Source organism: Phyllostomus discolor, unplaced genomic scaffold, assembly GCF_004126475.2.
Source record: "Phyllostomus discolor isolate MPI-MPIP mPhyDis1 unplaced genomic scaffold, mPhyDis1.pri.v3 mPhyDis1_scaffold_7, whole genome shotgun sequence".
In the NCBI taxonomy this organism is placed as follows: Eukaryota; Metazoa; Chordata; class Mammalia; order Chiroptera; family Phyllostomidae; genus Phyllostomus; species Phyllostomus discolor.
The window spans coordinates 1-59,143 of NW_023397546.1; the positions used below are offsets into that span (position 1 = coordinate 1).

Genomic DNA, 59,143 nt, shown 5'->3' on the forward strand with positions numbered 1-59,143 from the left:
CAGCACCGTGTTGCTGCTTTCCTTCATGTCATCTTCCCTGTATTTGGGTCTGGCCCAGAACAGTGACTGTGCCACGGCAGCATAAGCCCTATTTCAGGACAGTTTTATTTTTTACTGTGATTCCTCCCTTGTTAGAAATTAATCACTGTTTCTCCAAGGCACAAAAAATAGTCTTTCAATGTCTTTGCTTTTTTTCAGCAGACATTAGTATATTTTTATGCATATAATTTTGGCTAAACTTTCCCTATGACCTGGTGTCGGGAAGGTTTGCCTGCAGAGCACCCCTGTCCACTGCGGATGAGAATAAGTCTGCCAAGACATGATCTGCTTGGGGAGGAAAGGTGGCTGATCTCTGAAGGAGAAGGAGCAGGAGCCAGTTCCTCAATGGGCTTTTATTGGGTTTAATTGCACAGAAATACAGGGCCTCTATGTAATGCTCATCAGTCATTGTCAGGCAGTAATAATCAAACAATAGATAACATTCAAAGAAATATGTGAGCTTATTTTGAGTCAGGGTCAAATAGCTACAGGGCCATAACTTTGGGGAAACTCCTTCTATGTTTGGACCCTTATTTCAATTGAGGGTATTAGCAAAGTAGGTTTCATGGGATTTTATGCATTCCTTCTCAGGCCTGATCTCCCCAGAAAACCCAGGCTTTCCAACACAGAGTGCCACTCACCTCAGGCATTGCTTCCAGCTTAAGTGGGTCAGAGGAAGTAAGCCAAGAGACTGGGAGACTTCTTGAAGACAGAATGAGGACACAGGCTATGTGAAAGGCAAGGGGTGAGGGTCCATCACCCCCTTTTTTACAGGCCCACAAGTCCTTCCCTGAGGACCCCTTCCTGACCATGCCTGTCTAAATCTTACGTCCTTTGAGGAATCTGACCCGTCATTGTCTACACAGTCATTGGCCTGGGGCCAAGCAGGGTGAAGTAAAAGAGGGCAGAGAGAGCCCCCGTGCCAGGGAGATAAGCTTTGTGTCCTTAATGGTCCCAAAGAGACAAAAGCTTGTAGGACATAAACTTATGGTCCCAAGGTCCCTTAATCAACCTTAGCCACATGGGATTGCAGCTTCTGAAATCAGGCAGGGCGGTTCCCCACAACCTGGTATCTTCACTATGTTATACATTGAATAAGTAATTAACACTGGTCCCATGTATATTTCAATGAGTGCTGGATATTAATTGTTTTAGTCAGTCTCAGTTTGATCCCATTCACCTTGGCCTTTTCCTAACCTTGTCTTGGCAGGACCAGCCCCACAGTGCCACCTGCTGGCCTCTGATCCAGGGCCCACCAGCCCCTGGACTACACCCCGCACTTCTGGAGGGCATCCTGATTTGGCCCTGGGACCTTCGGGATGTCACTACCAGGAACAGGGAATGAGTGGGTTTCTCCATGGGGCTGGGACTAAGACATTATTGTCTCTAGATAACCGATCACTTCCAGGTGCCTACATGCATGAGGCATTCACTGTGTTTGTGTCGCCAGATACTTCAGGTTTTCTTGACATGTCCTCTTGCTTCTTCTGCTTGTGTGATGGCATTTCACATATAGAAACATTTAATCCAAGTTTGAGGCTCAAAACCTTCACCGCACTCTGCTGGTTCACACTGACAGAAAGTCTATGGGATCTACACTTATTTGATGGCATTGTGTTGCTGGTGTGTGCTGGAGACACTGCTGTTCGATTCCCACCCCCGCTGCCCAGGTACTGGCGGGCTGCGTCCCTCTCGGTCTCTGTACTCAATGCTGTCAGAGAGGACGTGTCCTCCTGCTCTCCTCTCCGGCCTGTCATGTCCCTTCAGTGCTATTCTGATACTTTATTCTTTCCTCCTTTGTCTATATTTTATATTTGTGATGCTTTCCCCTTTAATCTTTTTCAGTCTAATCTTAAAATTATGTGCATTCTAAAGACTGAAAACGACACCTTTACTATAAGCATCTCTTTTGTGTATACTGTTTCTCCTTTTCAATGTAACGGCCTCATTCCACACCGAGTCATAATCAACTTGTGTGAAAATGCCTCCAGTGTTGACCTGGAAGAAAAACCAGAGCTTTCTGGAAATGTCCTTGTGTTTTTCATACTTGATGGAGCTGAGGGTTGCCTCATAGGCTCTAGATGCCAAGAAACTGATATATTTTTTAAAGCCTTTAAATAATTAAGATTTTTGTTATTAAACTGGTGCTGGTAAAGGTTAAGAGCCTGACAGTCAGGCCCTTAAAGGGACAGGGCTCCCGCCTGTTCCTGGGAATCTGGAAGTTCCTCAACGAATCCAGGAGTCGTTTCTCCTGAGATTTCTCAGGAGAAAGGGAACACTCTGCTGTGTGCAAATGTCAGACCTCAAGGAATCATCAGCACATCCGGGGCCAGGCTCAGGGGACCTGAAGCTCCTCCCTGAGCAGCTGTGCAGGGACCACAGCAAAGTCCCACAGCGCCCCCTGGTGTTGGCAGGACACACATCCAAGTTCCCTGAAGGCCTTGGAGCCCAGCTGGTGCCTGCAGCTCAGCAGGTCACTGACTGCATCCCCATGTCTATGACAGGACTCCCCAATACTGTGATTCTGATCCACTGTGTATGGTCACAGCACAGTCTCTCACTCCATAATGGAGGCCCCACCTGTGCCTCATTCCTGACTGTGAGACACACATGCCTCTCAAATTCCGATGACGCTGTTCTTCTCAATGCTCTGCACACAGTATGTCCACAGTCCCCACACCTCCCTGTCCCACTCCCGGTGGCCACAAGCAAGTTCCCATCTATACTCTCCAGAGGCACGCAGGTTCCCCTGACTGCTGCTAGAGTTTGTCCTCACTTTATTGTGTTTTTTGCATAATTATCAGTTGTACTTCACACATACACATGTGGTGAGGCCACTCTCTGATGATAAATCTCTTCTACATACCCTCTCTACAGTAATTAAGGGAAAATCTTTGGTATCTCATTCAAGGTTTTGGTGCCGGTTCGCATTGGGTCCCATATCCTCCCTCCCATTGCCCGTCTGCAGCCTGTGAACGAGCACACGTGGACCCTGGGGGCTAAACAGAAACTGACATCTGGACCCTTTGGGGTTAAATACTAGTCCAACACCCTCTCCCATTTCCTAGCATTGTTGTTACGAGAGACACTAGCAACCCTTCACCCTACTGCACATCCAGAAACAGTGTCAGCTTAGACCTACTGGGGGATAACTCTTGGCCACTGGGGAAGGCAGGAGCAGTTCTGAAAGAGCTCACGGCAGGACACCCCTGCATCCACTGGTGTCGTCGCTGGCTCTGTTTGGAGCCTCCAACCTCTGCCGAAAGTCCCAGTAAGACGTCCTCAGGAACACCATTTAGCCTGTTTTCCTGAGGGAGGTGGGATTTCGAGATGCCTTGCCTGTGAAGAACCACAGGCTCAGCTACTAGAGCTGGACACTGGCTATAAGGATGCTCACTGTCCTCTTCTTCCACCTCCCATTCTGGATGCCCCGCCCCTTCACTGAGCACCTGGTCCAGATCTTTACCTGGCAGGGGTAGCAGACATCACTTTCGTATGCCCATGTGTTCCAAACCCATGTCCTTCTCAAGATGTGGGCTATGTTTTTATTATGTTTCTATTATGTTTCACTCTAAGATTTCTCTTCATAAATCCTAGCTCTATAGTATCACTGATGTTAACCTGAAAACTAAAAGCCAATGTGACAGGCTACAAGCATTTATTTGGGATGAAAAATCATTGCAAGCCTGGGGCATAGTTTCATGCAGAAAGCCACATTGTGTCCAATTATGCAGTGAAGGCAGTGGGTTTCATGAGATATGGGAGGAATTAATGTCATGGATAGAAGAGAAGTATTTCTATTGGTAATAATGACCCAACAAAGAAATTTCTACAGTGAAAATAAGCAAAGTTATTCTTTAGCTGCACACCGTGGGTCCAGTTCTAAGGAACGTCTTGAATGGTGAGCCGTGTACTCAGGCTGTCTGCTCCCCCGTCAGCTGTGCAAACAGCTGTCTGGAGCAGGCAGTTGCTTTGACCCAGAACAAAGGTCAGGCGTTCCTGCCCTCAAGCACCACAGAGGCTGGAGAAGGAAGACGAACAAGGAGCCTCCTCTGGGACGGGGGCTCCAGCTCCATTTCCCAGGGGCTCTGCCTCTTCTGCTTCTTTGTACCAGATTGTGAAGTTGTCTTGGGTGTTAAATGCCGGCCAAGCCACCCTCAGACCTGACTGTGTGTTTGTGTGTGTGTGTGTGTGTGTGTGTGTGTGTGTGTGTGTGCCCTAGTGGGAATGACCTTTCCTTTGCTGTCCTGCGCATTCCCTGTGAAATTGTGGGTGACATTGGCTCCTATTTTAAAGAGGACTTTGTCTTCACAAAATGGTGGGTTAAATCCTGTCATGGCTTAGAAATGTGGATCCGATTGCACCCCCTGGGACCGTAGAGAATAACCCTCCTGAGTCGCCACCTGTGAGACCAGCCTCTATGAGCACTAGACGGGGGATGGCAGAATCAGAGGGTGCACTGAGCCCTGGGTTTTTGTCTCACTTCCCCCCTACATGTGTCACTGTGGTGATGGCCACTGTACCACAGAACACAGTAGTACTCGGCCTCGTCCTCAGGCTGGGCCCCAGACAGGGTCAGGGCAGCTTTGCCCCCGAGGAGGGAACCTGAGAACCGGGCAGGGGTCCAGGAGTGTTTACTGTTTGTATGATAGATCAGTGTCACGGGGACTTGGCCAGACTTCTGCTGGATCCAGTATGGATAGTTACTGCTGGTGACAGCTCCACTGCTCGAGGCACAGGTGAGAGTGACTGTCCCTCCTGGGGACACAGTCAGGGAGGGCTCCTGAGTCACCACAGCCTGAGACCTGGACCCTGAAATGAAAACAGACACATGTCAGGAATGAAGAATAAAGGCAGAGGGACCCCCTCAAAGGGCAGTCTCTAAAGCATCCCCGGACCTGGGCAGAGGGTGAGGAGGGGGAGCAGGAGGACAGGAGTCCAGGCCATGGTGGACACTTTCCAAAGTCCCTGGCCTCAGGCTGGCACTGCTCTCTGGGTGTCCCTTTATCTCCTCCTCAGCTCCCTGGGGGAGGGGTGTGTTTGGTGGGTCATTATGCAAATATGATCACACAACACCATCGAATTCTGGGTCCTCAGGAGAGTTTTTAGCTTTCCTGTGAGCAGAACACAGTGGTTGTATGAGCTTTCAGTCTGACCGTTGAGAGGAAGTCCCTGCTGTCGGTCAGGTCTAACTCAGGCCACGCAAGTGGGCAAAGGACCCTTTCTAATGGACCCATTTGATTGGGTTTCAGCCATGCACCTCTGAGAAGACCCACAGCGCCCCCTGGTGATGTTCTTTGGGGAACATTCAGGGAGGTGGGGACTGCAGAAAGATGGTGCCCTTTTTGAATGGATAAATAAACAAACAAATAAATGAAAGCAGTTCACCTATTCCTGATTTCTTGCACAGTTTTCTTTTTTAATTTTACATTTTGTGTTTTCAGTTCTATAATTCCCACTTGATTTGTTCTCGTGACCTGTATTTAAATTCTGAGTTTTCTCCTTTTCCATTTGTACCAAGAACGCTCACTGTTGCCCTTCAGAGGGATTTCAGGGTCACTGCCAGACTGATGTCTGTCACTGTGTCTCCTCGTCACAGTCCTCTCAGTGTCTGTGTCAGGTCACTCTCATTTCTCCTCAAGCTTTTATTTCCTGCTTCTTGAAAAATCAGGTGGGGTTTTACTGGATCCAGGACTTTGGGGGGTCACAGGAGGAGCCCCTGAGTCCCGTCTCCTCTGTCTTCCCTCAGGCCCCCCTCCTGGGGAGCTGCAGCACAGAAGGTCAGGGGGTGGGTGTTCAGCTCCCACTGGCCCCACAGGGTGGAGCCCTGATTCCACTGCTGTGTGCTCTGACGCCTTCCTGGGGACAGTGAGGCAGTGACTGTCACCTGCTGGTTCCCTTCAAGCAGGGTGACAGACACACCCACTGCTGGTCCCTGCTGACCTCAGGGAGAGAAGCACAGGGCTGAGGGGAGTTTCTGTGCTCAGTGGGGTGGGCACTCACTCCCCACTGGACTCGTTGGCCCCCTAACACCAGGAAAGGGGGGGACACCTGCAGTGGTACCTCCTCTCCCTTCACCTTGCCCTGTACCCCCTTATTCAGTGCTGTTAATGCAGGTGGGGATCAAGGCTGTGCTCTTCATGGTCCCCACAGTCTCCATCAGGGGGCACAGGGGAGCACACTAGCTCTGCCTTGTGCCACTTCATTCAGTCTCTTTACTGAGTGATGAAGTTCAAATTCAGTCCACCCCTGAGTGGCTGGCATCATGGGTGAGCATTTTTGTCTGGTTAGAGTAACAGGAAAACATGGTTTCGCAACGTTTGTTGGGGAATGTTTCTTTCTCCTCTGTCTTCTTTCAAACTGTGTGTTCGCTATTATTTCCCATTTAAATGTTTACTAAAATTTTTTTAAAGTCTACCTGTGCCCAGATTTGTGTTTTTGAACTTTGAAATAAGAACGATAAAGAACTGAAAGAGCTTTCACGGCAAACAGGAAAGTAGACAGACGCATCTCTCATTCTGTCAGACATCACAGCAGACACACAGGGCACGGCATCACTCGCTTGTGATTCTACATCCAGTGTCGAGATGACTGCAGATCCAAAATGAACTGCACATTGTTTATAGATCAATTAGTCCAGGGATTTTGATTAAGGTGATGTAATCTGAAATACGAAAAGGCAAACGTGTTCAAATCTAATTTGCAATAACGAGTGAATCGTTTCTCCAGTGTGGCCATGACAGACGACATAGTGTTTCCTAACACTCTGAGGTCTCTGGGTCCCTGCCTGGGAGCCGAGGCCCCAGGGCAGCCAGATCACAGGTGTGGGAACCCTGTTTTTGTTGTCATGCCACTGGAATCTCCAAAACTGGGTCCACAGTGATCCTGTTTGCATTAGGAAACCACGTAGCAAATGGAACATTTATGTTGCACCCATACAGACAGACAGGGGTGGGGCCGTGAGGTCGGTGAGTTCACAGCGCAAGTGATAACAGAAGCCAAAACCTGAACAAGTGTTGGTCACAATCAGGGACAGGACAGTGACGGGTCACCAGAGAGGGGAGGGCAAATGTTCACTTCACGTCCATGTGGCATGGGAGCTCTTTGTGGCCGGGGGGTTATGAAGTCCTGTGACTGTGCTAATCAGCCTCCTCATCAGGCTGGTCCTCACAGGTGGTCAAAGAGGCTGTGAGCACCAAGTAGGAGCTGGTGAAGAGGGATGACTCTCAGGGACCTTGTCCCAGGGGCCAAAGTAGAGTAGCTGATCTGACTTGAGATTTTGGGACCATTACCATGGCAACGCTCAGTGAGTTTGCTGACATATGTTCAGGAGAAGGTCACATCAGATCTGGACTCAACAAGAGCTTTATGGGGGCTGGAAGGGTGTGACTCAGGAACAGAGTGGGGAGCACCCGCTCCTGCTGCCCCAGAGCCCAGCCCCCACTCTGGACTGTTGACACAGTCCAGTGGGGTACAAGAGGACAGGGGGACATAGCCAATGTCTGTGGGCTCAGGAAACCCCACTAATAGGTGTCCCCATGGTCCTGAGTGGTGGCAGCTGTGAGAACAGCTCATCCATGGACCCACTTCACCCCCATGCCTGGAGCAGGCTCAGCATTTCCCCGGCACTAGCAGAGCATTCTGACCCTATTGTGACCCAAACAGATATCTCTGGGCCACAAGCCACTAGTGGCCCCTTGGATAACCCTCTTGCAAGATTCAGCTGGAGGCTTAGGGACTCAGAAAAGGCTCCAGGCCAGCTCTGTGCATGGAATTCCTACTGGGCCTGAGTCTGTGCCAAGCATCTCACCTCCTAGCACCTCGTCAGTGCCACACAATGCTTTGCAGCCAGCCTTGCACTCAGGAGTCTGGGAGGAAGGACAAGGTCAGTGCTCTGCCCTCCAGGACAGCAGAGTCCCTGCTGTGGTGGACAGTACCCCACTGGGAGGGTTCCCAGGATCTGGGAAAAAAGTGCTCTCTCCTTATTTCAAGAGAGAAACATCAGTGTCAAATGCTCTGTTTATATTACATTTGGGAAACAGGTAACACTTCAGTGACATCATGAATAGTTTATTCTGTGTTGGTTCTGTTTTCCTGAGACTTCAGAAACATGGACTAAAGAATACAGACTAGACCCACTGTAACCCTGGAGACACTTTCAAGTAAGTTTGCAAATAGAGGAGTTGTTTTTAAATGTTCATTTGCTTGAACCAAAACTCTGCTAGGCTGAGGTTTTTGTCCTACTTCCCCATCTGTGTGTGTCACCGTGAGGAGCACTGCTGGACCCAGTCATACAGTAATAGTCGGCCTCGTCCTCAGGCTGCAGCCCAGAGATGGTCAGGAGCCCTGCATTGGCTGAGGCGTCTTTGGATCCAGAGAAGCGGCTGGGGACCCCGGAGCCCTGGTGCTTCTCTGAGTCTGATTTATAATCCAGGAGGTACCGGGGAGGGCTCCCTGGCTTCTGCTGGAACCAGAATATATAGTAGGAACCAACAACAAAGCCACTGCTCAGGGTGCAGGTGAGGGCAGCTATTGCTCCCGGAGACACAGAGAGGGACGGCGGCTGAGTCAGCACAGGCTGGGGGAAGGAACCTGCAGAAACACAGACACCCATTATGTCCTGGAGGAACAATGAGACAGAAGGACATTTTCAGCGTGTGGGGAGAGGGAGTCCAGGGAGGTGGGGTGTCAGGACATCCTGACCTGTGCAGTGAAGGAGGAAGATGAGGAGGGAGAGTGGGGTCCAGGCCATAGTGGGGATGCCCCAGTGCTCTGCTGAGCCTGACACCCAGCTGGTCACTCTTATCCCCTGAGACACAGTAGAAAGGGTTCTTTATGCAAATTCACTCCATCCTCTGGCCAATGAAACCCTCCCAAGGCCCTGTGTGCCCCCCAGTGTCCTGGTTCACACCTGGGAGGGGTGGGCCTGGGCTGGGCCTCACCTGAGGCTCCCCAGGGGCCCAGTGAGCACAGACACCAGTCACCACATGCCTAGTTTCCCAGCTGAGAGCCCACAAAGACCGCTCACCAGAAAACCTCAGAGCCCCCGCCGCCCTGACCGGGCCCATCACGCCCGTGACCAGGCAGCAGGTGACTGACTGAGGCCCTGTCCTCATGACCGCCTTGTCCTCCGCCCACTCCCTGCCCAGCTACAGAGCCAGGCCCCCCTCAGGGGCTGCCTGCTTCCTCCTTCCAGTCTGTTTTCTGTTCGGGCCCCTTCACCTAGAATCACCCAGACTTCACCCCACTTTATAAGGAAACTCCGGGCAATGGCGCCTCCTGCATGAGCTGCACGTGATACAGACACACAGGAGCTGAGAACACGGACAGTTCGGCCATGTGGCCACCGCCCAGGCTGCTCACGAAGGCAGGTTTGTCACCTGCCGCGGGGCCCTCACTACTCGGCTCTCGGGACTCACAGAGCAGGTACGGGGAGGTCTGTGGTGAGTGTCCTTCTGTGCTTGCTCGTGTTCTCCAAGTGACGTGGGCCCTCTCCCAGGTTGACAGCGCTCTGTTTTGGGGGCTTTATGAATAGAGCCCGGGTTTCTTCTTTCATCAGACACTTGATTCTCCTCGTCCAGACTTCTCCTCGGTTTCTAACTACCTTTGCCTTCCCTTCCTACTTGATACCAATCCGGTCACTTTAATGATTTTTAAACATGTATGTAGATATTTTTGGAGAAGGGAGCTTTCATCCCCACTGCAGACCCGCCGATTCAGAATCCGCGCTGCCCAGGCCCCAGAAGCTCCCTGTGCAGAGTGAAGTCGGGGGGGCTCTGGCCTCCCACACACGAAGGCCCCGCAGGGCTTGTGCTGGGCAGCGCTTCCCCTCCTCGGTCTCTCCTCTCCCCGGGCTCAGCCAGCAAACTCTCGTCCTGCTTCCCCTGCCAGCGCCTCGCACCCAGACAGACTTCCCCAGGCTTCCCCCTGAGAGTGGGAGGCGTCGCCCCTTACCTCACAGAACACAGACCGATGACGGAGGGTGCTGATAACGCCACGATGGTCTCCACATAAGGACACTAGCAAACAGTGGGACCGATACAATGGCCACAATTTGCATTACTTCCTACGATCAAAATAATAGTAGCAATTGTTATATGTTTGTGTAGGTGTGAGACAGGAGAAGTTAAGCTTCAATGAAAGAGTAATTGATGAAAGGTAAAGATGTGAGCACAAATTTGATGATCGTTTGGGAAAATTGCGAATGGAGGTTCTGTAACGTGTGCACGCTGGGGAACACGGTGAAGGTAATTGTTCGATGCTCTGGTTTCCTGGAGATGCCACGAAAATGGGCCACTGCTCAGTGGCTCACATTCACAGGAACATGCTGTCTCATGCCCCTGGAAGCTAGAAGTCTGCATCCTGGATGGCAGGCACCTGTCCCTCTGACACCTGCAGGGGACCCTTCCACGAGCCTCCACAGCTAACGGAGGTTTTCCTGACGTGTCCAGGGTTCCTCAGCCTGCAGCTGCACAGCTCCAGCCCCTGCCTGCGCCTTCACACGGCAATCTCCTTCGCTGTCCCTGTCATCACTGTGGTCTTCCATGGACACCAGTCATGCCCGACTAGGAGGCCACCCTACCTCACATGGCCTCATAGTAACTAATTACACCTGCAAGATGATATTTTTAAATAACAACACCCTTTGAAGTAATGGGGGTTGTGATTTCCAGATCTTCGAGTACCCAATTTAATGGCCCACTTTTGGGAAGAATAATGCTTCCCCAAACCTTATATTTTAAATGCAATACATACACTGCAATAAAATATTTCCTGAAAAGCAAACTTTGCTAGTAAGCAAAAGGACGGTTTCCCCTGATTCCTGGGGGAACACCGCTGGACAGGGCCCTTCTGCAGGAAATGTGTTGGGCTCCAGCCCTTCGTTCTAACTGAGCAGTTACAGCTCCTCCTGGACTGCGCCATAGATGGATTCCACTTTCCGGGGCATGTTTGACAGGTTCCACACCCCCGGGCCCCAGCAGTGGTCTCTGGCGTGGGTGAGGTGGGCGAGGAACAGGGCACAGGGTGAGGGAAGCACCAGGAGGACAGGAGTCCAAGTCATGGTGGACACTGTCCAAGGTCCCCTGGCCTCAGGCTGGGGCTGCTCTATGGGTATCCCTTTATCTCCTCCTCAGCTCCCTGGGTGAGGGGTGTGTCCTCCATTGGTGGGACGTCATGCAAATATGAGCTCACAGCACCATCCTATTCACAATCCTCAGTCCGGTTTGAACCCTCATTCTCAGGAGGAATCTGTGAGCTCTGAGTCTGTCCCTTGAGAGGAAGCACCTGCTGTCCCCGCTAACTCACACAAGTGACCATGGGTCAGGGCCATTCAACTAGAACCATTGAGTTTGTTTCAGGCCTTGAAGCTCTGAGAAGACCCACAGCGCCCCCTGCTGACGTCCTCTAGCTTACTCATGGTGGTGGGAACTACAGAAGGAATTATCAATATAGGCCCTTCTTTTCTGTCAAAAAGTAAAATAAATAAGTAAATAAGTAAGTAAACAAACAAATACACAAAGTATTACCTGATCTTGATTCCCTGTAGATAATTTTCTCTTTTTATTTCAACTATTGTTCTATCAGTTCCACAGTCCCCATTTGTTTTGTTTTCGTGACTTCCGTTTCGATTCCGAGTTTCTCTCATTTCCTAATGCTCATAGTTTCCCATCAAATGTACCTGACGATGCCGCCTGAACACGTCTGTCATTACCGTCGTCCGTCTCATGTCTGTGTTACTGTCAGCGGCGCGTCTTTTCTCTGAGTCTGTGTGAGACGCCAGGTGCTTTTTTCTGAGTTCTGGACATTTTGGAAAACACATTAGGGTCCTCTGGGTCCCATCTACTGTCTTTCACCCAGTGACCCCTGTTCGGAGCGGCACCAGGTCAGGGGGCACGTTCGGTTGCCACTGGCCCCAGCAAAGGTGGAGCCGACTGCAAGGCCAGCTGTGTGCTGCTCTCCCCTTCCTGGGCACAGTGAAGCAGAGACTGTCCCCAGCGGGTGCCCATCCAGTGGAGTGAGAGACAAGCCCGCGGCCAGATGCGTGAGCTCCTGGGCGGCAGCGGGGGTGGGCGCTCAGCTCCCCGCTGAGCCCTTTCCTGTCACCACACCAGGGACAGTCCAGGGCAACTCAGTCCCAACTCCCCTGCCTCCCACTTCTCACTTAGTGCTATTAATGCAGGATGGGCTCAAGGTTCATTTCTCAAGGGCCCACATAGTCACCATCAGGGGGCACACGGGTGCAACGTAGTGTTGGTCACAGTCAGGGACAGGGCAGTGTTGGGTCACCGGGGAGAGCTGGGCAGATGTTTCCCTCCTTTCCCCAGGTAACAGGAGCCCTGGTGGCATTAGGTTGTACTGAGTCCTGTGACAGTGATAATCAGACTGCTGATTGGGCTGGAGCCCAGAGGTGGGCAAGGAGGTCGTGAGCACCACCAAGGAGCCAGAGAAGATGCTGAGCCCCTAGGGTCACTGACCTCTGTCCTAGGTCACAAGGTCAGAGACCTGCCAGGAAGCCCTGAGGACCAGTAGGTTCACTGCTCCCTGTGCAGGAGAAGGGATGGTGGATCTGGGCTCACAAGAGTTTCCCAGGGGCAGTGAGCCAGGCACACCCTGGGGACGTCCTGCTCCTGCTGGCCCACAGCCTGGCCCACACCCTGGAGTGCTGGAAAGTTCCAATCACATCTGAGAGGAGAGGGGACAGTCAGGGCCTGTGGGCTCAGGAAAACCACTCACAAACGTTCCCATGGTTCTGTGTGGTGGCAGCTGTGAGAGCACCTCATCCACGGACCCACTTCTCCCACGTGCTCTGCAGAAGGCTCAGCATTTCCCCAGCTGCTGTGGGGCCTCCCCCACCACCTTGGGACACAGAAAAACAGATTTTCTCTTCCCAGGCCCTACCTTTGCCCATTAACCACCCCATCCTCGACTTCACAACTGAACTCAGGGCCCCAGCAGGGCTCACAGGTGAGCCTGCCCCTGGAATTCCTCCTGCACCTGAGTCTTCACCCAGCATCTCACGTCTGAGTTTCCAGGCCCTGAGACACATTGGCCCTCAGCCTGCCCGGAGCTCAGGGCAGGGTGGGAAGGTGACAGTCTCTGCTCTGAGCCCTCCCGGTGCAGATCCGTGTGGTGAGGGACTGGCCCCTGCTGGGATGGTCCTGGGCTGTGACCAAGGAGAAAGGCAGGGAGGGCTGCTCCCTTACTTCAAGGGACAAGGAAGATCCTCAGACTCTGGTTGTATTGCACACGGATGGAGGGCAACACTTCTGTGAAAATGAATAATTTGTTTTTGTTCACTTTTGTGTTTCTGAGACTTAAGGAATACAGAATAGAATATTGAGAGTATCCTCACAATGAAACAAAGGTACTTCCAAGTAGACTTCGCATGTACACAGGTTACTTTATAACATTGAATTGTCATGAACCAAAACTGTGTTAGGCTGAGGTTTTTGTCCCACTTCCCCATCTGTGTGAGTCACTGTGGTGAGCATCACTGTGCCAAATCTCACAGTAATAGTCGGCCTCGTCCTCAGGCTGCAGCCCTGAGATGGTCAGGAGCCCTGCATTGGCCGAGGCGTCTTTGGATCCAGAGAAGCGGCTGGGGACCCCGGAGCCCTGATGCTTGTTTGAGTCTGAGTAGTAGTACAGCAGATACCGGGGAGGGCTCCCTGGCTTCTGCTGGTACCAGTACATAGTTTTACCACCAACACTTATGTCACTGCTGAGGGTGCAGGTGAGTCTGGCTGTTGCTCCCGGAGATGCAGAGAGGGAGGGCGGCTGAGTCAGCACAGCCTGGGAGAGGGAACCTGCAGACACACAGACACAGACACATGGTAGTGAACAGAAGGGTCAGGGTGCAGTCTTTCTGGGTTGGTCTCCGAGGCCCGTCCCTACCTGCGCAGTGAGAGAGGATCGCGAGGAGCAGAGGGGTCCAGGCCATGGTGAGCATAGACTGTTCTCAGGCCACAGAGCTGGGGCTGGGCTGCCCAGGCCTCTCTTATCCCCTCCCTGCTCACAGACGAGGGGCTGCTCATGCAAATGTGTCCCCACCCAGAGCTTGTCCCCGAAGGGGCACTGACAGGTCTGTGGCCCTTGCCCGCACAGCCAGCCTGTTCTGCTGGTTTCCCCTGTGGGTGGGTCTGGGGGAAGCCTCTGCTGGAACCACACACAGGCCCACATGCAGGGGACTCAGGCACTCCCAGAGAGGACACACCTGCCCAGTCCTCCCAGGAAGCAAAGGGCCAGCCCTGCTGCCCCCTGTAAGAGCAGACCAGGCACAGTCTCACAGCGACCCCTGCTGGTCGCTTTAAGCCACTCCAACACCTCACCTTTCCCTGCTTACTTGACTTCCCTCTTTCCAACACAGGAGGGTCACCCCTGCAGGGACCACACTGGGGCACTTCTGGTGTGAGCATCACTGATTCAGGCCTCCTCCATGGGCGGTGGTCCAGCGGAAGTACCACAGAATCCTGCCGAGGAGAGCGTGGGGACCACTGCGGAGCAGAGGCCACAGGGCCTGGATCTGAGAGCGAAGTGGACCTGTCCCCGTGGAGGGCCCTGAGGAGGGAACTTGCTCTGGGTGCTGAGTGTGACCAGCCGCTCACTGAGGGGACAGAGCCCTTCACAGAGGAGGACGTAGAAGGAGCAGGACGCTGACCCTTGCAGAGCAGGGTGGGGAGGAGTCTGCACACCCATGGGGCTCATCTGTATGGAGCAACTAAACAATAAGGGCTGTGGGGAGGGGGCAGGACCTGGGCGTCCTTGGGAACCACGTGGGACCCGCCTGCAACTTTGGCCCACGTGCTGGGACATTTTTACCGCCCTTTAACCTGTCCTCAGAGCTGCATTCATTCAATCATGCTCATACCTTAGGGATTTGCTCTGTGGGAAGTCCTAGGGCAGACCTTGGGACAGAGACCAGCAAGGGCACATTTGGGGGGGGGGGGCCTGGCAGGAGATGGCAGCAGAAGGAACAAGCACAGGGTGGGTGGGCTGCTGTCCTGAATGGGACTCGGAGAGGGGAACGACGTGACCCCATGGTGTGGGTTAAAACTCAGATGTGTTAGAGAAAAGGTAACACGGTTCTTACGGTCACAGGTAGTCATGTTCTTACAGTCCCTTGTCACTCTACCCCATGACATCTGTCCTTTCCCTGGCTGGCCAGGGGCTGTTGGACCAGACAACCTTTTATTCAGTGAATCCTCACAGGCACCCTCGCAGATGAGCAAACATCCTAACTCTGCCCGCTGCAGGGTCCCAGGCTGACAGTGCTTGTCATAAGAGCGACTTCTGACGCCCTACAGACCCCAATACTGTGCTCCATCATTATAGCCACCGACTGCGGCAGGTCTGACGTTCCTAGGAGACACGTATTCTCAGGAGGAGGAAGGAAGGTCCGCATGTTCTGACTATGCAGCCCCCCTGCCTGTGTCTGTGACGTGGAGGCAGACGCTGTGCAGGGACTCGGTGCGTCTCAGGATGAGCAATAAACACACAAACAGCTTCTCTGTGCAAGTGAAACTGGAAAAGGCAGCAGACCTCCTGCTGCCGGTCACTACCAAACCCAGTAACCAGAGTCAGAGATTGAATATTTATGGGCGCTTTATTCAGATGGCCAGCGACCTGAGAAGAGGGCGGGTTCCCACCCTGAAAGACCCTTCTCACGTTTTCCTTCCAGGCCAACGTTTTTATAGCAGGGAATAAACAAGGTGTGGTGAGGGGTTTTGAAATTCAAGGAGAATTAGGTGAAAGAAACTGCAACATTCTTATCCTGGGCAGTTAGCTGTCCCCTGGGACGGGTGGTCCTCTGTCTCTCCCTGGAACTCAGTGTCCCGCATGCCTCCCCTTGTCCCCAGGCGGTGGTCCTCAGCAGTGCCCCAGGAGGTCGGCAGTTTCTCCCAGGGGCCAGGATGGGCCTTCTCTGTAGTTTCTGAAACAAAAGCTTTAACATATGCATTACTCACTAGCTTTATAACTATTTACCTTAAACTAACCTTTTCCAACTCTTGAGTCCCCTCTCACAAGTACTCAAAGGTGGATGGTTGCATCTTTTGAAAGAAGCAACAATTCTATTGTCATGTTACAGAGACTGGCTGTGGGTGGTGGAGAGTGGACAACACACCTGGGAGATGAGAGTAGGAAACACTTAGGACTTGAACTCAAGCTGGTCTACGAGGTTCACCATCCTCCCCAGACACAGAGCCCTGGGGAATGAAACTCCAGCAAGAACTTGTCCTTTTTCCTGGAAACTAACGTGGAGATGGAGTTCAGTCCTGCAGAGCGAGAGGGAGAGAGGAGGGGGTGCGGGAAGCAGCAGCGGAGCAGAGGAGGGGAGGGGCGGTGTGCGGGGCCCGGTCAGTGCGTGTCTGCAGGACCTGGGTCCCTTCGCCTGTGTGGGCTGCTCCAGGGACAGAGGGAACCGTGTGTCTATGACCCAAGTCAGTGTTGATGTATCACTGTGGACGTGTCATTAGCAACACAATATTGTCACTTTAAGGGGTAAGGTTTGCTGGTGAACATGACTTTCTTTCTTCTTTTGTCCTTTTTTCATCCTCACCTGAGGACGTGCTTATTGACTTCAGAGGGAGAGGGGTCGAGGGGGTGAGAGAGAGAAGTACCAATGGGAGAGAGAAACGATGGCCTGTTGCCTCCTGCACCTGCCCTGACCAGGGATTGAACCCACGACCTAGGAATCTGCCCTGACTGGGAGCACAAACCCCGACCCTTTATGAGACCGCACTCCAACCACCTGCACCACACCAGCCAAGGAAAACACTTTATAGTTGCAGACACAGGGTCAATTTCTTACCTTACTCCTACCCTGTGTGGGCTCCATCCCCTCTCACTGGTGTGAGAGCCTGGAATGCCTTGTGCTGGCTCCCTGACTAAGTCACTCATTCCTGTTCAAGAACGGGGCCTAGTGAGGAGCGCCCCCTGAAGGCACCTTGGCAGAAGTTTTCAATAAAAGATCCTCAGAGACAAGGTCTCTGGGCCCAGGGGTTTCTGTCTCACTTCCTCTTCATCTGAGCCACTGTGAGTAACTGAAGCTGCTCCCACTGCCATATTGTGTAGCACAATAATAGTCGGTCTCGTCCTCAGGCTGCAGCCCCGAGATGACCAAATGTGCAGCGTTGGCCGAGGTGTCTTTGGATCCGGAAACTCGACTGGGGACCCCAGGTCCCAGCTGCTTGTCTGAGTCTGAGTAGTAGTACAGGAAAAACCGGGGAGCGCTCCCTGGCTTCTGCTGGTACCAGTACATGTTTTTACCAGCAACACTGAGGTCTCTGCTCAGGATGCAGGTGAGTCTGGCTGTGGTTCCCAGAGATGCAGAGAGAGAGGGCGGCTGAGTCAGCACAGCCTGGGAGAGGGAACCTGCAGACACAGACACATGGTAGTGAACAGAAGGGTCAGGGTGCATTATCTCTGGGTTGGTCTCTGAGGCCCGTCCCTACCTGCACAGTGAGAGAGGATCGCAAGGAGCAGAGGGGTCCAGGCCATGGTGAGCACAGACCGTTCTCAGGCCACAGAGCTGGGGCTGGGCTGCCCAGGCCTCTCTTATCCCCTCCCTGCTCACAGACGAGGGGCTGCTCATGCAAATGTGTCCCCACTCAGAGCTTGTCACCCAGGGCACTGACAAGGTCTGGGGGCATTCTCCAGGGAGCCAGCCTGATGTGCTGGTTTCCCCTGTGGGTGGGGCTGGGGAAGCATCCAGGGTTGGCCAAGCCCCTCCGTGAGCCCTGGTGCTGGAGCTCAACTCACATCCCAGACAGAGGGAGATGGAGGTTGCCTTCACCCCTTGCAAGAGCCCTGGGAGGAAGCGTCTGGTGAGACCACACGAAGGTTAATGCTCAGGAGAATAGGCCAGACCCAAGAAAAGACACAGCTGCTGAGGTTATGTAGCATAGAGCCCGGCCTCCGGGCTCAGGTTCCTTTGTGTGATGTGTCCTCACTGGGCAGCTAGCTGTACAGGGACCACCGTGCAGTCCCACTCTGCCATCTGCTGGCCACAGGGCCCACTTGTGTCCTGGATCAAAACTGAGAGTCCCGCTGGTTTCTGTAGCTCAGCAGGCCACTGACTCTATTCACACATCCAGGGTCTCGTTCCCAGATACAGTGACTCTGAGACACTGTACTGGTTCCTGGTGCATCTCACTCCCAGGGGTCTCATCTTGGGAGGGGCAAACATGTACCTATATGACAAATTACTTTGGCTTCACCCCCAGTGAAGATGCAGCACAGGGCATGCACAGGGAGCTTCCTGTCCCACATGGCAGATGATGGACAGGTGATCCGGTTTGAAGGGCTCACAGGGGCTGCTCAGGGAAATGACCTAAGAAGGGGTTTTCCAGGAAAAAGCTCGGTGACATGTTCAAAGGACAGCAACGCAGCAAATATTTTAACTCATGGGATGCATGTACAGTTTTTATGCAGATCTGATTTAATTTAGTTGAAACTGGTAAAAGGTAATGGCCTTGGTGGGCTTCACAAGTCGCAGTGCAGAATGTAAAATGCCTCTTGGTTTTAGAAATTGACTCAATATTCTGAAGTTTGCAGTTTTCTCTTCATCTGTGTCACGTTTCTTGCCAAAATTTTGTCTACGGTGTCCTAAAAGTTGTTTACATTTCAAACAAAAGTTTCCTGTATTTTCTTACTCACCATGTCAGTTTAGTAACAGGCAGACATGAGGCTGTGCTGTGTGTGCAGATGGGCCGAGTGTCTGCGCAGTGGGATGCAGGGGGTCCCCCTTGCTCCCGTGCCCCGGGGGCAGCTCTGCTTTACTGTGTCAGCACTGCCCGGTCCCCACACTCCCAGACCCTCAGGCCTCTCAGTGAATGGTTACTTAGGACCAGGAAACCCTCTTCCCTAAGGCCCTCCCTGCTCCAGGCACCCGGAGGGATCTTTCCCCTTATGTCAGGCAGGTGCTCCCTGCTTAAAAAGATCATGAATTCTCTCACTGGTTTTTGAACAAAACACTGTCTGCTCTGAGAAGAATCCAAACAGTTTGGTCACTTCAGCAAGGACGGTCCTGCGCTGGCGGTGCCCAAGGACACAGAGCCTGCGGTCTCAGAGGCCATTTATCCCGGACTGGTACCGTGTGCAGATTTCATGGGGGTGTTGGCCCTGGAGGAGGTGGTTCCACTGCTTCAGTGATGCAGGGGCTGCACTGCAGTGAGCATTTTGTACATAATACTCACACCCCAGGCCTATGTCAAGATGGACCTTCTTCATTGAAGAGGAGTAGCTCAGGTGGAAGGATCCACCTACTTCTAGGGCAGAGCCTTCAGAGTAGAGGATTCAGCACTTGGCAGATGAGGCCCTGCTGCAAGCTGCATCCCAGAGGCAGGAAAAGGACAAGCAGGGATAGGGGAGGTGGTGACAGCAAGGTCACTGTGTTAGAGTACAGGATATCAAGTTCCGTCTCCCAAAGACCTACTCTCCCTAGAATTCGGTCAGCCCCTTCATGGGGGCGAGCACCAGACTAGAGGCTGCACCTCATGGGACCCGCTGCAGTCTCTGCAGCTTATGGGACTCTGGGCACTGATGGAGGACAAAGTCTTTATGTTTCTGTCCACACGGAGGCGGTTTCTTCATATTTTCCCTCTCAGTTTCCATCTATGAGGGTCAATGTCAGTATTATAGTTCATGTCCCAGATTGGTGTTTCCCAGGCTGGCCCTGATGCTGTCAATATGGTGGCTCTGGAGGGGGCAGGGGTGCTCCTTGGGGCCCCAGTGGAATCCCTGAGCCATAAAAGTTTATTGTAGGGCGTTGTGTGAGTGACACTGACCTTCAGGTTGACATGTACATGTGTGAAGAAAAAGCTCTCTTATTTGGGCTACAGTGAGATTCCATTGGTTTGTGGATTTTTAAAATCTTTTCTAACTTTCTTATTAAAATATTGGCAGACTGCTTACCAAATGATAAAGACAAAAAGAATCGAGCATGAGAAATAGAGTTCTCCCGTGTACAGAGAAAATGAAAGGACACATAAGGAACAGCGTCTCCCCATCGTAATAAACGCAAATGCAGACGAAGGAGACGTCACCACCAGCCGCTCCAGGTGGCACATCGGGTTCACGTCCACGCGGCAGATCAGAGCAACCACGGGCTCTGGAGAAGACATTGATAATGCAGAAAATTTAAATGAAATGAGGATAATATGATAATGAAAAATATTTTAAAAGGAGATACAATATGTATTTTCCTAGGAAGATAAAAAGACATTTCAATAATTGAGTAAAAAGTACACTTTCATTAGAAAATACACAACATATTATAATGGAAGTATTCCACTCAAAAAAAAGTAAAAGATAAAATTACTTTTGCAAACAACACTAAAAACGTTACAACTGAATCTTTCAAAAGTGTCTGCTACATGCACATTTTTCCAAACCTTGAAAAAGTGGAAGCTTTCCGGATTCCCACAAAGAGCAGGAGTAACAGTGACACCTGCACGGGACAGAACAAAGGCAGAAAAGGGTCAATTACAGATGATAACGTGACACATGATCCAAATGTTCTCACGTCAGTATTAACGCAGATCCAACAGCAGGCCAGTAAGTGGATGCACCAGCATCACATTTGATTCCCTCCAATGTCCAACTTACGTTTCAGTTGATCGACCCTCTCACAGAGCACATCATATTACTAGATCAGAGGATAAAATCAAAACAGCTCAATAGATTCAGAAGAAGCCTTTAACCAAAGTCTAAAATAAATTTCTCATGAAAGCACACACAGTGTAAACAGCAGGCACATTTACACTGCAGGAACTCACACTCCCTCCTCACACACACAACTGAGCCCCACAGTCAGCTCTCAGCTACTGAGGTAGGAGGGACACATTCCCACAAAGATCGGGAACTGGCCAATGTGACTTCACTTGCGTTGTCATTCAACATCACACAGGTGGTATTAACAATGCAGGTAAACAACAAGAAATCCATGCTTGGATCGGAGCACTGATGGGAACAGGCACATGGTCATTCCCCAGCCCAAAAGGTCACCCACAGCCCAAGGTGCTGCGGGGCGAGTGCAGCTGAGACACAGGCCTCTCCCTGGGAGCTACAGGGACAGGGGTTCGCAGTGAGGGCCAACAAGAGGGTGGCAGCTCTGAAACATCCAGGAAAAAAGTCAGTGGTCACTGACAGAGACGCAGGACGCTCAGTCAGAGTTTGGGTCTGAAGTGACCAGAGATGGTGCCCCCATTCCAGGGCCTGGGCTTCAGAGCAGAGCCACTCTGTGTCCCAGGCTGATGGGGAGCTGACTTCCTGTTCTGTCTGAGACCTGTGGTCCAAGAAGGGGCTGCCTGAGGTGCTGTGAGGACAGCGCAGGGATAGGGAGAGGCAAATCTTTTCCCCAGGGGCTTCCCTGGAAGAACCTGGCCCAGGGTGGCCGCACTAGAAGCAGAAGTGCAGGCCGGGTGTCCTGAGTGGAAGATGCCAGGATATGCCCTCAGGGCAGGTGAGAACGGGCTTCCCTGGTTTCAGGCCCCACAGGCCTGTAGCTCTGTGTGAGGACAGAGGACACTGTCACAGGGTGGCTGTGAGAGGCAGCCTTGTCCCCAGCTCTCAGGCCAGTGAGGGTCAGGGACCTTGAGGTACCAGACCTGACCCTGGGAATGGATCATGGGCCACAAAGGGTGGATTTGTCATGAGTGATGGGCAGGGTAGAGGCCAAGAGGGGCCACGTTGGTGACAGCCCACTCTGGGCCTTCCTGATATGTACTGAGGTGGACACAGACAGGTTCTGTGTCCCTGGTTCCCGCTGACCCATCCATCATGGGCTCTGTTCCCAGCACAGCCTCCCCCTGACACACAGGACCTTCCCCTCATTTGAGAAAACTGCACAATGTGTTGCTGCCACAGACAGGCCTCAGAGGCAGCGTTCAAAGGATAGGACACATGTTCCTGTCACAGTCCCCTGTGGTGGGTCTCAGACCTGAGTTCAGACCAAGCAAACTGAGAAAGCAGCTGTCTTCTCAGAGGAGTGGGGACTGCACCGGGGACCTGCACTGCAGGGGACAGCAGGTTTTTGTCTCACTTCCCCACAGCCCTGCAGCACTGTGGGAGCACTGAGACTCTTGTCCCATGATGAGCAGTAATAGTCGGCCTCATCCTCAGCCTGCAGCCCACTGATGGTCAGGGTGGCTGAGCTGCCAGACTTGGCGCCAGAGAAGCGGTTGGGGATCCCCGAGGGTCTACCGCTAGTATCATAGATGACGATTTTAGGGGGTTTTCCTGGGACCTGTTGGAGCCAGCTCACACTATAACCACCCCCAATGTTGGTGCTGCTTCCAGTGCAGGAGATGGTGACGGTCTGTCCTAGGTTCCCAGACACTGAGGGCGGCTGAGTCAGCACAGCCTGGGCCCAGGACCCTGGAGGAGGGAGACACACAGAGATGGTGATTCTGGGTCCAGAGACAGGAGCAGGAAGAAGACCCCCAGGTGTCCTCCCAAGGTCCCTCCCATGTCCCCTAATCCAGTCACCTGTGTAGTGAGCCAGGAGGGTAAGCAGGAGAGGGGACCAGGCCATGGTGGAGTCCATCCCTGAGTCCTGCCTTCTGTGGCCCCACAGGTGAAGCAGAGCTTCCCCCACACCTCTCCCTTCCCCTCTTCATACTCTGAGAGAGGGAGGGCCCACTCATGCAAATGAGAGCCCCCCCACCCCGATTTCTGATCCCTCCCTGGGCCCTCTGTCAGGCACCTGTGCCTGGGGATTTCAGGGGGGTTAGGGGTGAACCTGTGTGAGAACCAGGGTGTGGCAAGGTCACAGCTGTGTGACCTGAGCAGAGGACACCAGGCAGTGCCAAGTCACAGGTCCCAGCTCTGATTACCCCAGACCTTCAGGAACAGTCCCTGGGTGCCCTCTGGTGTCCAGACCTAGACACACCACTGTGTGACAAGCTGGCTGAGTCCCATCACACACAGATCCTGCCTCCCCACAGCCCTGTTCCTCGACCCGCTCCCTTAGGGGCAGTCCCAGTGCCCCCTTATGGGGGGGTCCCAGTCACTCCAGGACACTTTCATGTCCTACTCAGACTCCTCAGGGTAAGTTGGTCCACATGTCCCTCTGCTGGTCTGTGTGGTCAGCACCGCGCTGCTGCTTTCACTCAGGTTGTCTTTCCTGGAGCGGGGTTAGGCCCAGTACAATGACAGTCCCACATTGTTGTGAGCCCTATTTCAGGACAGTTTTATTTTTTACTGTGATTCCTCCCTTGTTAGAAATTAATCACAGTTTCTCCAAGGCACAAAAAGTAGTCTTTCAATGTCTTTCCTTTTTTCAGCAGACATTAGTATATTTTTATGCGTATAACTTTGGCCAAACTTTCTCTATGACCTGGTGTGGGGGAGGTTTGCCTGCAGAGCCCTCCCCTCCACTGTGGATGAGAATAATCTGCCAAGACATGATCTGCTTGGGGAGGAAAGGTGGATGATCTATGAAGGAGAAGGACCAGAAGCCAGTACCTCAATGGGTTTTTATTGGGTTTATTTGCACAGAAATACAGGGCCTCTACGTGAAGCTCATCAATCATTGTCAGGCAGTATGATCAAACAATAGATAAACTCAAGAATCTATGGGGGCTTATTTTGAGTCAGGTCAGATAGCTAACGGTGTCATGAAACTTTGGGGAAACACCTTCTATGCTTGGACCCTTATCATTTAAATTGAGGGTATTAGCAAAGTAGGTTTTATGGGATTTTATGCATTCTTTCTTAGGCCTGATTGCCCCTGGGAACCAGCTGTTTCCAGCACAGGGCCACACCCACCTCAGACATTGTTTTCAGCTTAAGTTGGGCAGAGAAAGTATGGCAGCCAAGAGATTCGGAGACTTCTTGCAGACACAACGAGGACTCAGGCTATGTCAAAGCCAAGGGGCAAGGGTCCATCACTCCACTTTTTCTATAGCCCCCTAAGTCCTTCCCTGAGGGTCCCTTAGTGACCATGCCTGTCTTAGGTCTTCCCTCCTTTGAGGAATCTGACCCGTCATTGGCTACACAGTCATCGGCCTGGGGCCAAGCAGGGTGAAGAAAAAGGGGGCAGAGGTGGTACCCCTGCCAGGGAGATAAGCTTTCTCTCCTTAATGGTCCCAAAGAGACAAAGGCTCATAGGACAGAAACTTATAGTCCCAAGGCCCTTTACTCAGCCTTAGCAACTCAGGATTAGAGCTTCTGAAATCAGGCAGGGTGGTTCCCAACAACCTGGTATCTTCATTATGTTATAAATTGACTAAGTAAACACTGGTCCTGTGTATATTTGACTGAGAGCTGGATATCAATTTTTATAGTCAGGCTCACTTGGATCCCATTTCCCTTGTTGGCCTTTTCCTAACCTGGTCCTGGCAGGGCCAACCCCACAGTGTCCCGTGCTGGTCTCTGATCCAGGGCCCACCAGTCCCCAGACCACACTCCACACTCCTGGAGGGCTTCCTGATGTGCCTCTGGAACCTTTGGGATGTCACTACCAGGAACAGGAGATTGAGTGGGTTTCTCCATGGGGTTGGGACTAAGACATTGTTGTCTCCTGATAACCAATGACTTCCAGGTGGCTACAAGCAGGACACATTCACCTTGTTCATGTTGCCAGATATTTCAGGTTTTTCTGACGTCCTACTGCTTCTTCTGCTTGTGCGATGCCACTTCACATATAGAAACATTTTAATCCAAGTTCAGGACTCAAAACCTTCACTGCACTCTGCTGGTTCACACTGAGAGAAAGTCTATGGGATCTACACTTATTCGATGACATTGTGCTGCTGGTGTGTGCTAGAGACACTGCTGTTCCATTCCCACCCCCGCTGCCCAGGTACTGGCGGTCTGTGTCCCTCTCGGTCTCCGTACTCAACGCTGTCAGAGAGGACGTGTCCTCCTGCTCTCCTCTCCGGCCTGTCACGTCCCTTCAGTGCTATTCTGATACTTTATTCTTTCCTCTTCTGCCTCTATTATATATTTATGATGCTTTCCCCTTTAATCTTTTTCAGTCTAATCTTAAAATTATGTGCATTCTAAAGACTCAAAACTACACCTTTATTATAAACATCTCTTTTGTGTATATTGTTTCTCCTTTTCAATATAACGGCCTCGTTCCACACTGAGTCATAATTAATTTGTGTGAAAATGCCTCCAAAGTTGACCTTGAAGAAAAACCAGAGCTTTCTTGAAATTTCCTTCTGTTTTTGATAATTGATGGAACTGAGGGTTGCCTCATAGGCTCTAGATGCCAAGAAACTGAAATGCTTTTAAAAACCTTTAAATAATTAAGATTTGTGTTATTAAAATGGGTACTGGTAAAGGTTCTGAGCCCGACAGCCAGGGCCTTAAAGGGACAGGGCTCCCTCCTGTGCCTGGGAACCTGGAAGTTCCTCAAGGATGCTACCTCAGGAGAAAGGGGACACTCTGCTGTGTGCAGATGTCAGAGCTCAAGGAATGATGTGCACATCCTGGGCCAGGCTCAGGGGACAGATAAGGGACTGGGCTGCAGGGGACCTGAAGCCCCTCCCTGAACAGCTGTGCAGGGACCACAGCAAAGTCCCACAGCGCCCCCTGGTGTTGGCAGGGCACATGTTTAAACATTCCCTAAAGGCCTTGGAGCCCAGCTGGTCCCTGCAGCTCAGCAGGTCACTGGCTGTACCCCATGTCTATGACCTTACTTCCCGATAATGTGATTCTGATGGACTGTGTATAGTCACAGCACAGTCCCTCACTCCATAATGGGGGGCCCCACCTGTGCCTCATTCCTGACTGCTGAGACACACATGCCTCTCAAATTCTGATGACGCGGTCATTCTCAATGATCTGCACACAGTATGTCCGCAGTCCCCACACCTCTCTGTTCACTCCCCGTTGCCACGGGCAGGTTCCCATCTACACTCTCCAGGGCCACTGAGGTTCCCCTTTCAGCTGCTAGAGTTTGTCCTCCCTTTATTGTGTTCTTTGCATAATTACCAGTTATACTTCACATATACACGGGGTGAGGCCCCTCTCTCATGATAAATCTCTCATACACACTGTCTCTACATAAATTAAGGGAAAATCTTTAGCATCACCTTCAAGATATTTGGGGCCAGTCAACACTGGGTCCGGTCTCCTCCCTCCCATCTCCCGTCTGCAGCCTGTAAACAAGCACACGTGGACCCTGGGGGCTAAACTGAAACTGACATCTGGACCCTTTGGGGTTAAGCGATGGTCAGACCCTGCCCGAATTCCTAGCACTGTCCTCAGAGGAGACACAACAACCCTTCACCCTACTGCACCTCCAGAAAGAGTGTCAGCTTAGACCTACTGGGGGATGATTCTCCATCGCTGGGCAAGGCAGGAGCAGTTCTGACAGAACTCATGGCAGGACAGCCCTGCTTATGCTGGTGTCATCGCAGGCCGTTTGGACCGTCTAACTTCTGATGTAAGTCCCAGGAGGACATGCTCCAGGAATCCCATTAGCCTGTTTTCCTGAGGGAGGTGGGATTGCAAGTTGCCCTGCTTGGGAAGAACCACAGGCTCTAGCTCTCGCTCTCACTCTGTCATGCACTATTTTGCCTGGTTCATTCACGTGTTCTCTCCATGGTAACATTTGGGTCCAGCAGCCAGTCAGGGCCCACAGCAGGCCCATAGGATCCAAAGGACTAACCTTCCATACGAAACAGAAACGCTGGAAACTGGCCCGTGTTCCAGCCTTGCTGAAGCCACAGCTGAACGTTTTCCATGGCGGGACAGACGGACGTGTGACACAGCAGTGACCTTCTACTTCCACCCGAATAAATCTTGTCACCCCACAGTCTCCCATGAGTGAGTCTGAGAAGTGCTTTCCTCAGGGTCCCATGAAAGGACACGATTTCCGCCGGCATCAGGAAGGGTCACCGGGTTCTCTGGGGTCACACCTGCTGCACGCAGGCCTTTCCTGCCCCCGCTCAGCACTGCAGGAATGTTTCCTTCTAAAGGGCAGTTCTGTTTGATTTGGGAGAACTGTATTTTCAAACAGATATTTTCATTGACACCGTAAAGATGAACAGGTTTGAGAGAATGAAACCCTTTTGTGTTAATAGAACGAGTGACAGCAGAAGCAAACTCCTGAGCTGGTGTTGGTCACAGGGAAGGACAGGGCACCGATGAGCCAGGCAGGGGCCGTGAGGGCAGGTTCATCCCTTGTCCCCGTGGGGCAGGAGAGCTGTGTGGCATCGGCTTGTGTTCAACTCTGTACCGATGATCACCAGCCTCTCCCAGGGGCTGGGACCCAAAGGTGGTCGGTCAAGAGGTTCTGGTGACAGCACTGAATTCAGAGAATGAGACTCAAACCCAGGAAGGTCCCTCACAGCACTTCTGGGTCACAAATGTGGGGGCTCTACCTGGGAACCATAGGGAACATGGCCATGGTCACCCCCCATGTGTCTGCTGCTTCCTGTGCAGGAGAAGCTCACCTGGGGTCTGGGCTCATCAGCAGCTTCATGGAGGAGGAAACACAGGCACACACTGGGGACTTCCTGCTCCTGATGCCCCGCAGCCCAGCCCACAGCCTGGATGGCTGGGGAGCCCAGGGAAGTGTGGGAGGACAGGGGGACAGTCAGTGCCTGTGGGCTCAGGAGAACCCACTGACAGTCATGAGGTCACCGAGTCATGGAGGGCGCCCAAGGGCCCAGTGTCCAGGGTCAGGCTGAAGGGCCTGGGGCCGTGGGGATGTGGAGGAAGGGCCACAGGATTCACACGTATGGCATTCATTTGTGGGTGACAGTAACTGTCTGGGTCATCACTGGTACTTGCAGACACAGCACTGTGAGATAAGAGAAAATATATATTGGTCTCAGCCTCCTGACCTTGACATTTCCTGGGAGACAGGTGTTCCTTGTGTTCTAAAGAGGTGGCTCTGGGTGGGCTCCTGGGGGAGGACGGCTCACTCATAGACAGAGGCAGGATGCAAAGCCTGAACTTTCAGACCTGCCCCCCCATTTCCTTGAGGAGGGAAAGGGCTCAGGTGGAGTCAGCAAACTAATTGAAACCTCGGGAGGGTCTGGGGAGCCTTGGAGTTACAGCCAAGGCCCTGAGTGAAACCAGGGGACGTCCTGCTTGTGACCGTCACCTGAGGAGCAGGCAGTCCCGTGGGACGGAGCCCTTCACTGCAGCCCTGACAGCGTCTCCAGGCAGTCGTGTGGGAGCTGAGTTGTGTGGTGGGACATCCAGCTGGCGTCACAGAGAACTGTTTGTTGTGAAGAAATACCCCTGATACATTTGGTGACCAGAAATGTCAGAAGTTAAGGGTTTTGTGTGAGTACAACAGAAGAAACAACAGTGCAGAAAAACTGTGATTTTTTTCTTAAAAATATTAATTTTGTTAAAATTTACTCCAACACTGTGGGGACAACACTGTCAGGCTCTCTCACCCCTTCAGCGAGAGTGACCCGGGACGCCCTGTGCTCTCACTCAGGACTGTGTGCTGCTCCGCCCCCTTCCATGGACGTTTCTGACTGCAGAGGAGCCCACCTTGCAGAGGCCCCCACAGAAGCTCCCGTGAGGCTCAGAGCATAACCTCTGGGCCCAGGGGTTTCTGTCTCACTTCTTTGTCATCTGAGCCACTGTGAGCGATGGAAGCTGCTCCCACTGCCATGCTCTGTAGCACAGTAATAGTCCCCCTCGTCCTCAGGCTGGGCCCCCGAGATGGTGAGGGCGGCTTTGTTCCCAGAGATGGATCCAGAGAAGCGCTCAGGGGCCCCAGAGGGGCGGTGGTTTGTGTCATAGATGAGCGTGCGGGGAGCCTGGCCTGGGGTCTGCTGGCACCACTTAGGGTAGTTACTATTGGAGACTGACCCAGAGCTAAGTCCACAGGTAAGCGTCACTGTCCCTCCTGGAGACACGGACAGTGATGTCTCCTGGGTCACCACAATCTGAGCGCTGGACCCTGAAAGGAAAACAGACACATCAGGAATGAGAAAGGAAGGCACAAGGTCCCTTCCAAAGCTGGTCTCTGAAATGTCCATGAACCTGGGCAGAGGGTGAGGAGGAGCAGGAGCAGGAGAGGAGTCCCGGTCATGGTGTCAATGTGTCCAGGACACTCTGGCCCCACAGCTGACACTGGACACTGTGGCGGCTCCTTTATCTCCCTCAGCTCCCTGGAGGGAGGGTTTGTGTTTCAGTCATGCTTGATGCAAATCTCAGCTCTTTATTTCCCCACCCTCAATTTCGTGCATCCTCACCCAGGGCCCGCTCTACTGTCGGGAGTCAACAGCTGGCCTGCCTGTGGGCTCTGAGTTGGTCCCCTGGGAGGAAGCACCTGCTGTAAAATGTACCTCAAGCCCGTGAGCTTGTTGCCTTCAGGGTCATTAAATCTGAATTGACTGCAGGCCTTGTTCACCTCAAGTGGACCCACAGCGCCCCCTGGTGACAGCCTCAAAAAAATAATACCTATGGTGTGAATTATGTAGAGCAACTGTTGTATTTCTTTCAAATCTGTTGTAAACTTTGAACATCCCACTTTATTGTCCAGGTATCACCAGGCTCATGGTCTTCCATCTCTGTGAATACTTGTTGGTTCTTTTTCTCCCAGTTCCTGGAATTCAATGTAACTGTTAGTCTGTTCTTCAGCCCAACTAGTGGGGTTTTAGTCACCAAGTGTCATTTGTATTTCGGTAAATTTTCTTCCATTTGAATTTATAATGTACATTTCATTTCTGAGGTTCACTCCCTTTTCACTCGTTTAAACGGTGACCATAAGTGTTGTCAAGGTAACTTCATGATTGTCTTTTAAAATCCGTGCCCCATGATTTCCACCTCTCAGTCATCTCAAACCGAATGCGGGTCCGTCTGCCGGTTGCTATGAAGCCGATACTCAACAAGCAAGTACTGCTGGGGCCACATGGCTTCTTTGAAAAGGGTGATTACATGTTACTGGGAGACAGAGTCAGAGAGAGAGAAGGACAGTCTTTATTAAACAGGGATTAACGTGTTTTCCATGTAAAAGTGCACCCATGTTTCTGTGAGTATTACTGACAGTGTTATTATACCCAATATTATACCTACGGTATGTTACCATCATACCTCTGTAGAATGACCATCCTTCTTTTTTCCTCAAAAATTTGGGCAAAAAACGTGCGCATTATACATGGCAAATACAGTACATTATCTTGGGCTTGGGAAGGACCAGGCACCTTTCCAAACTAACCAATCCACTTCCCAAGCTTTCCTGGGCTGGCACAGATCCTCCCCTTAACCAATCCATTTCCTGCATCTCGCGGGGGTCTGTGTCCCACATCCAATCCAATCTTTTCCCCAGGCTGGACACTCCTCTGTTTTAGTTCCTACTGTGCCTGCTGCAAAGTTGAAGCAAACCCCACCCCATGCCATCTTGGCCTCTACTGGGCATGTGCCCACCAGGAAAATTTCTTCTGGTGTTTTATCCTCCCTGGGTAATTCAGCAATCCTTCCAGCAGCAATCCTTCCTGCCCACTCTGTGGATTCAGAAGTCACCTGGGAAAGGAGTGGAGCTGTAGCTTTCTCACACAGCAGGCCCAGTGTCTGATTCCTCTCCACAGCCCATTAGGTTCAGCAATGTCTGATTCCATTGGCTCCCTTCCTTGATCAACATCTGGTTACCAATGCTAACACAGCAATGAGATAAAGGGAGACAGAGAACGCAGGGGTGGGTGTGTATAAGGAGAGACAGAGACAGAGGGAGACAGGGAAGGAGCCCAGGAGAGAGTGGACCTGTGGAAGTCAGGCTTCTCATAACCACACTGAATGGCCTCTCATCTCTTTGTCCTACTCTGGTGTTAGAAAACAGTCAGAAAGTCCATCCAGCCCCAAAGCAGAGGGGATCACACAGGGTGGGGGAATAGGAGGCGGGAACACTGGGAGTCACCCTGGGGCTCCCAGCACACTGGCCCCAGGAGGCACTTGGCTCTGAGTCTGTCCACACTGGAGCCCTGGAAGGTTGCCCGCCCGAGGGATGATGTCGGAATTTCAGGTATCTTCAGCCTTCTCAGGTGCCTGGGACGCAGGTAGGAGGATCTGTGAGTCCCCCTTGATCCAGAGCAGACCTGGTCTATTTGCACTGAGTTCTGTGCTCCACCAGCCTCCATGTGTCCCTCCCACTGCCCAGTCTGTGCCTGAGTCCTGAGGATCCTCCCCCAAGGTAGCAGGGACCTGAGGTGTTTAGAGCCCCACACACCTGACGACACAGTAGGAGGCGGATGCTGGAAAGCTAACAATCACAGACTGGGAGACTGAGACATTTCGAGAAGATATAACTGGTTTAGGGTCCCCTCACTGGTGAGAAGGAGGAGCTGGACACCAAGTCTGTGTCCTCAATGCTGAGGCCCTGGCTGCACCCAGGCCCCCCCAGGGCTGGGGGTGGGTGTGACACTGTGTCAGTGTGTGGAGAGTGGTCGTGGTGTTGGGTGTGGCACGGGGTGCTGGTGAGCAATGAGCAGTCCAGAGGGACCCTTGGGAACTTTTATTCTAGGAGCAAGCACAGGTGGGGACCTGAAGCAGTGATCTCACTTCCTGGTGATGGAACAACACAGAACTTGGCACCCTGGTGACCAGCAGCCACATGCTAGAGAAGCTTCTCCTCAGCTCACTTGGTGGCAGATGCTCTAGAGACAACACGTTCACTTGTTTTGTCCCCAGGGTGGGAGGCACTGGCCTCAGGAAATCACGCAATGACAGCGACCTCACACTTTGCAACTGTTGTCAGCCAAGACGCCTCTGATCCTTTCCCGAGGGACCCAAAGATGACTCAGAGAGGCTCAGGGGGTCCAGTTCCACCTCAGCCACCACTCAGATTCCACCAGGGCAGCCCTCTGTCCCCTCTGTGTCATGTGTGTGGAGGTGAGGAGTTCTCGTGGGCCGGGCCCACACCCACCCTCCACAAATGCAGCCTGAGGGGGACCAGAGCCTGGCCTGGTGGTCACTTTCACACCCCAGTACACAGCTGGCAGGATGTGGAGTGTGGGGCGCCCTCTGACTGCAGTTTATCCTGAGCCGGGGTGGTGAACCTCCTGTCCCAGGGGTACAGTTATGGGGAGACACAGGGCTTAGCTGCTGTGGGAGCAGAGAGTCAAGTGGGTAGGAGGACCGCATGGAGGGCGTGGGAGGCCTTCAAGGCCTCCGGATCAGCCCCTGGTCACGGTCATTGCAGAGGTGCCCTCAGGATATGGGGAAGGACATGATCCATGGGCCACCTCTCCACCTGCCCTAGTGACATGCAGCTGGGCCACAGCACCAATAAGGCCTGCAGAGGCACAGGGTAAGTGTGGCCACTGGGCGGGCTGTTGTCTTCAATTAAAAATTCCTGGCTGGCTGGTGAACACCCTCAGCCCAGTTGCTTCCCACACAATTCCCCGCAGTCCCTCCCACGGTCTCCATATGGTCCAGAATCTTCGGCCCCAACCTGGATCCCTGGGCTCATCTCCCCTGGACTCGGCTCGAGGACCTGGCACTTTCCGAGGCAGAGACCGACAGTGAGAGGTCCCTGGGAAGTGCGGTGCCTGGAGCCTGTGGGGCGGGGCCGGGTCTGCTCACACAGAAAGGAAACCCGGACCTGGTGCTGGATCAGGAGGGAAGTCTGGCCTCAGACCACCCACCTGGAGGACTGCAGGCAGGGAAGACGTCCTGAGCTGGGCCCTGGGCTGACGCTTCTCTGGAAGCTCAGGCTGTGGTTGGTCTTTGGGGGCACATGGAAAGGCAGGCACATGGGTGATCTTTTCTCATCTTGCAGCTCCAGCCCCAGCCAGCAGGCAGAGCCAGCTCCAGCTTCAGCACCTGCACATCCTGAAGTGCCAGGTGAGGGGCAGAAGCCAGTGCAGATGTAGGGGCCGCTCCAGAACCAGAGGAACGTCCGCCTCCGGAGCTGCTCCAGAGCTGCAGGCCGTGCCAGCAGCAGCATCCGTTCCTCCTGCAGCTCTGCAGGCTGCACGTGCACACAGTGCATGGCGGGCCCTGACCCTCTGACACCTGCAGGGGGTCCCTCCTTGCCCCTCCAGAGGTAACAGAGATTTTCCTGAAATGTCTGGGGCTCCTTGTCCTGTCCCTGCACAACTCCAGTCTCTGCCTCCACCTTCGCAGAATGACTGTTCTGTGACTCCCTGACTTCACGTGGCCATTTACTTATATGGACACTGGTCACGTGCATTCAAAGGGCCACCCTACAGTAATACGGCCTCATCTCTGCTCAGACAGCATTTGTAAATAATGGCACATGGTGAAGTACTAGGTGTTAGGATCTTCGCACACTTCCTTTAGTGCACAATTTAACTGCCAACATCCGGGAGGAAGGATCCTTCCCCAAATTTTATATTTGTAGAAATATTGCTGAAAACAACACATGTTATTGCATTTACAATAAAATGACTCATGATAAAAACATAATCTTGACTAATATGGAAAAGAGGGTTCTTTCCTTACGAGGAAATGAGTGTCACTTCAGTCCTCAGTTCCAACTCCACAGTTCCTGTTCCCCCTGGAGTACAGAGGATGGTGGACTGCTTTTTCCAGACAAATTTCTTCCTGGCATGTCCAAAGGAGAACAACGCAACAAACATTTTAGTTCATGGGATGCATGGACAGTTTTTATGGAGATCTGATTTAATTTAGTTGAAATTGGTAAAAGGTAATGGCCTTGGTGGGTTTCACAAGTCCCAGTGAAGAATGCAAAATTCCTCTTGGTTTTACAAATTGACTCAATATTCTGAAGTTTGCAGTATTCTCTTCATCTGTGTCACATGTTTCTTGTCAAAATTTAAGGTGCCCTAAAAATTGTTTATATTTCAAACAAAAGTTTCCTGTGTTTTCTTATTCCCTGTGTCAGTTTAGTAACAGGCAGATATGAGGCTGTGCTGCGTGTGCAGATGGGCTGAGTGTCTGCGCAGTGGGATGCAGGGGGTCCCCCTTCCTCCCCTGCCCTGGGGGCAGCTCTGCTTTACTGTGTCAGCGCTGCCCGGTCCCCACACTCCCAGACCCTCAGGCCTTTCAGTGAATGGTTACTTAGGACCAGGAGACCCTCTTCCCTACGGTCCTCCCTGCTCCAGGCACCCGGAGGGATCTTTCCCCTTATGTCAGGCAGGTGCTCCCTGCTTAAAAAGATCATGAATTCTCTCGCTGCTTTTTGAACAAAACACTGTCTGCTCCGAGGAGAATCCAAAGCAGTTTGGTCACTTCAGGGAGGACCGGTCCTGTGGTGGAGGTGCCCAAGGACACAGAGCCTGCGGTCTCGGAGGCCATTTATCCCGGACTGGTACCATGTGCAGATTTCATGAAGGGCGTTGGCCCTGGAGGAGGTGGTTCTGCTGCTTCAGTGATGCAGGGGCTGCAGTGCAGTGAGCATTTTGTACATAATACTCAGGCCCCAGGCAGATGTCAAGATGGGCCTTTCTCATTGAAGAGGATTAGCTCAGGAGGAAGGATCCACCGGCTTCTAGGGCAGAGCCTTCAGAGTGGAGGATTCAGCACTTGGCAGATGGGGCCCTGCTGCAAGCTGCATCCCAGAGGCACGAAAAGGACAAGCAGGGACAGGGGAGGTGGTGACAGTACGGTCATTGTGTTAGGGTCCAGGATATCAAGTTCCATCTCCCAAAGACCCACTCTTCCTAGAATTCCCTCAGCCCCTTCATGGGGGCGAGCACCAGAATAGAGGCTGCACCTCACGGTACCCGCTGCAGTCTCTGCAGCTTATGGGACTCTGGGCACTGATGGAGGAGAAAGTCTTTATTTTTCTGTCCACACGGAGACGGTTTCCTCATACTTCCCCTCTCAGTTTCCATCTCTGAGGGTCAATGTCAGTATTATGTTTCATGTCCCAGAGTGGTGTTGCCCAGGCTGGCCCTGATGCTGTCACTGCTGTGGCCCTGGAGGGGGCAGGGGTCCTCCTTGTGGCCCCAGTGGAGTCCCTGAGCCTTAAGTTTTCCTTATAAGGGTTGTGTGAGTGACACTGACCTTCAGGTTGCCATGTGCATGCGTGAAGTAAAAGCTCTCAGATTTGGGCTAGAGTGAGATTTCATTAGTTTTCGGATTTTTTAAATCTCTTCATACTTACCTGTTAAAATATTGGCAGACTATTTACCATATGATAAAGACAAAAAGAATCAAGCATGAGAAATAGAGTTCCCCCGTGTACAAAGAAAATGAAAAGACACATAAGGAACAGCGTCTCCCCATCGTAATAAACACAAACGCAGACGAAGGAGACGCCACCACCAGCAGCTCCAGGTGGCACATCGGGTTCACGTCCACACGGCAGATCAGAGCAACCACGGGCTCTGGAGAAGAAATTGATAATGCAGAAAATTTAAATGAAATGAGGATAATATGAAAATGAAAAATATATTAAAAGAGGTACAGCATATAGTTTCCTAGGGAGAAAAAAAGAGGTTTCAAAAATTGATGAAAAAATATACTTTCCTTAGAAAAAATCAAAACATATCATAATGGAAGTATTCCACACACACACAAAAATATAAGATAAAGTTACTTTTGCAAACAACAAGAAAAACTTGCAACTTGATCTTTCAAAAGTGTCTGCTACATGCACATTTTTCCAAACCTTGAAAAAGTGGAAGCTTTCCTGATTCCCACAGAGAGCAGGTGTAACAGTGACACCTGCACCGGACAGAACAAATGCAGAAAAGGGTCAATTACGGACGATAACGTGACACATGATCCAAATGTTCTAGATTAAATATTAACCCAGATCCAACAGCAGGCCAGTAAGTGGACACACCAGCATCACATTTGATTCCCTCCAATGTCCAACTTACATTTCAGTTGATCAACCCTCTCACAGAGCACATCATATTACCAGACCAGAGGATAAAATGAAAACCACTCAACAGTTTCAGAAGTAGCCTTTGAAAAAAGTATAAAAGTAATTTCTAATAAAAACACACACAGTGTGACCACCAGGAACATTTGCAGTGCAGGAACTCACACTCCCTCCTCACATGCACGACTGAGCCCCACACTCAGCTCTCAGCTACTGAGGTAGGAGAGGCACATTCTCGCAAAGATCAGGAACTGGCCACTGTGACTTCACTTGCGTTGTCACTTCAACATCACACAGGTAGTATTAACAATGCAGGTAAACAAGAAGAAACCCATGCTTGGATCGGAGCACTGATGGGAACAGGCACATGGTCATTCCCCAGCCCAAAAGGTCGGCCACAGCCCAAGGTGCTGCGGGGCGAGTGCAGCTGGGACAGAGGCTTCTCCCTGGGAGCTCCAGGGACAGGGGTTCACACTGAGGGCCAACGAGAGGGTGGCAGCTCTGAAACATCCAGGAAAGAAGTCAGTGGTCACTGACAGAGATGCAGGCCACCCAGTCAGAGTTTGGGTCTGAAGTGACCAGAGATGGTGCCCCCAGTCCAGCTCCTGCGCTTCAGAGCAGAGCCACTCTGTGTCCCCAGCTGATGGGGAGCTGACTTCCTGTTTTGTCTGAGACCTGTTGTCCAGGAAGGGGCTGTGTGAGGTGCTGTGAGGACAGCTTGGGGGGTAGGGGTGAGGCAAATCTTTTCCCCAGGGGCTTCCCTGGAAGAACCTGGCCCAGGGTGGCCGCACTAGAAGCAGAAGTGCGGGCCGGGTGTCCTGAGTGGCAGATGCCAGGATATCCCCTCAGGGCAGATGAGAACGGGCTTCTACTGGTCTCAAGTCCCACAGGCCTGCAGCTCTGTGTGAGCACAGAGAACACTGTCACAGAGTGGCTGTGAGAGGCACCCTTGTCCTCAGCTCTCAGGCCAGTGAGGGTCAGGGACCCTGAGCTACCAGACCTGATCCTGGGAATGGATCGTGGGCCACACAGGGTGGATCTGTCCTGAGTGATGGGCAGGGTGGAGGCTGAGAGGGGACATGTTGGTAACAGCACACACTCTGGGCCTTCTTGATGTGCACCGACAGGTTCCATGTCCCTGGTTCTTGCTGACCCATCAGGACTCTGTTCCCAGCACAGCCTACCCCTGACACACAGGACCTTCCCCTTGTTTGAGAAAACTGCTCACTGTGTTGCTGCCACAGACAGACCTCAGTGGCAGTATTCAAAGGATGTGACAGCATGTTCTCATCACAGTTCCCTGTGGTGGGTCTCAGACCTGAGTTTAGACCAACCAAAATGAGAAGGCAGCTGTCTTCTCAGAGGAGTGGGGACTGCCCCGGGGAACTGCACTGCAGGGGACAGCAGGTTTTTGTCTCACTTCCCCACGGCCCTGCAGCACTGTGGGAGCACTGCTACTACTGTCATAGGAATGGCAGTAATAGTCGGCCTCGTCCTCAGCCTGGAGCCCACTGATGGTCAGGGTGCCGACACTGCCAGACCTGGATCCAGAGAAGCGGTCGGGGATCCCCGAGGGTCTACTGTTAGTATCGTAGATGACGGTTTTAGGAGGTTTTCCTGGGAACTGTTGGTACCAGTATACATAATTACCACGCCCAATGTTGGTGCTGCTTCCAGTGCAGGAGATGGTGACGGTCTGTCCTGGGTTCCCAGACACTGAGGGCGGCTGAGTCAGCACAGCCTGGGCCCAGGACCCTGGAGGAGGGAGACACACAGAGATGGTGATTCTGTGTCCAGAGGCAGGAACAGGAAGAAGACCCCCAAGCATCCTCTCAAGGTCTCCTCCCCTATCCCCTTATCCAGTCACCTGTGCAGTGAGCCAGGAGGGTGAGTAGGAGAGGGGACCAGGCCATGGTGGAGTCCATCCCTGAGTCCTGCCTTCTGTGGCCCCACAGCTGAAGCAGAGCTCCTCCAGACCTCTCCCTTCCCCTCTTCATACTCTGAAAGAGGGAGGGCCCACTCATGCAAATGAGACCCCCCGCCCCCATTTTTGATCCCTCCCTGGGCCCTCTGTCAGGTACCTATGCCTGGGGATTTCAGGGGGGTTGGGAGAGAGACTGTGTGAAGCCCAGGACATGACAATGTCACAGCTGTATCCTGAGCAGAGGGCACTAGACAGTGTCAAGTCACAAGTCCCAGCTCTGAAGACCCCAGACCTGCAGAAACAGTCCCTGAGCGCCCCCTGGTGCCCAGACCTAGACACACCACTGTGTGACATGCTGGCTGATTCCCATCACAGACAGATCCTGCCTCCCCACAGCCCTGTTCCCTGACCTGCTTCCTTAGTAGTGGTCCCGGTGCCCCCTATGGGGGATCCCTGTCACTCCAAGACACCTTCATGTCCTAATCAGACTCCTCAGGGTGAGTCAGTCCACTTGTCCCTCAACTGGTCTGTGGGGTCAGCACCGCGCTGCTGCTTTCCCTCATGTCGTCTTCCCTGGAGCCGGGTCAGGCCCAGAGCAGTAACTGTCCCACGGCAGCATGAGCCCTATTTCAGGACAGTTTTATTTTTTACTGTGATTCCTCCCCTGTTAGAAATTAATCACTGTTTCTCCAAGGCACAAAAATACTCTTTCAATGTTTTTCCTTTTTTTCAGCAGAAATTAGTATATTTTTATGCATATAATTTTGCCCAAACTTTCCCTATGACCTGGTGTGGGGGAGGTTTGCCTGCAGAGCCCACCCCTCCACTGCAGATGAGAATAAGTCTGCCGAGACATGATCTGCTTGGGGAGGAAAGGTGGCCGATCTCTGAAGGAGAAGGACCAAAAGCCACTTCCTCAATGACCTTTTATTGCGTTTATTTGCAAAGAAATACAGGGCCTCTATGTAATGCTCATCAATCATTGTCAGGCACTAATAATCAAACAATAGATAACCTGACCTTGTCTTGGCAGGACCAGCCACACAGTGCCGCCTGCTGTTCTCGGATCCAGGGCCCACCAGCCCCTGGACTACACCCCACACCTCTGGAGGGCAACCAGATTTGGCCCTGGTACCTTTGAGATGTCAGTACCAAGAACAGGGAATGAGTGGGTTTCTCCGTGGGGCTGGAACTAAGACATTATTGTCTCTAGATAACCAATCACTTCCAGGTGACTACATGGATGAGGCATTCACCGTGTTTGTGTCGCCAAAATATTTCAGGTTTTCTTGACATATCCTCTTGCTTGTTCTGCTTGTGCGATGCCATTTCACATAGATAGAAACATCTAAGATAGAAACATCTTAATCCAAGTTCGAGGCTCAAAACCTTCACCGCACTCTGCTGGTTCACACTGACAGAGAGTCTATGGGATCTACACTTATTCGATGACAGTGTCTTCTCGGTGTGCTTTGGAGACACTGCTGTTCCGTTCCCACCCCCGCTGCCCAGGTACTGGCGGGCTGCGTCCCTCTCGGTCTCCGTACTCAACGCCGTCAGAGAGGACGTGTCCTCCTGCTCTCCTCTCCGGCCTGTCATGTCCCTTCAGAACTATTCTGATACTTTATTCTTTCCTCCTTTCTCTATATTTTATATTTATGATGCTTTCTCCTTTAATCTCTTTCAGTCTAATCTTAAAATTATGCGCATTCTAAAGACTGAAATCTACACCTTTACTATAAACATCCTTTTGTGTATACTGCTTCTCCTTTTCAATGTAACGGCCTCATTCCACACCGAGTCATAATCAACTTGTGTGAAAATGCCTCCAATGTTGACCTGGAAGAAAAACCGGACCTTTCTGGAAATGTCCTTGTGCTTTTCATACTTGATGGAGCTGAGGGTTGCCTCATAGGCTCTAGATGCCAAGAAACTGATGTTTTTTTAAAGCCTTTAAATAATTAAGATTTTTGTTATTAAACTGGTGCTGGTAAAGGTTAAGAGCCTGACAGCCAGGCCCTTAAAGGGACAGGGCTCCCGCCTGTTCCTGGGAATCTGGAAGTTCCTCAACGAATCCAGGAGTCGTTTCTCCTGAGATTTCTCAGGAGAAAGGGAACGCTCTGCTGTGTGCAGATGTCAGACCTCAAGGAATCATCAGCACATCCGGGGCCAGGCTCAGGGGACCTGAAGCTCCTCCCTGAGCAGCTGTGCAGGGACCACAGCAAAGTCCCACAGCGCCCCCTGGTGTTGGCAGGACACACATCCAAGTTCCCTGAAGGCCTTGGAGCCCAGCTGGTGCCTGCAGCTCAGCAGGTCACTGACTGCATCCCCATGTCTATGACAGGACTCCCCAATACTGTGATTCTGATCCACTGTGTATGGTCACAGCACAGTCTCTCACTCCATAATGGAGGCCCCACCTGTGCCTCATTCCTGACTGTGAGACACACATGCCTCTCAAATTCCGATGACGCTGTTCTTCTCAATGCTCTGCACACAGTATGTCCACAGTCCCCACACCTCCCTGTCCCACTCCCGGTGGCCACAAGCAAGTTCCCATCTATACTCTCCAGAGGCACGCAGGTTCCCCTGACTGCTGCTAGAGTTTGTCCTCACTTTATTGTGTTTTTTGCATAATTATCAGTTGTACTTCACACATACACATGTGGTGAGGCCACTCTCTGATGATAAATCTCTTCTACATACCCTCTCTACAGTAATTAAGGGAAAATCTTTGGTACCTCATTCAAGGTTTTGGTGCTGGTTCGCATTGGATCCCATATCCTCCCTCCCATTGCCCGTCTGCAGCCTGTGAACGAGCACATGTGGACCCTGGGGGCTAAACTGAAACTGACATCTGGACCCTTTGGGGTTAAATACTAGTCCAACACCCTCTCCCATTTCCTAGCATTGTTGTTACGAGAGACACTAGCAACCCTTCACCCTAATGCACATCCAGAAACAGTGTCAGCTTAGACCTACTGGGGGATAACTCTTGGCCACTGGGGAAGGCAGGAGCAGTTCTGAAAGAGCTCACGGCAGGACACCCCTGCATCCACTGGTGTCGTCGCTGGCTCTGTTTGGAGCCTCCAACCTCTGCCGAAAGTCCCAGTAAGACGTCCTCAGGAACACCATTTAGCCTGTTTTCCTGAGGGAGGTGGGATTTCGAGATGCCTTGCCTGTGAAGAACCACAGGCTCAGCTACTAGAGCTGGACACTGGCTATAAGGATGCTCACTGTCCTCTTCTTCCACCTCCCATTCTGGATGCCCCGCCCCTTCACTGAGCACCTGGTCTAGATTTCTCCCTGGCAGGGGTAGCAGACATCAGTTCCATATGCCCATGTGTTCCAATCCCATGTCCTTCTCAAGATGTGGGCTATGTTTTTATTATGTTCCCACTATGTTTCACTCTAACATTTGTCTTCATAAATCCTAGCTCTATAGTATCACTGATGTTAACCTGAAAACTAAAAGCCAATGTGACAGGCTACAAGCATTTATTTGGGATGAAAAATCATTGCAAGCCTGGGGCATAGTTTCATGCAGAAAGCCACAGTGTGTCCAATTATGCAGTGAAGGCAGTGGTTTTCATGAGATATGGGAGGAATTAATGTCATGGATAGAAGAGAAGTATTTCTATTGGTAATAAGGACCCAACAAAGAAATTTCTGCAGTGAAAATAAGCAAAGTTATTCTTTAGCTGCACACCGTGGGTCCAGTTCTAAGGAACGTCTTGAATGGTGAGCCATGTACTCAGGCTGTCTGCTCCCCCGTCAGCTGTGCAAACAGTTGTCTGGAGCAGGCAGTTGCTTTGACCCAGAACAAAGGTCAGGCATTCCTGCCCTCAAGCACCACAGAGGCTGGAGAAGGAAGACGAACAAGGAGCCTCCTCTGGGACGGGGGCTCCAGCTCCATTTCCCAGCGGCTCTGCCTCTTCTGCTTCTTTGCACCAGATTGTGAAGTTGTCTTGGGTGTTAAATGCCGGCCAAGCCACCCTCAGACCTGACTGTGTGTGTGTGTGTGTGTCCTGGTGGGAATGACCTTTCCTTTGCTGTCCTGCCCATTCCCTGTGAAATTGTGGGTGACATTGGCTCCTACTTTAAAGAGGACTTTGTCTTCACAAAATGGTGGGTTAAATCCTGTCACGGCTTAGAAATGTGGATCCGATTGCAGCCCCTGGGATCGTAGAGAACCACCCTCCTGCGTCCCCACCTGTGAGACCAGCCTCTATGAGCACTAGACGGGGATGGCAGAATCAGAGGGTGCACTGAGCCCTGGGTTTTTGTCTCACTTCCCCCCTACATGTGTCACTGTGGTGATGGCCGCTGTACCACAGAACACAGTAGTACTCGGCCTCGTCCTCAGGCTGGGCCCCCGACAGGGTCAGGGCAGCTTTGCCCCCGAGGAGGGAGCCTGAGAACCGGGCAGGGGTCCAGGAGTGTTTACGGTTTGTATTATAAATCAGTGTCACGGGGACTTGGCCAGACTTCTGCTGGATCCAGTATGGATAGTTACTGCTGGTGACGGCTCCAGTGCTGGAGGCACAGGTGACAGTGACTGTCCCTCCTGGGGACACAGTCAGGGAGGGCTCCTGAGTCACCACAGCCTGAGACCTGGACCCTGAAAGGAAAACAGACACATGTCAGGGATGAAGAATAAAGGCAGAGGGACCCCCTCAAAGGGCAGTCTCTAAAGCATCCCCGGACCTGGGCAGAGGGTGAGGAGGGGGAGCAGGAGGACAGGAGTCCAGGCCATGGTGGACACTTTCCAAAGTCCCTGGCCTCAGGCTGGTGCTGCTGTCTGGGTGTCCCTTTATCTCCTCCCCAGCTCCCTCGGGGAGGGGTGCGTTTGGTGGGGCATTATGCAAATATGATCACACAACCCCATCAAATTCTGGGTCCTCAGGAGAGTTCTTAGCTTTCCTGTGAGCAGAACGCTGTGGTTGTGTGAGCTTTCAGTCTGTCCGTTGAGGGGAAGCTCCTGCTGTCAGTCAGGTCTAACTCAGGCCACGCAAGTGGGCGAAGGACCCTTTCTAATGGACCCATTTGAGTGGGTTTCAGCCATGCACCTCTGAGAAGACCCACAGCGCCCCCTGCTGATGTTCTTTGGGGAACATTCAGGGAGGTGGGGACTGCAGAAAGATGGTGGCCTTTTTGAATGGATAAATAAACAAACAAACAAATAAATGAAAGCAGTTCACCTATTCCTGATTTCTTGCAGTTTTCTTTTTTAATTTTACATTTTGTGTTTTCAGTTCTATAATTCCCACTTGATTTGTTCTCGTGACCTCTATTTAAATTCTGAGTTTTCTCCTTTTCCATTTGTACCAAGAATGCTCACTGTTGCCCTTCAGCTGGATTTCAGGGTCATTGCCAGACTGATGTCTGTCACTGTGTATCCTCATCACAGTCCCCTCAGTGTCTGTGTCAGGTCACTCTCATTTCTCCTCAAGCTTTTATTTCCTGCTTCTTGAAAAATCAGGCGGGGTTTTACTGGATCCAGGACTCTGGGGGGTCACAGGAGGAGCCCCTGAGTCCCATCCCCTCTGTCTTCCCTCAGGCCCCCCTCCTGCGGAGCTGCAGCACAGAAGGTCAGGGGGTGGGTGTTCAGCTCCCACTGGCCCCACAGGGTGGAGCCCTGATTCCACTGCTCTGCGCTGTGACACCTTCCTGAGGACAGGGAGGCAGTGGCTGTCACCTGCTGGTTCCCTTCAAGCAGGGTGACAGACACACCAACACACTGCTGGTCCCTGCTGACCTCAGGGAGAGAAGCACAGGGCTGAGGGGAGTTTCTGTGCTCAGTGGGGTGGGCACTCACTCCCCACTAGACTCGTTGGCCCCCTAACACCAGGAAAGGGGGGGACACCTGCAGTGGTACCTCCTCTCCCTTCACCTTGCCCTGTACCCCCTTATTCAGTGCTGTTAATGCAGGTGGGGATCAAGGCTGTGCTCTTCATGCTCCCCACAGTCTCCATCAGCAGGCGAGGGGAGCATTAACTCTGCCTGGTGCCACATCATTCAGTCTCTTTACTGAGTGATGAAGTTCAAGTTCAGCCCACCTCTGAGTGGCTGGCATCATGGGTGGGAATTTTTGTCTGGTTAGAGTAACAAGAAAAACATGGTTTCGCAAAGTATGTTGGGGAATGTTTCTTTCTCTTCTGTTTTCTTTCAAACTGTGTGTTCACTATTATTTCCCATTTAAATGTTTACTAAAATTTTTTTAAAGTCTACCTGTGCCCAGATTTCTGTTTTTGAACTTTGAAATAAGAATGGTAAAGAACTGAAAGAGCTTTCACGGCAAACAGGAAAGTAAACAGAACACATCTCTCATTCTGTCAGACATCACAGCAGACACACAGGGCACGCCGTAACTCGCTTGTGATTTTACAGCCAGTGTTGATATTATTGCAGATTCAAAATTAACTGCACAGTATTTGTGGAACATTAGTCCAGTGATTTTGATTAAGGTGATGTATTCTGAAATATAAATAGGAGAAGCTGTTCAAATCTAATTTGCAATAACGAGTGAATCGTTTCTCCATTATGGCCATGACAGACGACATAGTGTTTCCTAACACTCTGAGGTCTCTGAGTCCCTGCCAGGGAGCCGAGGCCCCAGGGAGCCAGGTCACAGGTGTGGGAACCCTGTTTTTGTTGTCATGCCACCGGGATGTCTGAAACCGGGTCCACAGTGATTCTGTTTGCATTAGGAAACCACGTAGCAAATGGGACATTTATGTTGCACCATAAAGACAGACAGGGGTTGAGACCATGAGGTCTCTGGGTTCACAGCACAAGTGATAACAGAAGCCAAAACCTGAACCAGTGTTGGTCACAGTTGGGGACAGGACAGTGACGGGTCACTAGAGAGGGGAGGGCAGATGTTCACTTCACGTCCATGTGGCATGGGAGCTCTTTGTGGCCAGGGGGTATGAAGGCCTGTGACTGTGCTAATCAGCCTCCTCATCAGGCTGGTCCTCACAGGTGGCCAAAGAGGCCTCGAGCACCAAGTAGGGGCTAGTGAAGAGGCATGACTCTCAGGGACATTTGTCCCAGGTCCCAAGGTGGAGTAGGTGACCTGACTTGAGATTTTGGGACCATTGCCATGGCAACACTCAATGTGTTTGCCGACATATGTTCAGGAGAAGGTCATGTAGGATCTGGGGTCATCAAGAGGTCCACGGGGGTCGGGGGTGTGACACAGGAACAGGGGGAACACCCGCTCCTATTGCCCCACAGCCCAGTCCACACCCCAGGTTGTTGACACACTCCAGTGGGGTATGAGAGGACAGGGGGACACAGTCAGTGCCTGTGGGCTGAGGAAACACCACTCACAGGGGTCCCCGTGGTACTGAGTGGTGGCAGCTGTGAGAGCATTTCATCCATGGACAAACTTCACCCACGTGCCTGGAGCAGGCTCAGCATTTCCCCAGCAATAGCACAGCATTCTCACCCTATTGTGACCCTAACAGATATCTCTGGGCCACAAGCCACTAGTGGCGCCTTGGATAACCCTCTTACCCGATTTAGCTGGAGGCTTAGGGACTCAGAAAAGGCTCCAGGCCAGCTCTGTGCATGGAATTCCTCCTGGGCCTGAGTCTGTGCCAAGGATCTCACCTCCTAGCACCTCGTCAGTGCCACACAATGCTTTGCAGCCAGCCTTGCCCTCAGGAGCCTGGGAGGAAGGACAAGGTCAGTGCTCTGCCCTCCAGGACACCAGAGTCTCTGCTGTGGTGGACAGTACCCCACTGGGAGGGTTCCCAGGATCTGGGAAAAAAGAGCTCTCTCCTTATTTCAGGAGAGAAACAGAAGTGTCAAATGCCCTCTTCATATTGCACTTGGGAAACAGGTAACACTTCAGTAACATCATGAATAATTCATTCTGTGTTGGTTCTGTTTTCCTGAGACTTCAGAAACATGGACTAAAAAATACAGACTAGACCCACTGTAACCCTGGAGACACTTTCAAGTAAGTTTGCAAATAGAGGAGTTGTTTTTAAATGTTCATTTGCTGTGAACCAAAACTCTGCTAGGCTGAGGTTTTTGTCCTACTTCCCCATCTGTGTGTGTCACTGTGAGAAGCACCACTGTACCCAGTCACACAGTAATAGTCGGCCTCGTCCTCAGGCTGCAGCCCAGAGATGGTCAGGAGCCCTGCATTGGCCGAGGCATCTTTGGATCCAGAGAAGCGGCTGGGGACCCCGGAGCCCTGGTGCTTGTTTGAGTCTGAGTAGTAGTTCAACAGATACCGGGGAGGGCTCCCTGGCTTCTGCTGCAACCAGTTTATGTAGTAGCTGCCAACACTGGAGCCACTGCTGAGGGTGCAGGTGAGTCTGGCTGTGGCCCCAGGAGATGCCGAGAGGGAGGGCGGCTGAGTCAGCACAGGCTGGGAGAGGGAACCTGCAGAAACACAGACACTTGTCAGTGCTGGGGCAGAACCAAGGGAAGTCTCTCAGGAGATGGAGCAGGAAGGGAATAAACTTGGCAACTGAGCCCTGGTCCCCGAGACCGTCCCTACCTGTGCAGTGAGAGAGGAGCAGGAGGAGGAGAGGCGTCCAGGCCATGGTGCACACAGCCCCTGAGCCCACAGTGGGGCTGGGCTGCCCAGGCCTCCTTTTCTCCCCACCCTCTGCCAGGGGAGGGGCTGTCCATGCAAATGTGTGTCCACCCAGGGGCTGCCCAGCCCCTTCCTGAGCCCTGGGGCTGGAGCTCAGCTCACACCCCAGAGTAAGGAGAATAAAGATTGATTTGGCCCTTGAAAGAGCCCTTAGATGAAGCACCTGCTGAGGAAACTCAAACGTCTCTGTTCAGAGGACTCTGACTGGCCATAGAGGACACAGCTGCTGAGTAACCATCATTGAGCACAGGGTGGGTCTCCCCACAACCTCGCCCCGCCCAAGCTCAGCTTTTTTCCATGAAGGGTCCTCACTGAGCAGATGAGTGGGGACTCCAGGGCATTCCCCACAGCACCCCCTGCTGGCCACAGAGAACACTCCTCCCCATGGCCCAAAGCCCTGAGAGTCCTCTTGATTTCTGTGTCTCTTTCTAGTCATACATCCATGGTCTAATTTCAAAAAAAAAAAAAAAAAAAACAAGAACGACCTCATTTTCTAGCCCTTCCAACTCTGGGTATTATCTGCAGAAAATAAAAACACTATTTTAAAAACATATCTGCAACCCCCATACTCAGGGCAGCATTATTACAATAACTAAGATATGAAAACCACCAAAGTACCCTTAAGGGGATGAACAGATAAGTAAAACATTATTTATGAGCAATATATAATGCTATATAAATACTGTACACTGAATGATGTTCTCCCATGAAAAGGAATGGCATCTTGTCATTGAAACAACATGGATGGGCCTTGAGGACATGATGCTACAAAAAGGGAATCGGAGAGGAAGACAAAGAGCAAACGACCTCACTTACCTGTGAAGCCCGAGGGAACAAAGCAGAACCAGACTGAGAAATGAGCTGAACTGTCGCAGCTGCAGAGAAGAGGTTGCAGGCTGGGGGAGGCGGGCGTGGGGGAGGGGAGACGGGTGAGGACGGGCCCAGGGTCGGACTGGCAGGGACACGGTACATGAGTCACGGGGCTACAATTCCCCGCATGGTGACAGCAGTTAATAAAAGCATATTTGAAAGTCACAGCATCAAGAGAGCAGATCTTAATATTACCGTCATAAGAAGAAAAACAATGCAACCATGTATGGTAAAGGCTATCAACTACACTTATTGTAATGATCATTTCTCAATGTTTGCAAATATTGAATCATTATGTTGACAACCTGGAAGTAAAATATGAATTATACCTCAATAAAAAAAACTTATTTCAGTAAAGCTTAAGAAAATGTTGGGTCACATTTGTTTTCTCGATCGCTCAGAAATCCCTAATTTGCCGCAGCCGGCCTGCCCAGCCCTGCCCTTCTGTGTCTGCGTCCACCTTGGCCCTGACCAGACCTGTAGTGCGGGCAGCCCCCGAGGGTGTAGGTGAGCGTGGGGCATAGACAGGTGGGCAAGGACTCCACGGAAGGTCAGGATGCAGTTCAACTTCCTCCCCTAGGGCCAACGGCCAGCTCCACAATCATGGGCAGTGACCGCAAATGTAGCACTTTCCTTCCCACCCGTGGACAGTGTGTCCTCCTGAGGAACAGCCACAACTCAGAACCCGCTCCCGTCTGCAGGGAGCGCATCCATCAGGTGCTGGTGCCGAGTCTGCCCCCAGTGGATGCTACGGCGCCTCTGAAGACCTGTCTGGGGGGCTGAGGACCTGGGGCGCCACGCGGAAGGAGCACCTCTGGAAATAAGAGTATCCCCTGTTGCTGGGAAGACCGGGCACACCGCTCAAACAGAAGACAGTGGGCCAGCCAGGCCGGGAGGAAGCTTCCAGAAAGCCTCAGAACAGACAGGCCCACACGTTACCTCGTATCTCACTGTCAGTCTCTGGGCTCGATTTCACCAAAGCTCCTCTGAGTTGTTGTTGTTGTTGTTGTTGTTGTTAATATTCTTACCTGTTGCCTGTTCTCATTACCGAGTCCTGGGTCACGGGCCCTGCCTCCAGGGTTTTAGAGCCCTTGTCCCCAGACCGAGGTGTCTGGGTCACCATTTCACAGTCACACTTTGATGCTTTCCTGTCTGTCATTCCCTCTCCTGCCCACAAGGGCAAAGATTAGACACAGTAAAGATAAACTCACTGTGACCTGTCATGCTTCTCTCCTCCCTCTTCCTTGTCAGTGCCTTACACTAAGTAGAAAACAAAAATAACTAAATAAATGGTAAGCCATGATAAATTTCCTTTAATTCATAATCTACCCTCTATGCATGGCAGTGGGGACCAAAATCAAGGTCGAGCATAAACTGAATCATTATTAAAATTAGTTAATAGATACAGGGGATTCTTGTCTTATTATCTATTTTGTGTGTTTGGGAACTTTTCCTTAGTTTTATTTAAAAAATTACATCAATAGTGACTTACAAAACACCAATGAACTGTGTTAACAAGATCTAAAAGGAGAGCATTCTCATCTTTCACAAATTGAAGGTAGATGATGATGATGGTGATGATGATGATGATGATGGTAACATGTGCAGGACTGAGTTGGCATCAATCCTGAAGGCAGCATCCCGGCTTCTCCGCACTCTCAGATCTTTAGCCCATGAGGCGCCCGCTCTGACCTGCCTAACCACTGCCGTCCCCGCTCCTCCTGCTGGGGCGGGGCTGGGGGGTCTACCCTGTGTCCAATAAAACAGGGGCACGGTGTGGACTGGGAACTCACATTACCTCCACCCAGCAGCTGCCTTTTGGGACTTCCCCATTTCGTGTCCATGTTCGAGTACACGGTGTGAGTATCTCTCTGCCTCCCCGTGCCAGCTCCCCTCCTCCCGCCTCCACCATTCACCTTCCTTTGCTTCAACTACAGCAGGTTCCTTCCAGCTCCCAAAACTGCGCCTGCTGCTCCCCACCCTGCAGTACTGTCCTCTTGGCACCCACCTAGCATTTCAACAATGTCATTAATATTTTGGTTGGCAAAGAACAGCATATTTCTAATATATTTTTTCAGTTTCTTGGGTCCATTTTTCTTGCAACAATGAAAACAGAATTCATGGCATGGTCTCTTGCAGGGCACCATCCCCATGAGGTGCTGGTTCCTCCTTACCCCTGTGCCCACATTGATCTAATCAGGGGAAGATTGAGACACGCTGACCATAGGCTGAATGTGGAAAACCAGATACATCCAAGTGCAAACTTCCATTTTCAACAAGTGCCAGGAAGACATTGTGCAAACAAGGAGCAAGACATTCAGGAGAAATGGTTTTGGACCCACGGAGTCACCACAGGTTGTGTCAGTAACTCCCCTGCCATCTGTGGACGCTCGGCACCCTGACTGCCCTGCGAGTTCATATGCCGGGACTGTGATTTCGTATCCCCTGACCATGTTTGTGCCCAGGCTTTTCAAAGGGCAGATGGTGCCTTGGGACCTCTTCTCACACTGTAACTGTGTCAGCCACTACTACAGAGTCATAGGCAGCACTTCTCCAACCTTGTCCCCCAGGTATGCCCCCAAGAGGGTCAGGGCAGCTTTGTTGCCGAGGACGGGCCCTGAGGTCAAAGGTGGGGGTCTGAGTGTCCAGAATTGCTTCTTGTTTGTATCATAAATCAGTGAATGTCCTGGGTGCTTGGCCAGACCTCTGCTGGCACCGGTGTGAACAGTGACTGCTGGTAAATGCTCCAGTGCTAGAGCCACAGGTGAGAGTGACTGTCCCTCCTGGGGACATAGTCTGAGAGGGCTCCTGAGACTCACAGCCTGACCATTAAACCCTGAAATAAATAGAATCACGTGTCAGCAATGAAGAATAAAGGCAGAGGGATCCTTCCAAAGGCTGAAGCCTCCACAGACCTGGACAGAGGGTGAGGAGGGGGAGCAGGAGGAGAGGAATCCAGGTCATGGTGGACACTCTCCAAATCCCCTGGCCTCAGGCTGGGGCTGCTCTCTGGGTGTCCCTTTATCTCCTCCTCAGCTCCACTGGTGAAGGGTATTTTTGGTGGTTCCCTATACAGAAAATGAGCTCACAGCACCATCCCTACCTGGGTCCTGGGCCCAGTTTGTAGCTTCACCTGCAGGAGGAGGCTGGGGCTGCTCTGAGCTCTGAGTCGGTCACTTGGAGGAAGCACCTGCTGTCACCTCTAACTCGGGCCATGAGCATCAGCCCAAGGACAATTTAATCACAAACCTTGGAGTTGGTTTCAGCCACTGTAGCCCTGAGAAGACCCACAGCGCCCCCTGCTGACATTGTCTTCAGCATATTTATGATGAAGTGAATGATTTCCACCACCAATCTATAAACACATAGCAGAAAAATACATAAAATAACAAATAAGCATTCCATGTTCTTGCTCCCTCCAGACAGTTGTCCTTTTACATTATATCTACGGCATTTTCGGTTCTACATTTTCATCTGGTTTCTCTTTATGACTTTCCATCTACTGTGAGGTTCTCTCCTGTCCCCTCCCTGGCCTGTATCCTCACCCAGGACCTCGTATCTTAGACCCTGGTCCCAGAGATGCAGTTCTCCTTGGCCTGCCTGAGTGCAGGAGCCTCGGAGGGACAGGAATGTCTCTGGCCCGATTCCCGAAGAGCAGAGTCTGTGCTGTGGGGGACCGTCCAGTAGACACACTGTGCATCAGCAACGCTTCCAAGGAGAGTGTGTGTGCGTGCAGTTGACCTTTACAGGATTCAATCATCCTGAACAAGACTCTGAGAGAGCTGAGTTTTTTAAAAATAGTTCATTTCGCATTGTGTTTTCTTCATTTTGATTTGTCCCTCTACACCCTCTTTCACCTCCACCCACATTCACCCTGGGCAGGCCAAGGTTTTTGTCCCACTTCCCTCTCTGTGTGTGTCACTGTGAGAAGCACTGCTGTGCCTGATCGCACAGTAATAGTCGGCCTCATCCTCAGGCTGCAGCCCCGAGATGAGCAGGAGCCCTGCATTGGCCGAGGTGTCTTTGGATCCAGAGAAGCGGCTGGGGACCCCGGAGCCCTGGTGCTTGTCTGAGTCTGAGTAGTAGTTCAACAGATACCGGGTACGACTTCCTGGGATCTGCTGGAACCAGTTTATCCTGTATCCACCAACACTGACATCACTTCTGAGGGTGCAGGTGAGTCTGGCTGTGGCTCCCAGAGATGCAGAGAGGGAGGGCGGCTGAGTCAGCACAGCCTGGGAGAGGGAACCTGCAGACACACAGACACTCATGGCTCCTGGGGTCGGCATAAAGTTTAAGCCACTTAGGGAGATAAGCCTTGGGAGCTGACAGAGGATCGGTGGGTGACCCTGGGCATCTGAAGACTCACCGTACCTGTGCAGTGGGAGAGAAGCACGAGCAGGACAGGGGTCCAGGCCATGGTGCAGGCAGCTTCCTGGGGCCCCAGATGAGGTCTGAGGTGGGCCGGGCCTCTTTTATCTCCCCCGTTGGCTGGGAAGAGGAGGAGCTATTCACTCTTATTTGTTTCCCCTGATGATGATCAACCTGTTCCACCCTCAAAACCAGACACCTCTGAGCCTAGCTGGTTGGACAGGGAGCTGATGTGTGAGACTGGGTTTCCCCCTGGGAGGGTCCAGGGTGGAAGCAGCTGCTGGGACCTTACCCAGACCAGTGAGCAGCAGGTTCTGCCCAGCCCAGTGGGGATGCAGCTGCAGGGTCCCGTCAATAACCATAGGCCCCGAGCCACAGCAGGAGGCACCCACTGTCGCGTCCCCCTGGACCCACAGCACCCCTGCTCTCACTGCTCAGAATTCATCTGGGGATGGAAATACCTGGTCACTGTCGGTCCACTGAAGTCCATGGGCACACCACGTGCTACCTCCCAGGTCTCTGATAGAAACAAACCACCTTTTCTAGTCATGGGTCTCCTGGAGAATGAGGGGAAGGAGACGTGGAAATAAGAACCACCTTCGCATGCGTCCAGAGCTCTAGGAGGGAGAGTGCAGAGGGCTCTGGGAGCCAATCTTTAGCTGCCAGTTCAACCAGGGCCCCAGGGAGGGGGTTGGGATCAGGGCTTAGACTGCACAGCGGGGTCGTCCTGGAGAACAAAGCATTTCGAGAAGACGGGCAGGTTTGTGAGACGGTGTACCTGGCTTGGCAAATACTCAGACATGTGGGAACGTGAGGCACTGAGGCAGAGCCTGCAGACTGAGCAACGCAGTGTAGGAGGGCAATGCACTGGCTGGGCGAGGGAGCACAGGGGATCCAGGTTGCAAAGAACCTTCTCTGTCCTAATGAATAATCGTCAAATATGCGTGACCTTTTAGGGAGGGGTATTTGACAAGCAACCAACAGCACATATGTAGTGTGCACCATTTCATAAACTTGACACTTATTATGTAAACCTGAGAAATCACCACCACTTTATCAAGAGAATGAGTGTACTTGTCAGCCTCACAAGCGGATCCATATTCTTTGAAATTCCTTTCTTTTCAGACCCATCTCCCCAGTTTCCAGGCCAGCACTGATTGGCATTTCCCCCACAAACATTCAATTTCTTATTTTACTGTTACATAAATTTGAAATAATATATTATGCCCTGTCTTTATATTTCATCTGGCATCTCAAAACTGAATCCACACTACATCATACATCCGTGTCTTTTCGTTGCTAACAGTGCCCAGTCTGTGGATGATGCACCGGGCCTTTCAACACCTGCCCACAGAGACATCAGGGTCATTTCCGGTTTGCGGAGACTGGAAGGACAGCTGCTCTGAGTGTTTGTTTGGCCCCAGGGTGAGCACGTGCAGTGCGTGCGCCTTGCTCTCTGGCACACCGCAGTGGGACGTGCTAGGAGGCACGTCTGTAACGTTTGAGGAAGTACCAGACCGTCTTGTAAAGCGATTCCATCACTCTTACTCCCACCAGCAGGAGCGGGACCTGTGCCACGTCCCGGCTCACACTCCCCACGGTTACTCGCAGGAACTTCAGACGCTCACAGGAGTGTAGTGTGGTCTCCTGTGGCTTCATCCGCACGTCACTGACGCCTTCTGAGGCTAAGCATTTCTCCCTGTGCTTGTTTGCCATCTTCATATTATACTCGGGGCAGCTTCTTTTGAAATAACCTTTCTCAGCACTAAGTGACCTACAGCAAAGTTTTTTTGTTTAAGTCAGATATATGACCTGCAAATGGTCTGTGGCTGAGGTGGCCATTCTGTCCACATTGCCTGTCAAAGAGCACAGTATTTACAACCTGGTAAAGCACAGTGGATTAGTCCCCGGTTTTTCTTCTGCTGTTCCAGCTCAGAAAGTTTTGCCAGCTTGAGATTTTGTGCACATTTCCTGGTGGAACTGTGTTTTCATCTTTAAATGTTAGCAGTTCTATTTCTAGCGCACACAGTGTTTTTCTCATTTACAGTGATAATGCGTCCCCTCCTTTACTCCTGGGTTACCACACGAGCCGGGGTTTAACACATGTCTCTCCTGATCCACAGATGAAGAAGTCAAAGGAGCCAGTGAGAAGAAAGGAACGCTTGGGGACTTTATGTCCCAGAGGCCGCAGCTGCTGGGTTCCACCCCGGGCACGTGAACAGGGGCCCTGCTGGCCCCTGGGGGCAGGCACAGCTGCTCACACCTCAGCACCAGCTCCAGAACCATGGGGCTCCCCCAGAGTCCACGTCAACAGGGTCCCTGGGTATGAGCTCACTGGGTAAGAAGAGAAGGATTCTTGGAAGATGGCCCAAGGGGGCAGGGCCTGTCCAGAATGAGCTCCCACGCTGGTCTGAGGCCTGGACGCACGGACTTCCTAAGTCACATCACTTCTGGGCCTCTGCCCACCTCAGGCAGCTTCCTTCTCCCTCTACATCTTCTGGACAGTTCTCTGCTGTCAGCAGGTGATGATACCTGTGATAGTTTACCTGGCTGTAAGCATGTTAGGGGGCTTCCTTGGACCCTCAGATCCAGGAAAGAGCCTCCCAGACTCAGGGAGGGCGGATGGGAGTGACAGCAGAGTCACAAACACAGACTGACATGGACAGGAGGGGCTGCGCTGGGAGCAAGGTGGCAGGTCTGTCTGGTTCCCAGGGACCTTGAAGAGGAGCAGGAGGAACTTCCCTCCTGGAAGGTTAGGGTTGGGAGGGCTCCAGGCCTCTTCACTGCATGGACCTAGCATACCTGACTCTACGGGGCAGCAAAACACCAATTCCCCATCAACCCCACTGCATCCTGGCTGACCATCTTCAGATGCACAACATACAAAAGGACTGATTCTGAAGATTTTTACTTTAGGGAAGATCTGCAAGACTAGCAGCTCTGAGACAGCCGTGGCCATAACTGAGACATCTTTTGAACAAAAGCTGCCTTAAATATTAGAACAGGCAAGCAAACAAAAATAAACCAACAGAAAAGTTTGCATGTGATGCTCCATATGAGTACACAGCCCTTTGTAACACTCTTCAATGGGAACTGAGACTCTGTAAGATACCCCAGCCCACCCCTGGGAGGGTAAGTCACAGAGCTGAGCTGGGAGTTGCTCTGCAAAAAGGTTCTCATGCTGTCGTTTATAATGGGTGTTGGGAGAATCTGGGGATTTATGTCACAACTCATATCAGTGAGATTCTTGGCAAGTTCATGTATAACATTCCTATTAAAAGCCATATTTGTATCTTCTTGTAAAGTGCCTTTGAGTTAATAAAATAATAGTGTAACTGTAATAGTCAAACTCACTGTTACCGTCGTAGTTCTTGTTGCCTGGGAAGGAGCTGGTTACACAAATCTTATAAGAAACAAAATTCAGGTTCGATTCCCAGCCAGGGTACATTCCTGGCTTGCAGGCCATAACCCCCAGCAACCGCACATTGATGTTTCTCTCTTTCTCTATCTCCCTCCCTTCCCTCTCTAAAAGTAAATAAATAAAATATTTTTAAAAAATTAAAATTGAGGCTTCTGAAGTAATAGGAATTTTCAGTTGTCACCAATGTGATTGTGAATTCTAGCCATTTTGGGTTGTTGGGGCTTCTTTGTTTGTTTATTTGTTTTTTATTAGTAGAAACCAGAGTCCATACTTCTCAGTGACCAGCATGTTAGAGCTTAGCAACACAGTACATTCTAATGCAAAGTTGCCCATAGAAAAAGGCATTAAGAATTAGCAGGAGAGCTCTCCACAAAGCTTGTAAGATTGCCTTCATTTCACCTAATATGAGATGCTGCATGAAATTCTAAATGGGTCCCTGATGTTCTGACACTCACTGCACGGCTCCAACGGAACAGTGCAGACCTGAGTGTGGAGGCGTGCCTAACCCTCCTCTTAGAAATCCAGAGGAGTGGTCACTTCAACACTATTGTGCAATTACATTAAATCATAATGCAATGTGTGTGTGTGTGTGTGTGTGTGTGTGTTCCTGCCCTACTTCCTGAAGCAGAAATCCTGAAACACTTGTAAATCCCTGGGTGGCACGAATGTCCCTTTACCCAACGTGGTGACTCTGGGTGGGCTCCTTGGTGGGGCTTGGTCACCATAGAGACCAACCCCGATCAGAAGGTTGGAATTTTCAGCTCCACTCCCAGTCTCTTAATGACAGAGGAGGACAGAGAGACCAGTTAATAATTAACCATGTCTATGATGTGAAAACCCCATACAATTCCCCAATGTCTGAGCTTGTGGAGCTTCTGGTTTGACCAAGGAATCCACAGCAGGAGGGTGACATATGCCAGCTTCACAGGGACCTGCCCAGACCTCATCACCCACACACCTCTTCATCTGCCTGTTCCACTCTGTCCTTTACCCCGCTCTCTAACAATGTGGTAGAGTAAGTGTTCCCCTGAGTTCACGAGATGCTCTAGCAAACTAATCACACCCGAAGTCAGGATCCTGGGAACCTCCCGACGCAGCCAAATCCCACAGAAACTGGGGGCAGTCTGCAGACGTCCTGTTGGTGATTGGCATCTGAGTGGGGCCAGTCCTGGGGGACGCAGCCCTGACCTGTGCCTCTCACACGGGCTCCAGGCAGATAGTGTTACCACTTGAGCTAAACTGCTGGGAATACAGCTGATATCTGAGAGAATCTCTTGTTGTGATGAAAAATTCCCTCACGTTTGGTGGCCATGAGCATCAGAAGTGAAGTTTTCTACGTGAGGAGTAAAGGAGATACAACTGAAGGATAAAACTGAGTTTTCGTAGTTTAAAAAATATCTCTTGTTGTTAATTTACTCCAGAAACTCTGGGTATGTGACCTCAGGCTCTGTTGTCTCCCGTGTGTGTTCCTGGGATGCCCTGGGCTGCCTTAGGTGACAGCCCTAGGTTGTGGGTTATGCTTTCCTCCTCAAGGACACGTGTTGCCACAGAGAAGCCTCCCCTGCAGGGGCCATCACCGAAAGGGAAGCTCAAAGCCAAATTCCATGGGCCCAGGGTTTTCTGTCTCACTTCCTCATCATCTGAGCCACTGTGAGTAACTGAAGCTGCTCCCACTGCCATGAGCTGTAGCACAGTAATAGTTGGCCTCGTCCTCAGGCTGCAGCCCAGAGATGGTCAGGAGCCCTGCATTGGCCGAGGTGTCTTTAGATCCAGAGAAGCGGCTCGGGACCCCAGAGCCCTGGTGCTTGTGTGAGTCTGTGTGGTAGGACAACAGATACTGGAGGGGGCTCCCTGGCTTCTGCTGGAACCAGTATATGTAGTAGCAGCCAACGTTAAAGCCACTGCTGAGGGTGCAAGTGAGTCTGACTGATGCTCCCAGAAACACAGATAGGGAGGGTGGCTGAGTCAGCACAGGCTTGGAGAGGGAATCTGTAAACACAGACATTCATAAGGAATGTGAGAAGAACCATTATAAAATTTTTTTGAGCAGGAAGAGACAAAGTCAAATTAGGGAAATCTTTTGTTGTTAACGACCGGTCCCTACCTGTGCAGTGAGAGAAGAGCACAAGGAGGAGAGGGGTCCAGTGCGCACCTCCCCTGAGCCCACAGTGGGGCTGGGCCACCCAGGCCTCCCTTTATTTCCCCCCCTCTGCCAGGGGAGGGGCCGTCCATGCAAATGGGTGTCCATCCAGGGAATGCCCAGCCCCTCCCTAAGCCCTGGTGCTGGAGCTCAGCTCATACCCCAGACAGAGGGGGATGGAGGTTGGCTTCACCCCTTGAAAATTACAGGGATCAGACAAGATGGGGTGCATCCAGGGTATGACGGCCTTACAGAGTATATCTGAATGAACCTCAAACACTAATTTAAAGAACCTAAGCACCCCTATGTTCATTGCCCCATTACTTACACTCACCAAGATATGGAAGCAGCCTAGGTGTCCATCAGTAGATGAGTGGATAAAACAGCTATGGGACAGTTACACAATGGAATACTGCTCCGCTATAAAAAAAGAAAATTTTACCTTTTATAACAGTATGGATGGACCTGGAGAATATTATAATAAGCCAGTCAGAGAAAGGCAAATACCATATGATTTCACTCACATGTGGAATCCAATGAACAAACTGAACTCACAAGGAAAACAGAGACGCTCTCTGAGATAGAGACCAGGGTGGCAGCTAAGGGGGGAGGGTCAGAGAGTAGAGGGACTGAGCAAAAAGAAGAAAGGACTCATGGACATGGACAACAGTAGGGTGATTTGTGAGGGGAGGGGTGATTAAGGGGGACTAAATGGTAATGGGAAAATATCATTAAAGAAAGAAAAAGCCTGGGGAGGAAGCACCTGATGATAGAACACAAAGGTCTTTGCTCAGAGGATCTGCCAGGCCAGAGAGGACCCATCTGCAGAGTAACAATCAGTGAATTCCGGTCCCTCCCCCAGCCCCAGGCTCCGCTGAGTCAAGGGTCCTAGCTGAGCAGCTGTGTAGGGGCCACAGGACAGTCCCACACCACCCCCTGCTGGTTGCAGCCCACACTCCTCACATTGGCCTGAAACCCCAAGAGCCCTGCTGGTCTCTGCAGCTCAGCAGGTTGCACATGGTTCCTTGGGCTTCATTCCTAAAACCAGAACGACTTTATGATCCAGAATTCCACTTGTGGATATTTATCTGAAGAAAACTAAAACATCTCCAAGAGACATATGCAGCCCCAGGTCCATGACAGCATTGTTATTCAACAGCCAACATATGGAAATCACCTAAGTATCTGTTCATGGATGAATGGTTAAAGATCATGTCCTACATAATATATTATGTTAAATCAGTGTACAAATGAAACTTTGAGAGAAATGGAATCTTGTCATCTGAGACAACATGAATAAATCTTGGGGACATTATGCTTCACAAAGTAAGTCAAACAGCAAGACAGATACCGCGATCTCACTTTTGTGTGTAATCTGGTCAACAAAAAAACCCTTAATAAACCAAAGATACAGAGAACAAATAGGTGGTTGTCAGATGCTGAGGTAGGGTGGGACAGAAATGAGTGAAGAAGTTCAAAGGTATAAATTTGCAGTTATAGCAATAAATCAGGGCCTGGCCAGGTAGCTCAGTCAGTTAGTTGTGTCGCGATGAGGCAAGGTTGTGTGTTGGCCTGTGCTCAGGGCACATACAGGAAAGCAACCAATGAATGCGCAAACAAGTGGAACAGCAACATCCACATCTGTGTGTGTCTCTCTCACTGTCTCTCTCCTCTTTCTCCCTGTCTCTCCTCCGCCCCTTTCCTCTCTCTCTCCAAGTCATTTCTCCACAGAAGGCCATCGTTATTTGTTTCAGAGTGTTTGTAAAAGCGAATGTGTGGGAAAAGGCAGACTCATCCCATTGGTCAATACCATGTGCAATTCCACTCAATGGACATGGACAATAAAATATTTAGAGTAAACTAGTGCAGGAACAAGCACATTTGTAAATAGTTCCAACTGCAATCGTACATGCCCATGAACCAAACCTGAGTTCATTCTTGTATCTGCAACTCTGACACTGCACTGCCGGGAGCATCACACCTCCTCCCCCTGGTGACAAAGGTCAATTCCATTACTGGAGTGA

General features: G+C 51.5%; 5 gene segments (V, D, J or C); all 5 read right to left on the bottom strand.

Annotated features, from left to right (window-relative positions):
- Window positions 1–4,533: 4,533 nt before the first annotated feature.
- On the bottom strand, window positions 4,534–5,080 carry LOC114489326 (the record flags this gene model as incomplete). The annotated part of the segment is given in 2 exon segments: window positions 4,534–4,851; window positions 4,938–5,080. Coding segments are annotated over 2 exon segments (367 nt in total), but the record flags the coding sequence as incomplete, so codon positions are not given.
- An 8,396-nt stretch (window positions 5,081–13,476) lies between these two features.
- Window positions 13,477–13,996, bottom strand: LOC114489321. The segment is given in 2 exon segments: window positions 13,477–13,847; window positions 13,936–13,996. Coding segments are annotated over 2 exon segments (426 nt in total).
- Window positions 13,997–14,463: 467 nt separating this feature from the next.
- Window positions 14,464–22,646, bottom strand: LOC118498661. The segment is given in 5 exon segments: window positions 14,464–14,644; window positions 16,416–16,429; window positions 16,776–16,789; window positions 22,114–22,416; window positions 22,528–22,646. Coding segments are annotated over 5 exon segments (570 nt in total).
- A 5,940-nt stretch (window positions 22,647–28,586) lies between these two features.
- LOC114489324 lies at window positions 28,587–51,665 on the bottom strand. The segment is given in 4 exon segments: window positions 28,587–28,631; window positions 37,925–37,933; window positions 45,802–46,100; window positions 51,562–51,665. Coding segments are annotated over 4 exon segments (399 nt in total).
- LOC114489323 lies at window positions 41,952–42,511 on the bottom strand. The segment is given in 2 exon segments: window positions 41,952–42,321; window positions 42,408–42,511. Coding segments are annotated over 2 exon segments (414 nt in total).
- Window positions 51,666–59,143: the final 7,478 nt, after the last annotated feature.